A 72,089-nucleotide genomic window follows, 5' to 3' on the forward strand; every position below is an offset into this window, starting at 1 on the left:
CTTACATTGCTTGCATTGCTGCTCAATTTATTTCACAGTTAAAGTGTAATTCTTCAGGTCACATTTTCATATACCCATCTTTTTTTCTATTTTCTCTCTATTTCACTGAACCCTAATCTCAAGATAATTAAAACAAATGTACATCCTTCTTATTTGTTCTGATGAAGTACAGAAAGCCGTGAAATTCTTCTGAAAAGAAAGACCTGCTACAGTAACTTTATGAAACAAATTATTAAAAAAATTCCCACTTCTATGGAGAAATATATTTCCTCCTTTACTGGTTCATTCAGAGTATCTCAAATACATTTCAAAACTCTATCAAAGAACCAAACCAGATCAAAGCAAATGAAAATGTCCCAAGAGTTCAGGTATTTTGCCTTCTATTAGGAATTAGTCCTTTGCAAATGGAGAAATGCTCATACGTTTTTATCTCAGAATGTGTTATCTCACTTATCTCACAGGACTGTTGCTTTTTTAAAATCCAACTATATTTTCTATAAAACTGCTGGTCCTCAATGGGTAAACCAAAGAGTTGATGCTCTGAACCCACCTTCGTTCTACCACAAAAAAATTTTCCTTTTCTTTTATTAGAGGAGCTGTAACCAGTTCTCCTGAAGAGACATAAATTTAGCATAGCAGTAACTTAAAGATCACAAAGAAAACTCCATTTTCTTTGACCTTTTCCTTAAATGCCATCACATAGCTCTTTTTACAGCTATACTTCAAAAGACAACATAATGATTAGGAAGATTTCTCACAATACTTTGGGAAAAGAACTTCCTTATGTAGCTATTTATGATAGAATTCTATAATTATAGTTATTTTTATAATTATTATAGTTATAATTGTGTGTATTGTTATTTTACTACTATAGTTAATATTAGACAGTACTATTATAGAATTTTGTCATAGGAATGTAATATTATGTCACCAAACATGATCTAGTACTTGCAATGAGCAGTTAGATCAGTATGTGGAAAATCTGGCCATCCTTTAGTACCTTTTCCCTTCCCGGGGCTGAATGGGAACCCTCTGATCCCAAAACTGGAAGAAAGCAGAATAGAGAATTTTTGTCTAGATAGATGTACATTTTTTTTCCTCTTTACACAATTTTTTCTCTCCTCTTCTCTTTGAATTATATGAAGATACTTTTCAAAAAGGAAAGGGAAGATAAATATTAGGAAATCATCCTGAGACAGTCTGGAACTCAGAGGCTGAAGACAAACAGTACCAATGAAAGACACAAGATGCTGTACTTTTTTTTTTTTTCTTCTCATTATTAATTGGAACATTTTAGGGAGTGTTCTGGAATATGTAAAATATAAGCACTTAGTTAAAAGGAAAGTAAAAGAGAATAAATTATTTTGATTTCTTACTTCTTATTCTTTCTCTTTTGTATTAAGAATTTCTGTAAAATAAGACACACAATGCTCAGATCTGTGTGGAATGTCAGGTGTGGAATTCTCTCAGCACTCATGCTGGATAATGTGTTGATTACCTTTAGGGGTTGACATGGGTTGTATGGGGGCACCCTTGGAGATGTGTTTGTCAAACACCTATGAAGAGATGTAATAAAAGTATGCAACTTTACTTGAAAGAACAAGTTTTCCTGACTACTGCAGCTCTTAAACTTATGGCTAACATTATTGCCACAAAGGATTATATTTAGAAAAGAGAGTAAAACCAATACAAGCTTGATTGCAGAGCCTGTGTTGATTGCCTAAAGGTTTGCATTAAAAAAGAAGCAGTAAGAAAAAAAGGTCAGATATTTCATGCTATCTTTAACTGTTCTATTTGTCAGAAGGAAGTATAAACTTTTGTTTTGCACAAAAATCGGAAGCAATAGAAAATGTCTGATTCATGTGGAAAATGTTGTGTTGCTGAAAATACCCAATGCTCTCAGCTTGTTTTTTGAGTATTATTTGATGCTTTTGGTAGATGTAAACCAGAGGAATTTTTCTTAGTACTGAATCAGTTTACAGCAGATGTGATTTTTTATCCTTCTCTTTAATTCCATCAAAGACACATTCACACACCCTGTCCTTGTGCATGTTATGAAGAACTTCATTTTTCCTATGCCTTATCTGCACTTCAGTTGTTCAATGTGTGTTTTAGACAAAATATTACAAGGAGGCATCGATGTACAGAATGGGTAGAAAGTATTTGATGTTAGTTCATTTTTTCTTTAGAATAGACCTAATTATTTACTTCAGAGTACTCTGTACATGTCAGTAAATTATAGTAACACTCAAAGTACTTTCATATGCTTCTACTTTACACACAGTTAAGCTTATTTAGACAAAAGGTTATGCAACTACCTTTTGTTATGAAGCAAGTCACCTGCCAAAACTGCAAGTGGAATGCAATCCTTCTTCTGGCTCACAAGTGCTTGCTGCTGTCTTTCATTACAGTTTGTTTTTTGTTTTTTTTTAATTTTCTTCCTTCTGTTAATTGCTTTACTTCAGCATGTCTTTTTCTTCCCTTTCTTCTCTAAATCCCAGTAGCTCAGAGAGGTGAGTAGATAAGTCAGAGGAATAGCAGAAAACAGGGGGGAAAATCCAAAAGGACTTATAAGGATGACAATCCTGTATGCTCAGATATAAAGGCAGTATTTGTAATGTTGACAGATTAATTTTTTTATATATTAAAAAGGGCAATTTTTTTTAAATGAAAGAGGAGTTAGTTTGATTTTCTAAAAATTATTTCTGATTTTTTAGTTATGTTTTTGTTTCTTTAACTGATTTAAGAACTAAATTTCTTATTTAAACTTTCCCTTTAGTTTATACACACCAACTGTTTTTGGCACAAGAGTAAATGAAAGAATTTTAAATGCATCTTAATTAAATAACTCTGTAGCTGATCCCTAGATATAAACATGTTGCTGTAGTAATGATAAAGGTGAAATCCCATTAGAAAAGACAATAAGTCAAGTAAACATTTTTGAAGAAAAGAAAGTTTGTTTCATAAAACATGATCTACATTGATAAATGATTTGAATATACTAGACAGAAGAGTTTTTCAGGATTAAGAAAACTAGTTCTAGGTCTTCTGTCTAGAACAAAATAACTAAAGTTTAATTTTTAGTTCTGTTGAAACATCTTGGCTTATGGCATAACAAATTGTGCAAAGGGGAATAGACTCTCCAACAAGCCTGTAACACTGATTGCGCATACTACATGTTTTCCTTCTGATGTTTTGCGGTTGTGTTAACTCTGATAGAATTTTAAAACTGAAGAGCTGAAATAAAGATTCAGGGGAAGTTACAAAATAGACGTGTTATAGAAAGAAGTGTTCTGGGTAGAATTACACACATCCTGAGCTTCATTCATGAAGGATAAAAAAGATTTCATCTTGGCCTGGGACTGGGATTTTAAATCCTTGATTGAATCCAGTTGTCAAATGCCACTCTTCACTTTACAGACCTGCACCTCCTGGACCCTGTTCTGAATAAATTAAAACGAAAATACAAGTTTGAACTCTACCATTAGCTCAGCAAAATAAAAGGCTATGTTAAAATCAGGGAATAGATGAAGAACAGCCTCCAGTGTGAGATACTGCTGGTATTCTCTGTTGTAATTTGGCTTTGAATATGTACATAGGCTTGATCTGGTCTATCCAAACATCATGAAGAAAAGATAATTCCAGAATGAATTTAGAGACCATGCATGTGTACTTTACAATATATGGCATGAACTAAATTCAGGGAAAGTAGGAAATCCAGCAATTATTTTCTTCTGATGATAGGACCCCCCTTCCTACCTGCCGAAATACATGTGTGTGTGTGTGTGTGTGTGTGTCTATGTGAAAGAGATAAACTAGGAGTGGACATTATATTTCCAGCAAGGAAAGACAGCAAGGGCTGTTGCATGGCATATATATTTTCCCAATATATTTCCCATAACAGCAGTCTGCCTTCAGTTATTCTCGACCTACATTTTGTCTGACAGTTTCTCTTCAGAAATGTAGGCCTGGAAAAGCAAAAGAATGTATTTCTAGTAGGTGTGAAGAGTTCCTCTTGGCCAGAGTAACCAGTGGATGTCAGAACAGGAGCTTTCCCCTTCATTCAGAAGTGACCATGATAAAGGATGCTTACAAGACCATCTAGGAAAACAAGCTTTGTTCTTAGGTGGAGAGCATATTCTCCAGTGAAATCCTTACTGCAATAAGGCAATTACATATTTCTCATGGAACAAAGATACTTTAAATCCCTTCAACCTAGTAAGTTAGTTCATCTCAGTTTGGGGAAAGTCTCAAACAAAAGACAATGCAGAAAGACAAGGAGTAATTTTTTAGTCTCTGTCTTCTCAAACATAGTATAACTTACTGGGGAATTATATAGCCAGGAGAAGTAAAAGTTGTAACACGTCAGAAACAGATAGGCACTGAATGAATAATGGGGATGCTAGTAGGTTTTTATGGCTCCTCATAGTCTATTTAATGTGAAAATGTTTAAAGGAGGTGAATTCCAGCTATATCTTCTGACAACCGGATGAAATACAGGTTCAAAATATTTTATTTTCTTTAGGCCAAGCAGTCACCTGACTTTGTATCCAGTGTAAAGGCTCTCAGAAAATGACAAAGAATATCACTTATCAGTAATTCACTATTCTCATCTGTTTACATATATATAGAAGTGTAGCTCCTTCTCAGAATGGGCGTACCCCCCCTTATCAGACACATGCAGCAGAAAAGCCTACAAACCTTTCAAAAAGCTTGCAACTGCAGAGGAATCCTTATTGGCATTTTCTGCATGGAGTCCTGACATGATTTTTAGTGTAATTTTAGACTAACAGTTTTGCAGAGACATCAGAAGCTGGAGCAATCTCTTCAGGCTGGTTTATAGCACTGACAATTTTCCTGCATCTGTGACAATTCACTACACATTGACTCAGATGCTTTGTCCACCACCCCACTGCTGGGATAAATCACCCTCTAGGCTAGGATGTAAGAAGGAAGCAGACTATTTCCAGAACAGACTTAAGGTAGTTTCAGCTACATTAATTTAACACAACCACTCCCACAATGTCCCCTTCAGCTTCCTTCTTGTTTACAAATATTTGAGTTCAGTTCTCATTTATTTTGTTTTGAAACAAGCATTCTATCTGCAGGGATAGTTATTTCTCTGTGCTGTCAGCTGGTGGTCAGACACATTGAGAGTCTTTCTAAAACTCTAAATCTACCTGTCCTGCCTGTGATGTAAAGCCAGAAACATCACTGACATAAGCAGCAGGGAGATGTGCCAATACATCATAAATAAATACTGTGAAAGCTCTGCTGCTGTCAGACTGGGTATCGTGCATGCTCTCAGCACTCTGATATACTTCAACTGAAAAAAAAAAACAACACTTTCTTCTCAGGCAAACTATAAGGTTTTTAAAAAAAAAATAAAAGTGCCTGAAAATTTTGATAGGAATTCCCCTTTTGGTGAGTCTTTCAAGTGGAGACACGTTGTCTCTCATGTAGTTCTCAGTCAGGAACCTCATTACTTTCAGCAGTCTGTTAAATGTTGTATTAACATTTTCTGATATGCTGAAGTCCTGGGTTTTGGGTTTGTACTGAACACAGGGTTGATATTACAGACATGTCTTAGTCATTGCTGAGCAGGGATTACACAGAGCCAAATCCTTTTCTGCTTTTCATATTGCCAAGCTAGAGATGAAGGTTGAGTGCATGGGAAGCTGGGATGAGACACAACTACGACAGATGACCCCAACTGACTTAAGAGATATTCCAGAATGTATGATATTGACTAGGGGCAAAGAGAGAAGAAGAACTGGGGAATGTTTGGAGTTATGGAGGTTGCCATTACAAGTAAATATTACGCATAATGGAACACATTCCTTGAGACGACTGAACACTTACCAGTCTATGGCAAGTGGTGAATGAATGTATTATTTCACTCTGCTTGTGTGTGCAGCGTTTGCTGTCCCTAATAAACTGTCTCAGGCTCAAGTTGCAAATTTTCTCACTTTACTCTTCTGATTCTCCCTCAGGCTCAAGTTGCAAATTTTCTCACTTTACTCTTCTGATTCTCCCTCTGGTCTTGCTGGTGTGGGAGTGAGGCAGTATATGTGTGGGGTTTGGTTGCTGGATGAGGCGAAACCATGACACCTTCCCTTTCCCATGACAGCCCCACGGAGACTTCTGACTACCTGACAAGTGGAAGGATACACATGCCTTGCAGAGAAGGCTTTGGCATTCGTGGTTGGTTCAGGGAGTACCAGAGGCTGCACTGTCACATGGAAGACTCCAGTGCTGGCATCATGAGTCCTGCAGCTCCATCTTCACTCATAGCTTCTTTCATATTCATCCTAACTATGGTGGCATAGAATTTTATCCAAGAAATAAGAGTTTTTGCAAGAAAGAAACCTGAGGGTGTCCTGAACTTGCTGTCAGAACAAGGAATTTGTGGAAAATTGATTTGCAGAAGGACAGTATTCCTGGTTTTGTTGTACATCCTATCTCTATCCCTTTGTCTGGGAAAATCCCAAATCTGCCCAGGACAGTAACCAATTTTTCAGTGAGGAAAGGTGAAAATCCTGGGTGTATTTGCTGAAGACCAGTCCAACTGTTTTTAATGCAGCATTTCTTGGGAATGAGGTAGATGATCTGCAACATTAAGGCATAGTTAAAAATTAAGAATTTTAGGGGACTTGGTTCATGTATTTGTGATGTGTCAAGTTTACTGAGAGTTTATATAGTAGAAACTGTATGGGCAATTGGTATGAAAGTCAGTGTAAGAGAAAATGGGAAATCCTCAGCTCATGTTTATCCCCTAATTTCACTGATTTATTAATAATAATCTCCAGCATTTTTGTCACAACCTTCAAACACAGAATTCAAAATTGAGCTGCAAACACTAATTGAGTTTCAGGGTACCCATAAAACATAAAGTGATCAAACTTCAAATTCTGTACTTTTATGAACATTGTATATGAACTGACAGGAGAAGGAAAAAGCTTGTGTTGCTTTCCTGTTTCCTCTTTTGTGACAAAAAGTTGAAATTTAGCCATGACAAGGCCTTTTATATTTTATTATTAGAAAAAAAATATGAAACAGGTGAATAATAGTTGTGCTAATATTGTCTCTAATTGCAGTGTTACTATGATAGTTTAGATTCCAAGACTACAGCTCTTTCGCTGTTATTCATGAACTGAAAGCCAGAGTTCTTTTTAAATAATCTTGTGATAATCTGTCAAACATCTTCTCATAGGGTGACTTTACCTTTAAGGTGGTTTTGGGAGCTAAGGAAGTTGAATCTGCTGGTGACTGATGGGAATCTTTCCTCCTGACCAATTATTGGTCATTTCTAAGAATTGACAGCAGTTTTAACCATTGAAAAGTGAGATCAACTTGTGAACACCCCTTTAAACTGTAAAGCCAGAGTTCTCTTGTTCTCTTTGTTTCCTGGCTGTGAAAGGTAACAGAGCTCTGGCCTCCCGTTCCCTGCCCAGGCCATGCGGCCCGGGCTGGGCTGGGCTGGGCCCAGCGGCTCCTGGCCGGGAGATGGAGCCTGCGGGGCTTGCCCCGGGCTCTGGCCGGGCCAGGCCGGTCCCTGGCTCGGCTGCAGTTTTTGCTGGGACTGAATTCACCACAGACTGCCCAGGAAAGAAAGAAAAAGCTCTTGAGCTGCGGCAGGCTGAGACACTGACCACACTCTCCAGAGCAGCCATGAAGAATCTTCCATCGCAGACAGCTCCAGCTGCTGCTCCAGCAGAGATCACAGAACCATCTACAAAAGCCTGGGCAAGATTTTAACCCTTTCATTACCCAGATGAGACTTGCAGATTAATCATTTTATCCAGACAGAGAAAAAGAGAGTAATCAACATGTAAAGAGACTTTATAAACTATCAGTGACAGTAAAGAAAAGAATTAGGCTTCAGAAAAGGTAGAGAATAAGGAGATGCTTTAAAAGCTGAAATACCTTTCTGTTGAGGCTATGGAAATGGGCAATAAAGTCTTGAAAAAACTCCTTTAATTCATGACAGAGTATCTAGGGAGGAATAGAGTGTTCAAAGTGTAAATTTTGAGTAAAAAGTAGAGTAATTGTGATGCAGTGAGGTGCTGGAACACGGTGAAGTGAAAATCTGAGGCCTTGGGAGGCAATGAGAAAACTGTTTTCTAGTGAAGTTCACAGAGACAGATGAAGAAGACTTTTGCCTTTGAATAACTCATCCTTAAAATGACATCCCTAGACTCATGGCCCATACACACCTCAGAGTGATGTGAAATGGGAGGAGTGAGCTCTGATGACAGCATTTCTGGGCAGATGGCATCAGGACAATAGAAAACTATAACAGAAATAGTTTTCTTGTGAGAAACTCCATAAATTAACAGAAAGAGACTTCTGCTTCTCTACAAAGACTGATGAAAAGACTCTAGCAGGAATTGGGACTGTTTTAAACACCGAAGTTCCAAAGTTTTTGTCTCTATGTTGTCAAGTGAACAAAAGAATGGTGGGTAGTAGGGGATAAAAAGGGTTTTCTGGAAGTTTATTCTGGTGTTCTTATTCTTGTAGTTTGTTAATAAACTTTCTTTATTCCTTTTAAGTTTTAAGCCTGTTTTGCTCTTGTTCTAATCCATATCTCACAGCAAAAAACATAAGTAATTTTTTATTAGTTACTGGTTTAAAACCGCGACACATCTGTTTGTAGATACCTTATATTATCTCTGCAAGTGCAGCTTCTCACTCAAAAGAGAGCAGCTGTCAATAGGAAACTTAAGAGTGTGAAGCATGGAGGACATGAAAAGCAATCCCTAGAATGAAAGAGGTGCAAAAAGCCCAGGAGAGAGCCCTTCAGGCAAAGAGCAACTTATTGACATAATAGGAAAGTTACAGAGGGGGAAGTTTTGATAGCAAAAGGTAATGACAGAGGAGGCTAGGAGAAGAAGAGAGGTTACAAAATGAATGTTTGAGATTTTTTTTCTGTAAGTATTCAGGATATGGTTTCTGCTCAAAAGTTTAAATTTTACTGTGAAACAACTTGAGGAAAGAAAATTCAGTATTGACTCTCCATTGCTAGAATATGAGCTTCTTTACATATGTGATACATGTATCTTATTTCCTTCATTTTTCTTATTAGACACCATTATTTTCAATAAAAGTTTCCTGTGTACCAGTGTCCCGTCTGTAGTAACAATGCTATTTAATATTTCAATTTACGTATCAATGACGTATCAAGTACATTTAGATCTACTTATCTTTAAATTCTTCCAAGTTTTTTTTTTATCTTTTCTTTCCTTTCCTTTTTTGATTTTTTCAGGAAACATCTCTAAGAAATTTCATGTAAGCTTTTGGCCAGGGATTGACTTTCTTTGATCTAATCTTGAGGCACCAAGAGAACAAGTTACAATGATACGAGGTGCTCTCATGGGTATGGATACTTGAACCCATCGTTTCAATTATTTTAAGTGCATCCACTCTTTTATAATTTCCTTTCTTTTTCAACTAATGTCTTGTCAACTGCCATCTCAAATTAATCCCTTTTTGACTAACAGATGAAATAAGTGCCTCTTCTGTGACTACTTTTCAAATATCGTAATAATAAAATTTGATATGTTTTTCTTTCTTTTAAAAATATGAATTCCAAATGTTTTCTTTCCAAGAGGTGTTAGACATACTTTGATGAAACAAATTCTATTACAGTAACCCTTTGAAAGGCAAAAATAGAATGAAAACACAAGATACTACTCTGAGCATGAAATCTGGAGCCATTAAGTACATAAAACTAAGAAGAACTTGTGTTAACCATAGTTGACACTAATTTTATAACATACAAACAGGATCATGTTATTCTAATAGTTTGTGATAGTCACAAAGCATAGAGTTTTAAGAGTATGATTTCTGTGTGTTGGTGGTAGATTTAAGCACCACTTTTAAAGCAACTTAACTAATAGTTCATGCATCTGTTTGAAATATAGTCCTCTTAATGAAGTATCATGTAGCCACCGATGAGGCTGTAGTTGAGAAGCAGATTGCTTTTTGCTACCTCTTCAGAATCACCCCTGTAGGGAGAGCAACCGTGAATCAAGTAGTCTAAATGTTTTACCTCATTTGCTGAGAGCACTAAATGCCATTGTTTAAAACAATGAGGAGAGAAGATAAAAGCCAGATGTGGTCTTTGTACCACATCTTTAAGCAATGCTCATTCATGTTGTATATATTACTTTATATACAATTTATTATGTATACAGACAATATTCACACCCAAGTCCACAGCAGTAGAAGACAGAAGAAGGAATAAACCCAATACATATGTGTCCTATGGAGAAGCTCAGATCATCAGCACGTTTTGACTTCTTCAATAAAAAGCTGAGCAAATCAGTCTTGATTTGGAAAAGAAGTATTTTACCAGTCTACATGTTTGAATGTGAAGGTTTTGAAATAACTTATGTATTAGTGTAAATGTGCAGACAACTAACACAATTTTTCTGGTTCTCATAAACACACCTGGCGTGCAAGGAACCAGTAATAGGAAGTCTTTTCTATATAGATACAAGGAAATGTGAATAGGAGAGGGAATATGTAAGAGGACAAGCTGTTCTGAATGTTGGCATGCTCTTTATAGCATTTTTTATAGCCAGATGAAAATGAATCTGGCATGGTTTAATACAAAACAGTGATGGAACTGCATTTGAGTGAGCAGGAAAGCCTTTCACTTGCTGGTATGCTGTTACAGCTGAGTTTTATTAGAAAAATGAGTGTAAAATGGAAGTTAAAGTCACCTTTCCCAAAACTGTTAGTATAAAGAAGTGTAAGTTATCTATTCTGCAATGATGAAAAAGAAGGATTTATTAATGACATACTTTCTTGCATCTTACTCCTCAAGTAAATGATATTGCAATGGGAATAGTATATTTCCAAGGTATTTTTACCAACACAGAACTGCAGACTCAGAAAAATTTGCACCTAACTTGGTGTAAAATGTGCAAGTTTTTCCAGTCTTACGTCCATAAAAAAATATCTTGTGTGTGCAAGCGCTTTTAAAATTTATTTTAGAATTATATAAATTATACCATTAATAATTTTAATTAATAATTAATAAATTAGCTAATATTTTATTAATTAGTATAAACAATAGACAGTAATAACTATTAATATATAATTACTAATATATTATTACTATAGTTAATATAATCAATATTTTTAATATTTTTAAACACTAGGAGTTCTGGCTTTCGTAGTAACACTGTAATCAAATAGGTCTTGTTCTGCATGACTAGACCATTATGAGTTTGTTTTCGGAATATTTTAGGATACACAAACTGTATCCCATGCATTCTGTAACCCCCTAGTGTAATGTCACTGTGGATTTTGGTGTTTGTGTACTAAATACATAAGCTGAAAGTTCAGCTTCATTGCAGAGCAAAGGGTGCATGGAACAGATGCAGGAAAAGTATTACAACATACTGTCAAAAGACACTGTACACAAAGCAATAGATGTGGTCAGAGGGTTGAGACATATCTGTAGGCTTTGATTGTGTTTGTCACTAAGTATTGGCTTTGCAGATCAGAGGTCTTGGTTACTTCTGATTTACACTTTGTATGAAAATAATCAGCTACAAAAAATCCCTCTAAATGCCATAGTGATTTCCTGTATGCAAACAAATAAGGAACAATAATAACAACAAAAAGACAAAAAAGAAATTAGTTTCTCTGTGTGACAGCCCTGAAATTGTAGAGAAAATTAAAGCAATAAATTGAAGCCCTAATAAAATTTCACATTTTATTAATTTTTCAAATGTTGACTAGATCCTTAAGGACAGAAGCAATGAAAAAAAGTCTAGCTCTGGATAAAGAGTGATAGATTTTATATACAGACTTTATGTATATGAGCTAAACCATGAATTACCTCAAGTACTATGATTGGGAACCTTTGGTTTTTCAACTGGTAAAGAAGTGCCCAAGGAAAGAAGTTTCTTTCAAAATCACAGTATTCTAGTGTTTTGGTTTACCTTTTCATTACAAACTCTAATTTTCATATGAGTTCAAATAGATTTTTACAGTTGAAACTCATCAATGTTTCCCACAGTGTGGAAACCTTACTGAGATGTGTTTACTCTTGGCTGCTTTCCTGCCTCTTTGTCATAATTCACCTCAGTATTCTGATACATCTGAGGTACCAAGCTGTGCTCTTTTAGGTACATGGAATTGTCAGCTTCAGGTGTAAATCTTCCTGGCAATAGAACTAGTACTGTGGAGCTTGTGTGCTGAAGTACCTTACAGTTTTCAAAGTAAGGCATTAAAAGGAAGGCTCCACTTAAGTTTTTCTCCCCATGGCAAATGGCAAGAAAATAGTAGAGAAGGAAGAGCTGAAGCACGAAAGAGTCATATAAATGTAACTGTTGGTCTGTAGGTCAGCTTTGATTAATAGGATCCTCCATACTAAAATTCATTAATCTCTTTGCTCTGTGTTAAAGAGTTAAAGAAAACTAGACAGTTGTATTGTACCTCTTTGCTGAAGAATATTAAACCCCATAATGTGTTGACTTCTTTATGCTCTGTATTGGGCTCTTGGGCATAATGGTGGAGAAAGACTGATCATAAGAAATGAAAAAAATTGGTAGTCAAGGGTAATTTTCAGCTGGCTCTGATTGTATTAGCACTCACACATCCATAAGTGTCCAGAATAATTGAGAGTTTATCTTTCAACTGAAAAAAGGGAAGGCAGTGAAAAATATGTTTCTAGATATCAGTCAATGCACCAAACTCTCTACCCCAGCACATATAATTTTGTCAAGAAAATATATTCAGAAGACACTTTGGTTTTTTTGAAAGAAATGTTCTCATAGAAGTTTACTCAAGTGCATCTTTAATTAGCTATATTGTTCCTGTGGTTCCTGATGTATTTTACATTATAAATAAAAAGATTTTCTTATGAAAATCACTAGTCCTGGAATTAAATAAATTAACACATAGCTTCATGCTGTGTTCTGACCCCAAGCCATAAAATAAAGAGAATAGGAGTCTTTACTATATAGCACAAAATGAAAGACAAGTTTTTTTCTCTAGTAGTCTTGGAATTTGTCTCACTGCATCAGAGTGTGCACTGTATAACTTTTATATGGTTATTTTATAAGTGTTTAATTTTTAGACGCATAGGTGTGAAACTATCATGAAAAGATACTTTGATTTACACTGGGGAAAATATTTTTTAACCTCCTTTTACTTCTTTCTTTAGCTGTTACAGTAGACACATCTTTATGTGAATATTCATGGCTGAGGTCCAGTTTCCCTACCTCTAAGCAGCCTACAAAAGGAGTACAAGGGATTTGAAGATTCTACACAGGATAAGAGTGAACAACTATCAAGGACATTCTCACACATGTTCAAACTTAACTGTGCTCTGTCACCCAATACACATGAAGAAATGCAGGGATTATTACGGAAGACCTTTTAATTTGTATCTCCTTTTTACTATATTAGTAAATTGAAGATATTTCAGAGAAAATCTTCTCTGATGAGAAGATACAAATTTATTTGCTCACTGGGGAAGATAATGCTATGTCCCTTTCATGAATTAGAAGTTAAATTTGGAAAAATAAAATAAATTAAGATATCAAATGCTTTTTGTTTTTTGTTTTAAATTTGAAAATCTGGCTGAAAATTCAGATTTCGTATTTTTAAAAATCTCAGCAGTTTTTGATTGTTTACAGTATAAATACTTCCATATCTTAGACTGACAATCTTGCTGGCAAAAAGTCAACAAAAAGACAAAAATTAGTTTGAAGGGAGCTCAGGCAACTTGGATGTGGGTACAAAGTGTTTCAAGAACTTATCCACGGAAAATCTGTTATAAGATTTTTCATATCTTTCTAATCAACAAGAATAGTCTTGGATGGACTGTGAAGCAGCTTCAGTTATGTTGTACATTTGAAATCTGTCAAAATCTCTTGTCTAGCTTAATAAAAACGAATTATGTTCTAGTACCACTAGAAGCAGGGGTATTTTCTACTAAAAATGTTAAATAATTGTTATCGGTTGTTTCACCAGAACTGAGGTATTGGCAGAAAATACAATCAGCTCTGTAGGAGAAGATTCATAAAAGACTGCCATAGGGTCACACACATGAATAGAAATTTGCCATCAGAAAGCTGTAGGCTTAATTTCAAAACTGACAGCTTGTGTTGAACTGATTTTATCATATTAAGTATCAGATAAACACTGTGAAAAAGACCTATGTGAGAGCTGCTAATTTTTCTTCAAGCTTCTATAAACTTCTATCCAGCAATCTTCATAGAGCTAGGTGTTTTACAAACACTTTAATGTGAGCTTTTCTCCTTAATCATAGAGTTTTCACCGTGACTGAAGAGTGGCTCTTCTGTATCATTTTGGCGTTGCACTTTGCCTGACTTGCCACACTCACTCTATATGCACTTGTGAGGGTGATGAAAGACTGTTGGGTCTTTGTGTTTGTGTCTGGTGGCTCCCCCCACTCCTGCAGTCTCTGATGGGCAATGTGGTTTGTGCTAGGATAGGAGCACCAGGCTGGTACTTCAGGAGGAACTATCCAGATGCTAACACTGCATTCCAGAGACAGAGAAGCTGAGGAAGTTTTTAGTTGACTTTGGTGCACATAAACCTGTGAAGGGGTATAAAATACTGGTGGAGACTGAGTCAACTGTGAAAAGTCATCTCTCAGAGGATGCAGATAGTTTCTGAGTGAATCTCCACCCTGATGAGGACACCTGCAGTGTGCATGCAGTCCAAATACAGAACTTTGGTCACTTTTTCATGGGCTAGTAAAAAGTGTTAGGATTTGACTGGTCAAATACGGAGATAAAATGCTAAAGTAGCTCCATGGGTGCTTCCCCCCATCCCCCTCTTTTTGATGATGAAGTCTGCAGAGCCCAATAATGTAAACTTGTATACTTCCAGATGAACCTGCTTATATTATAATGCTTTAGATACAGACTGTTGATGAAATCTAAGGCTAAGTGAACCCAGGCACAGCTAGACTTAGAAGTTGAGAGAACAAGGGGGTATCACTGAAGTTTGTGACTCAGCAGGAGAGACCGTGACCTGATGGTACTACAACACATTGAAACAATAGATATAATAGTTAGATACTGAACTGACAATATTTAAATACTCTACTAACAATAAATCTAATTATTACCATCCATATAGTCACTGTGTCCTACTTTCTGCACCTGAGAACCATACCTGCAGGTAAGATTCAGCATGACGGAACCATATACTTCCATATTTAGTGAGGCCAACAAATACTTAAAGAGCTAGAAAACTATAAAAACTTCTCTCCAAATTATTCAAAAGCTTTCTAAAGTATTTAGGCTAGGAAGAGAGGAATGACAGAATAATTTCCAAGAACAAAAAGGAGAATTAGCCAAATTATTTCATTTTGGCTAAAAAAGTAAAATTACTTATTTTGTAGCTACTTTCCTTTCCAGGTTAAACAACTGCACAAAATGAACCAATACTGAAAGCTTCATTCTTGTCTTTTTAGCAGGAAAAAAGTCAGTGAGTTTTCAAGGTTTTCTAAATGAGTTTAGGCATGTTATTCATGGGTATCTGAATTGCCTTCCAACTCAATTCAAATACTATCTCTGTTTCCAGAATTCTCTCACCTGATGAGTGAGAAATCATAATCCTATATTAGTTCAAATGAAGTGGAGTAATATGGATGTATGAAAAAGAAATAGTGTTATTTTTTAGAAAAATACCTTGTAAGAAGAAAATATGTAGGCAATATTTCCTGTCAAAAGTCTCAGGTATGTTCACGTGCAGATTTATATTAGTACTGGAAGGCATCTGCTCATGGGCTTCCCTCTTGCAAAAAGTGGAGGCAGAGGAACACTTCAGTGTCAGCTTCTCTAGTTTTTAATTTTTCACATTTAAAAATTAGCCTTACTACTCATGTCCTCCAAATTAAAGATAGGGTTTACAGTCTAAGAGAAAGAGAAGAGGAAAAAAGTGAAATAATAGATGCTCTAAGTCTAAATGACCTCATAAACCTTTAGATAAAAATGTGTGTATGGATAGTTGGCTCATGATAGTTAACATGCCTTTGTCTTATATAGCTGACATTATACCTATTAATCTCAGGTGGAGGTTCTCTCCATAAATTAAATTCAGAACACTACATTTCTCTGACTACTAAGAGAAGAAGCTTTTACCTGTTTATTTAAAAGATATATTTGGAACAGGCTACACATGCAAGCATAGCTATTTTATTAGATCACATCAAAAGCAAACTAAATTAGGAATCTGTGGGTACAAAACAGCATTTATTTCTGCACATATCTTTGCTGAAGAGAACATACCTGTGGTGGCTTGACCTTGACTGGATGCCAGGTGCCCACTAAAACCACTCTATCATCTTTCCTCCTGTGGGGCCCAAACAGCTCGTTCAACAAGTCTTTTAAGAGGGATTATGGTTGTTCATGTAAAGTCTGAGCTAAATACACAGGGGAAATATCAATAAGATATTCTAAAGAAGTCAAAATGACAAAAAGAACTTTACTGGCAGCTTTAGAAAATCAGAGAATTCTGGAAAAAATTTAGTGCCACATTCAATCAAAGAAAAACTCATCTCAGGGCACTCACTTGCCCCATTTAATTTAGCAAACTATAAAGCCACTGAAATTTAAGTTAAAAATTCCAAGAGGTAATTAGAAGAACAAGAAAGAGAAAGAAAGACAGAAAACATATGGAAAAGCAGACACAGAGCTACCAGGTCCTGGAATCCTGCAGGGTTCAGATAGAAATGCTAAGCGGAGACAGGTTGAAGACATCTAATTGCCTAGTGTTTGGCCTTAAATAACCCTTGGCTTTCCTGGGCCCTTCCTTCAGGTAGGACTTCTGGTTATTTGACCACTCAGGATCTGGACTGGGGTTCCAGGGGTGGGTTGTGGAGAATTGCCTCTGGTGTGCCAGAATTTGGCAGCTGCTGTGGGGCTACTGGTTCTAGGGATGGAGGATGCACCAGAGCATGCCCCTTTCCCAAAGGGGGAACGTGCATCCCAAAATATCTTGAAACATTTTTGCAGTCTCTCACAGCTCCTCAGCTGGACAGGGGAGGGAAGAGATAATCAAAGATGGGTTAAGATAAGAACTGAGAAAGATCACTCACAAATTACTGCCATGGGCAAAAAGACTCAACTCAGGAGGAATTAGTTTTTTATCACTCAAATCAGAACAAGATAAAGAGAAAACCCAAATCTTAAAAGTCCATTCTCCCCATACCTCCATTCTTCCCAGACTCAATTGCACAATTTTCTCTTCCTTCTTCCCTTCAGTAGTGCAAGGAGATGAGAAATGGGGGCTGCATCAATCCATCTCTCATTGTGTCTACCACTCCTTCCTCCACCAGACTGCAAAGACTCCTCACACACTTCCCTTCCAGCATGGGGTCCTTCCCACAGGATGCAAATCGTTATGAGCTTCTTCATCATGGGTGCTCCATGGGCTCACAACTCCTGCCAGCAAACCTGCTCCACCACAAACTCCTCTCTCCAAAGTGCCACCGGTCGTCCCAGCAATCTCCTCCAGCATATAACTCCCACATAGTCACAATCTCCTGTCAGGTGCATCCACCTGCTGCACCATGGGGACATCTATAGGCTGCAAGTTGGTCTCTACTCCACCACAGACCCCCTTGGGCTGCAGACCACAACCTATCTCACCATGATCTGTGCCACAGGCTGCAGGGAAATCTCTGTTTCAGTGCCTGAAACAGCCTCTGCCTCCTCTTTCTCTGCTGGTCTTTGTGTCTGCAGGAATGTGGCTCTCACATTTCCTGGTTAAAATAGGCAATAGGTCTAATTTGACAGTAATTTTTCCCTTTAAACTTGTCCCAGAGCTGCTACCACCACATCTGACATACTCAGCCTTGGCTAAGTCTGGCTTGGAGCCATGTGGCATTGGCTCTTTTGGACATGGGGGAAGCTTCTAGCAACTTCTCACAAAAGGCACCCCTATAGTCTACCCATTGCCAAGATCTTGCAAGGCAAATTCAGTATATAATTTCCAAAGTACTATAATTTCTCCACCAGTAAAGTATTCTGATTCAGGCTACAACAACGAAAGCTTTCTTTTGCTGGAAACCAGCTTTTCCCATCATATTTGCCTAAAGTTGTCTCTAGTTCTATGAATGAGGCTTTTGCATGATTAGTGGAAAAAGTTGATGCAGCTTCTTTCAAGTGAGCCTTTAAGGCAAAAGAGAATGGTAGAGATCAAACCAAACCACAGACTTATGGCAGCTAGATGTTTGCTTATTGACATACCTATAACTTCTTAAGCAAAGCAGGTTGACCCTCCATTTTTGTATTATATGACTGAAAATAAGCTGAATATTGAGCTGAATAATGTAACCCAGCTCCAGGAATACTTCATGTTACCTCCTGAGGCACATTCTCCATGCGAAGACTGTGCAATGCTGAAGAAGAAATTAAATTAACAAATGCAGTTAGTATCTCTTGCTCAGAAGATGTCCCTAAGGCAAATGCTGGTCCTTTTATACTGACAGGGATTATGCTATTGACTTCAGTGAGTCCCCGTTTACATGTAATTTAACCAGCTTTATTATATATATTCCCCTGAAGGCACCATTGACATTTTTTAAAGTTCTGTGCATTAATTTAATTTATGTACCTATAGCAATTGTTTACAGAAAAAAAAAAAAAAAGCCAAAAACCAGCCTGCAAAACTAGTTTACTTTGTTCTTTTAAATGCAGTCTTCTGCTACACTAAAATTTTGGTTAAATTGCTAGTACAGTGTACTGCATTTGACATTAGTGGGACTTTTCATGCTCTCAAAACAGTAAATGTTTAAACACTGAATTTATGTACTTAAAAGGAAACTTGATGGGTAGGTGTTAATTTGTTTCCCATAAAATTACTTAGGTGAAGTAAAATAAACAGTTGTGAACTGTCAATGAGATATTTGGTTCTGACCTTCTTGAACTTCCCTAGGTTTTCAAAATTCCCTTCTTTTCTTTTGACTGACACCTCATTCACTACAACTTTCTTGCATGGAGTTGTAGAGACATGAGGTCTCCCTGAAACTCCTTTTACTCCAGGCTAAACAACTCCGGTTCCCTCAGCCAGTCCTCATAAGTCTTAGTCTCCAGACCCTTCACCTGCCTTGTTGCTCTTCTCTGGACAACATTCTTTGACACCTTGTGTTTCTTGTAGTAAGTGACACAAAACTCAACATTGAATAAGGTTCTGCCTCACCAGTGCCAAGAACAGAGGGACAATCACTCCCTGGTCCTACTGGTCACACTATTTCTGATACAGGCCAGGTTGCCCTGGGCCTTCTTGTCCACCTGGGCACCGTGCCCACTCGTGTTCAGCCACCGTCAACCAGCACTCCCAATTCATCTCCCAAGGGACAGCTTTCCAGTCCCTCTTCCCCCAGCCTGCAGTACTGTAGGGGGCTGTTGTGACCTAGCTGCAAGAAGCTCACTTCATCTTGCTGAACCTCATGGAAGTAGCCTCTATCCATCAATGCAGCCTGTCTAGGTCCCTCTAGAAAAACCTTCCTAACCCCCAGTGGATCAGCATTCCCACCCAAATTGGTGTCATCTGCAAACTGACCAATCCCCTTGTCCAGGTCACTGATAAAGACATTAAACAGGACTGGGAAATATTACCTGTGACCAGCCACCAGTGGGGCCTGGCCATCCAGCCAGTCTTGTACCCAATTGAGAGAACAGAGAGAACACCCTTCCAAGCTGTGAGAAATCAGTTTTTCCAGCAGAATGCTGTGGGAAATGGTATTTCTAAAGGCTTTACTAAAGACAACATGCACAGCCTTTCCCATATCCATTAACTGGGTCATAAAAAGAGATCAGGTTGGACAGGCAGGACCTGCCTTTTCTAAACCTGTGCTGGCTGGGCCCAAACCCCTGGTTGTCCAGGATGTGCTGTGTGATCACACTCAAGATGATACCCTTTACCATAACCTTTTCCATAACCTTTACCAGCACTGAGGTTAGGCTGACAGGCCTGTAGTTCCCTGGATACTCCCAACACTTTTTGTGGATGGGAGTCACATTGGACAACCTACAGTTATCTGGGCCCTTCCCAAGCAATCCAGGACAGCTGATAAATGCTGGTGAGCTCTTCTGACAGGTCCCTCAGTACCCTTGGGTGAATCCCACACAGCCCTATAGACTGGGGGCCTGTCTAAGAGGTCATTAAATAATCTCCTTGTGTTTTTGACAACAGGACATGAGCTGACAGCCTCAGCAACACTTCCAAGCTAGATGAACCATCACCTTCATCATTTTCCAGCTACAAATGCAAATTATCATAGCATTTATGCAAAGGCCCCTAGGAGGGAAGAATAGTCACAGAGGAGATGCCCCTGCTCCTACCGATGGGAACTTTTTACCATTGACTTCTATCTCTTAAGTCAGTCCCTGTACCAGGGAAGCAAGGGTGCAATTCCAATAGCCTCTTTACTGAATCCCCATCATTTGCATGTTGATTTCATAATCATACAATATCCTTGTGGATGTTGGAAAGTACCCATGAAGATTATTTAATTGAATCTCTGACTCCATGCAGGGCAATCTAAAAGTTAAATCATGTCTAAAAGCATTACTTATTTGAATCTTGAATACCCAGAGAATTGGGGCAACAATAATTTCTTTGGAAGAGCTTGTACTGCTGCTGGATCATCCTCTTAGGGAAGAACTTAGTCATTGATTTAAGTCATTACTTCATGTCCTATCACTGACCCCAGAGATAAATGATCAGCACACTCTTATTAAATTGTAAATGATTAACAGTAAAGTTAGTTTATATTTTTCATTAAATTATTGAAAATGCACAGTCAACAGAAAGTTCCTTAGTCATCCATGAACCAGTTTTAAATCCAGAAAAAAAACCCTAGCAAACAAATAAGGAGAGGTGCTTCTGAAAATTCACACCGCTGTAGCTAAATGTGGAAAAAGTAGAGATGGGGACTTAAAACTGAAGGGAAGAAGATGTATCATCATTTATGTCGAGAAGACAATCAGCAGTGAATCAGCAATAACCTTCTGCCTCTGGAGACCTGGTTTGAAAATGCATAATAAGCAAGAACTTGTGTTCTATGGCTTCCCCATTTAGTTAGCATTTGAACTGTTAAATGCAAAACAAATAAAAAAAATACCCAAACAACCCCCAAACAATAAAAAAAATAAAAAAAAAATAAAAAAAAATAAAAAAAGACATAAATACTTAACATGTAATTAGTGCTATTCTCATTTTTAGGAGTCAGACATCCAGTACACAATCATGAACCACAAAGCCTGTAAAGCTGTTGCACAGGAATAGGAGAGGGCCTGTGGTGGCTTCTGCTGAGAATGGCTTGTGGCCAGCAGGGACAGTGGGCAGGGATCTGGCTGCTTGCCTGTGAAACAAAAGCTGCTGTGCTGGGTTACTGGCTGTTCACTATAGGTGAGATTGCTGTGGCACCACCTTGAAGTTAGAAAGACAGGGACCTTCTGATGATGGCTCCTGGGTGTCTTTTCCTGACCCCTACAATCTTAGCCAATACATGGCAGTACCAATTCCCAGTGCTCTGCAAAGAGAATAGGTTAAAATTCTTTTGTATTAGGTTCTTCAGACCACAAATTATGGTAAAAATTATTATAACTATTTTTAAAGATACTATAGCAATCTGTCTCATAATAAAACTTCACTACAGAAACTCCATACTGGACAGCATTTTGCTATTTACATTTCAGCATTAGAGATGACACTGAAAATGAAGGAAAGCTTTTGTTATGTGTTCACTATATGACCATTGTCATTTGGTCCAAAGGAGTGCTAGCATCTGCTTAAATTTTCTTTCCTTCAAGCAAAAGGTTGGAGTGTGGATGCATCTATTGTTATGGCAAACTGCAGGTCAGGGGAAAGTGCTTGAGTAGTAATTAACATCGGAGAGTTGAAAAGGACTTGCTAAACACCTACTTGTTTGTTAGAAGACAGTATCCATAATGATTCAGGGTCTGAGGGGGTCAGCTGATAAAGAACAGGTTTTAGTGTACTATAATTAGGGAAATAGACTGAAATACATTTACAGAATGATTTTTTTATTTTTTTTAAAATAAAAAAATAGAAGTGCGCATAATCATAAAAAAATTTCTAAACATATATTAACATAAGGGTCAAGCTGAGAAACAAGGAGATGTGCACTATAATCTGAAAACTGGTAGAGTGAGACATCTTCAAAGTGACATGTGAAGAACTTCTCTGGCTTGGAGCTTTGTAACAATAACTGGTTCAAGAAAATACTCATCCTGCAGGGTAGCTAGAAATTATAATTGGAATAAGGTAAATTGTTTCTGATGGATGCACTGAATGTACAAAGTAGGCAAACTCGGCTGACCTGAAGACTGGAATCAATTCAGTTGCCCTACAGATGTCCAGTATGTCACATAACCAATGAGTGGCACAGTTTTTTGTTTATTTGTTGGGGGGATTGAGATATTTTTGTTGTTGTTGTTGTTGTTGTTTTCACTGTTTTACTTCTTTTTATGAACAGGTGATTGGGTCATACTGGAAAGTTAAGGTTTCAATAACCAAATTATATTTTCATTTCTACAGAATATGTCTCTTCAAATGGTTTGATACTCTCCTCAAGGCTCTGCATCTGGATCCACTAGGAATTCCACAAATACGCGGTTTTTTGACACAACGCTTCTTCTTCTTCCCAGCTGACTTCCACTTCTGGAGCCACTAGAAATTCCACACTGGGTGTTTCTCCTCTGACACAATCTCCTTCTCTCTCAGCTGTCTCATTCATTTTAATCTTCTTGCCATAAGATCTGAGTTGGAAAAAAAAACATGGGTAGAAAAATCAGACAATAAAGGCTTCTGAATTTGCTCACTTTAGAAACGCATAAAGAAATAATTTCCAGCTAACATTAGTCATATAATGTAGTCACAGTCAATAACTATAATTTTCAATATATTTCCCAGGTACAGTGACCACAGAAAATTTCTTCAACAGGCACTCACAGGCAATTAACTATACAGGAAATACTAAAAATATACTGCTGCAGCAATCATGCTAACTCAATTAAATCAAAAGACAAAACTGGAATAATTCTAAAGCTTATACTAAAATAAAAAGCTAGTCATTAAACCAAGAGTGAAACCTGTGTAAGACAAGAGGCACATTTGAGATAGCTTTTATTTTTCAAGGTTTGATACAGCTATGATGAAGGCATGATGACATAGATTTAGTAGTTATTTACAGCATATATTTTTTGTCAGATTTGTGTTATCACATTGCCATAAGATAGTACCCTATTCCATGTTTTTTGTGGGGAAATGAGTCATGTTGTCAGTGGTGTACACATGCTATGAACCATTTTCTAAGCAAAATCATGGTTTTTGAGACTCCTCACTTTTCCCTCAAAACACTTCTAATTTTTGCAATTAACAGTTTGCATTTCAGAATGAATAGTTCAACATTAGCATAAGTTGGAATCCTATGTTCTAGCTCTCACAAGAGTATTTTCTACTTTAATGGAGTATTTCCTTGCCTAGTCTGTCAGACAGTGCTTTCTCGTTAAGGAAACTATTTGCAGTGTGCAGGTGGTGCTCTGCACAAGGAAGGATTGACCTACCTCAGAAAATCTAGTAAAATAATTTATGGATCTCATGATTTATTTTTGTCATTATAAGAAACACAAATATAACAGGGTGAACTAAACAACTCCTTCCTTAAATAACCACTTTAATGATAAATATGTAAAATTAAATAATAAAATTAATTCTATATCTAGCATTAGTTTAATTATTCCTCTATTAATAGTAGATAATAATCTTCTCTGCAAAGGTATTTAAAACGAGATAAATCTTTCTTTTAAGATAAACCAAGTGTAAAGATTCTATTTAAGACTTACACCATAAAAGACTTACGAGATCAGAAAAGCTTTGCAAATGCTACAAGAAAAAAAAAAAGAAAAAAAAGATACATTTGAGATTTCAAATCCTAGTAAATGTATTGTGGAATATCTTGTCACAATGTCAAATGTGGAAAACCTTCAAGTTGTGGAAAAATAATTATATGGAAGCATAGCACCCTTTCTTAAGCTAAAACAAGCCAAGCAATCTCATGAAAGTGATGAGAAAATGAAAGGATGACAGTCATGGATACTTTAAATTGGGCAAGCCATGGCAAAAGTGTGTTTTCCTCTTTCCAAAAGAAAAGAAAATAAAATGTTCAGCAGTGAAGAAATGGCAGCATGTTTTGATCCCATCATTCAACCTACAGTACAGCTCTTTTCTCTTCATCTCTGCCAGCAAGCCACTAACAACAGCAATCAGACTGAACAAACAGAAGCTGAGAGGAACATCAAAAAAAAGCAGCCTTCCACTTCAGTGACACAGAGATGAATTTTACAATATTGGTGATAACAAATGAGATTAATGTTTTCATTATCATCACTTTTATTTGATACTGAATTGTTTATAATTTACTGATGGCTTATCCCGTTAGTAAACTGTCTTTGATTTACTTTTGTGAACAGGGAGGCTTATGCTAAACTTGGCAAACAGAAAAATTACAAGATTCATTTCAATTCAATATCCTTGATGTTTATTTCTCTCTCTCAAGGTTTGCCCTTTAAATACTCCTTCTGAGAAAGTAGGATAGATCATGTCCATCAGCCTTAAAGACTTAAAAATTATGCTGCTGCTGCTGCTGCTAATAATAATAATAATAATAATAATAATAGTAACAATAATAATAATTCTAAGCCTCTATTAATTTTAGGAATAAGGTTCTTGATTTTTTTCCAAAAGCCAGTGCATTAAAACAATGTAGGTTCTATTAAAGGCTTCCATGAAGGAAAACATTAGAAATATTATAACTAAATTATTCTGTGCCCAGGATCATATTTTTATTTTTATTTTCTTCTTTAATAAGCATAAAATCATTATTAAGATTAAGGACCACTTTTGTTCTTTCTTTTTCTGTTTTTTTTTTTTCTTTTAATCACATTGTCTGTGTGATAGAAGTCTTGTTGCACAAGTCACTCCCTAAGTCATTAAAATGCAGCTTATAATGTTTTTGTTCCTTTACATTATTAATTATGTTTGCCTTTTTAAGATAAAAACACTTGCTTGTCAGAAACTGCCACATTGCATAGATCATGCTGATGTTACATTTACTTTGTTTTAGTAATAGAATGAACTGATGTAAGTCAATGAAAATAACATAATCAGCTGTCTTGCATCTACAACAGTACTCTTAGCACAATAAAAATAAAAACCAACAACCTTTAGTTAAAATTTGGTAGTACTAGGTACTGCATCTGACCTGTGATCTTTTGCAGGTTACCAATAAAAAGCAATGCTTTTGCATTTCCTGCTTTAGGCTGGATTCTTCAGATGATTACCCCTGAGTACGAATAACACATTGATAAATTAGCAGGCTCAAGACTAGCATAGCTGAATGCAAGAAGATGAAAGTAACACAGGTGACTTCATGTTCTTTGGCAGGCACAGTGTCTTCCAATACCAATTGCATGCATTTGAGCTACTATCTAGTATTGACCTAAAAAGATGGTTGTGAATTGCTCCCTTCTTTAAGCTTTTTTTTTTTTTAGGCATCCATGTAAAATTTAAAATTCATGCCACTCATTTTCTCTGTGTTTTTATAGGCTATGCACAGTTTACTGAATCCTTAAATGTCTTAAAGTAAAAAAAGCACTTCATTATTTGCTCTACTGTTAAAACTGACTGAGCAGTAAGGTTTGTGCATGTTACTGCAGTCACATCAAAGGAAGAAACTCTCACCATTTTATAAAGGACACAAAGATAAAGGAAAACTAGAATGCAACTAATTAAACATATCTGATAATAATAAATTTGCTTTTGAATATCTATAAATAGCTTTGGTTTCTCTGCACTCAATAGTTTATTTTATGGTCAGGTACACTATTGATTGTTCTGCACTGAACCCATTTTTTCCTCATTAGCTTTCCAAACTTTTTTGCCTCAATTTTCGTCAGATACAAAAGCTGAGCGAGATTATGTGAGACTTGTTGCTTAGCAACAGTCCTATTCCTAAAACGATAGCGGCTGAGCACTCCATGTCATCTTCTCATGAAAGAAATCAGATATTTGTCCATTTGCTCCACAGTGTTTCAAAACTTCTCTCTCTCCTTCCCCCTCCTCTTAAATTAAAAAAGAAAATCTAATTGTTGATGAACTCACAGTTTATAAAATGCACGTGCAATTTACATAATCTTGATTTTTGATGCATCTCTATTTATCCATAGGAAAACAATTGCTTATTTTTCATCTCCCTCCAGTTCAGGAAAAAGAACATAAAAGTGCTGTCAGGCAGCAAAATTAATGGAAGGATGGGAGAGGGGAAAAGAGAAAAGAAGAGGAAGGTTTTGGAGGATAGCAAACCCCATCCTTTATTACACTCAGAAATAATTTTACCCATCAAAGATGTTTGGCCCTTTGAGGATGCCTGGCCCCTTAAGTCCTACAGAATTAAAGAGTGTGGAGGCCTGCAGAAAAAGAAATGCACTCTCTATCGGAGAAAAGCTAACATTTTGTTGTTTGTTGGTTTGTTGGTTTGTTTTTTTTTTTAGGAGCCAGTGATTCACTCTCAGTGAGTCTTCATCTCTTTATGAAACAAGTCCATTTACATTCCTGCTATAATTGCATACAAATAAAAATCCTTCTAATTTAATAAAATTAACATGCCACTTAGGAGATGAATGCAAAGACTGTACAGAACAGATGATAGGTCCTGCATGAGAACCATTTGAACAAACACTGAGAGAATATAAGCAACCAAAAAACTAAATAGAAACAGAAGAGTGATGTGGTGTTTCAGCCACACAGCCTGTTGCTCACTCCAGTGGCATCAGGGAGAAGAAAACTTATGGGCTGAAATAAAGACAGTTTAATTGGGGGAAAATAATAAAAACTTCATGCACAAGGAAAACAAAACAAGAATTCAGCCACTACTTCCCACAGGCAGTCAGGTGTTCAGCCATATCAAGGAAATCCAGGATCCATTGCATTTAATGTTTATTTAGGAAGACAAGCACCATCCCTCTTTTTTCTGTCTTCCCCAGCTTTATATGCTGAGCATGACGATATGGTGCCATCATATCTTGTGGGATATTTGCCTCAGCTGGGGTCACCCTGGCTCTAGACCCAGCTCTGCCTCTCAACAACATAAACTGGGGAAAGAAGAAGGAAGGGATGGTTGCACAGAGTGATGGTGCTTTTCTGCCCAACTTAACACCAGGTATAATGGAATATTGCTTTCCTAAGGATGCCCACAGGAAGCATTGGAATTAAATCCTTGTTTTTCTTTGCTAGAATGCAAAAATTTAACTTTTTGTATTAAACTGCCTATATCTCTACCCATGGTATTTGTTACTTTCACCCTTAGGATTGTCTCACACATTCTGGAGGGCAGAGTGAGAAAGTGACTTTATGGGGCTTTTTTGCCAGCTGGGGTTAAACCATGATAGAACTGCAGAGCTAGGGACATCTCTGAAAAACAGATCAGCTTTTCTGCAGATGAACCTCCACCAGAAATCTCATGGTTTAAAGAAAGGAAATATTGTCTCCAATATATCCAGTAGAATCCAAGGTTTGTAAAATCCCTTTTGACTAACAAACTACTTCTCTTTGTACTAATAAACTACTACTAAACTAATCTACTACTGTAAACTACTATTACAAGTTTTTCTAGTGGATTGATGAGAAGCTCTTTTTATGGAGGGTTTGGTTTGCTGAATCAAGGAGGATGGAGTTACCAGTGTGACTCAGATGTTGCACTTGTGATCAAGCTGGGGGTTTGTATTTTAGCTCAGAAGGCACAGGTGATATTCCTGACAGTTAATTCCACCTCAGATCCTTGCTGTCTGCTACTCACTGATATGCCAGATGAGAGATGGCTGGAGGCGAGATCTGCTCATCAGCCTCAGTGTTTCTGTAGAAGGTTTAAGGTCACAGTAATCTGTCTTTCTTGCTGGCTTTGCATCCATATGCCTGAATGCACTCCGTTCTTGCAATCACATTATGCACAGCTGACACAGTCAAGTTATATATGAAGTGGAAAGGGTTCAATGTTCACTTGAACTCTTCACTCTTCAAAAAACTTACCTGTGATTTTTTAAGCAGGGCATTTGACCCAAGAGACCAGAGAATATACAAATTCACTATAACATCAGACAGGTATCTTCAAGCCAGGTAAGGTGGCAGCAATGCAAGTACTAAATACCAAAGACAGAGACTTGAGTGCTTACTAGATATCCTGAGGCCTTCATAGTCTTCTTGCTTACAAGCAGAGGTATCATGGTGACATAAGAACAATTTGCTATCATGGTAGTATTTTGCTGGGTGATCTACCCTTTTCTACCTGATATAAATATTTATTAATCACCTCTATTTTTCTGGAGGTGCTATTTTTTTCTTCTTTTCTCTGTGGGTATAGGAACATGAGGTCCTGACTGACCAACGTGACCTTCTTTTATGACCAAATGATTTGCTAGGTGGATGAGAGGATGGCTGTGGATGTTGTCTACCTGGACTCCAGTAAAGCCTTTGACACTGTCTTCCAGGGAAAAGCTATCAGCCCATGGCTTGGATAGGTGCACTCTTTGCACACTCGTCTGTATGTCTGAGGCTGGAGATTGGAGGTGAATGGTGCTGCACTCAGCTGGTGGATGGCAACTAGTGCTGTAACCTAGGGATCAGTGTTGGGTCCTATCTTGTTTAATATCTTTTTTTAATAGTCTGGATGAGGGGATTGAGTCTACCATTAACAAATTAATGGGTGACACCAAGCTGGGTGGCGTGTTGATCAAGCTGGGTGGAGGGCAGTGTTGGGCTCTGCAGAGGGACATGGATAGGCAAGACAGATGTGCTGAAGCAGACCATCAGCAAGATGTTCAACTAGGCCAAGTACCAGGTTCCACTCCTGGGTCACACCAAGCCCATACAGTAATTCAGGCTGAGGGCAGAGTGGCTGGAAAGCTGCCAGTGGAAAAGGACCCGAGGGTGCTGGTTGACATCTGGATTAACATGAGCTGGGAATGTGCCTGGGTGGCCAAGAAGGCAACAAAGGCAACTTTCCCTTTGCAAATCCTCTAGCTAATCGGTCTAGGGAAATGAACATCAGCCTGTAGTCACAACTGGTGAGACCACACCTGAGTTCAGTTCTGGGCCCCCAGTTTGGAAAAGGACATGGAGGTACTGGAGTATATCTAGTGAAGGGCATCAAGTGAAAGATCCAGAAAACATGCCTTACAAGAGAGCTGTGGTTGTTTAGTCTCAAGAAAAGGAGGCTCAAAGGGGAGCCTCATCTCTCTCTACAGTTGTGACTCTGAGCATGGTGCTCTAAGTTTAACACCGAGGTTGTGGGTTCAATCCTCACGTGGACCGTTCACTTGAAATTTGGACCTGCCCAGTTGGGCCAGTTGATCTGGACCCTTTCCAACTAAGAATATTATGTGATTTACCTGAAAGGAGGTTGTAGTGAGGTGGGGACTGGTCATTCACTGTGCTTGCAGTAAGAGGACAAGAGGAAATGGCCTTAAGCTAAGACAGGGGAGATCCACATTAGATATTAGAAAAAGTCAAGGTAGTCAGGCATTGGAGAAGGTTGCCCAGGGAGGTGGTGGAGTCTCCATCCCTGGAGGTGTTTAAGAGGTGTCTGGATCTGGCACTAAGTGATGTGGTTGAGTGATTTAGAGGTTACAGTGGCAGTGCTGCGTGGAAAGTTGGATTGGATGATCTCAAAGGTCTCTACCAATCTTGCTGGTTCTGTGATTTTATGATTGTTACAGAAAAACTGTTCTCTGTTCTACATGTGTGCCTTCATACAGAATCTAGTTTCTATTCCTCAGTATTAAAATAATGAATATAACTGTGCAATGCACAGTTATAACTGTGATAATTGTGTAAATACAGATGTGTGATACATCTCTTAGAGTCTGATGTTGCCCCAAAATTATCTATTCAGAAAAGCTAGTAGGAAAAAAAGCCTTTAAAAATGCTTTCCACTTCCTTTTTGAAAGACAGAAACATGTACATTTCATGGTTAGGTCTCCCAATTTATTACAGTCAGTCCAAGTTGAATGCTCTTTTCCAGAATATATTAGCTGCTGTAACACTCACCAGGAAAGAGGACTTAATAAGAGTGATGTGATGATGCCTGTATGCTGTGTTAAACAAAGGATGTCACTCTAATGTTAAAGTGTCCGCTTGTATCAGAATCTTTGTATTCTGACAGAATTTATAATGTACAAAGTAAAACAAAAATGCATAATTTTACAAATGCTTTATAGCTGCTCAAATGAGCAGCTGAAAAATACAAAGCAATTTGTAATTCAAAAGCAGTAGGAGAAAAGCCTTTCCCTTTATTTGTCCATCTCTTCCTCTTGTTTTACTCTGTATTTCTTTTTCTTGTTATTGTTACCATGGCCTTTCCTGCAGAGCTTTCATAGGAATTGATTTCATTCTGGCTATCTACACTCACAACCTGCCATTACCTGTATTTACTCAGTCTCCTGCTCCTCAAATTAACATCATCTGCTATATTTCAAATGAGATTGTAGATTTACAATGTGACTGACAGCATCATTTGAGGTTAGGATCACACCATCTCCCTTCTGCCACTGACCTCATCCTTACTTCTTTTAACATTATAACCACATTATTCAGTTCAGGCAGCTAGTCATTCAGCTGTACTGATAAATTGCATATTATCTTGTACAAAAACAAAAAAACCAAACCAAAAAAAAACCCCAAAAGCCCAAGAAAACACAAACAAACAAAAAAGAGGTGGTTGCTCCAGTGGGTAAAGAATTGGAAGGAAACAGAGAAATCAGTGTTTCTGCTGTCTCTTGTTGCTCCCTGAGTCAGCAGTAGGTGTATGATTTAAATAGAAGTCACAGATCATCCTTCCCTGTTACTTCCCCAGAGTCAGTACACATTGAATTGAGTATTGAATAAACTTATCATGCCACTGCTGAAATTCTTGTGTGAGCACAGAACATGAATTAGTGCAGTGGTCAAATAAGTCAGCAGGGAGGAGCAAGGACAGACCATACTTGCTATCGAAAGGTCATTTGTAAAACAGCACTTTTAAGAACTAATCTTTCTAATTTTGAAGTCAATATAAGTCTGGCAAAAATGGTAAGGTATTCAGTCCATGGGGTAGAAATGTTCCTGTACTTGAAATAACTGCAAATTAAGAAAATACTTGGGCTTCACCTGAACTTGCACCAGTTTTTGAACCAAAGTCCATCTATACTAAAATCATAAATTTTTTTCTGTGAAACTTTTGCTATTACTCTGTAACAGTAATATTTTTGTCTTCTGGACAGCAAAAGGATTTTGAGAGGAAAAGTGACTCCACAGTATGGGTACGCAGGTTTTACTCCACCTTCCCAACGCTTACTGCCTGATCACAAGAGCAAGACTTGACTATTACAGCAAATCAGGCACCCACTCTGACTTTAGACACATATAAAACCAACAAGGACACTACTTTTTCCAAAAGCTACCAAAACTATCTGGCTGATCTGGCTCTGCATATGAAATCATGGAAAACTATGGTGTTGGTTTTGAAATGCTGCTTTCTTTCTCCCTGTTCCTCCCCTTTATCCATTTATACCAGTGAAAATGAAGATGAACAAGAAGTTCTTGCTGTGAAAAGAGGAGGTAACCATGTTGATAATATATTTAAAAATTTCTTTTAAGCCTTAATAATTTAATTTCTTTTAATTTAATTTAAATAAATTATTTTGTTCTTGGTAGTATCATGTTAATACATACAATCATTATTTATTAGCACATTTTATATAGCTTCCAGTAGATTTCAGGAAACACCTCATAAATTTTCCCTTGTTTTGTCAAAATTTTATTTAGTTATTGAAAGTTAAACCTCTTTTTTTAAAATTATTTTTTCTTCCTTCAGATTTGTTTTGCTAGAAGTTTTCTTTATCTTTTCCTTTATAATATTTTTTTCTTCATCTTTTATAATGATAATTTTAGCTTTATGCTTTCAAGGTTATTTGATTCATTGTTTTCCTGAGAGTATTTCTTGTGTGGTTCATTCATTAGGATATCTTCCTTATACATTCTTTTCTTTTAATATTCCCTATGAGTTCTTGTTCTGTTAATATTTCTCTCTTATCAGTCAAAATGCTAATACTTTCCCCATTGTGATGGTCCTGCTGGTATCTCATTAAACCATGGATTACACTTATTGCAGAAATACAAATAGTTGCCCCTTAACTCTTCTATTAGGAAACACATCTCTTCCACTTACCCTTCTCCTTCCCTCTGCTTTCCTTCATTCACACCCCTCTTCCTAGCACAGCTCTCCGTGAGAAAAAATTTTCATGTGTTGAAAGGTGCAATCCATCTCTTTCTTCCAGGTTAGCTACTGAACCAGTTTTGGGTTTTCTGGAGAAAAGGAGACTCTACCTTGAATTCTGGCTCAGAGCTCTGTTTTCTGGAAGTACTACAAAAGTACTGCATATATTGGAATGATGCACCAAGAAATGTTGTGCACTAGACCAAGACAGACAGAAAAACACAATTCTAAACTTCTGCCATTGTGTCTCCTGCACCTGAACATCACAATAGTCCCACCTGCAGTTTTCACAATGTTCTTTGTCTTTCTCTAATCTCTGGACCAGAAATTAACTCAGCGAATTGCCAAGGGCTTATGAGATTGGACTCTTGTTGGCAATAGCCTTTAGCAGACTCTTGCTGGCTGTCAATTTGTTGATCATGTTGAATGATCAACACTACCATGTAGCTGAGAAAGATAGACACTCCAAGAAACAATGAGTCTGTGAACGAAGTCTGACTTCTGTGGTGAGCTTTGGAAAACACGCTGCTAATTGCCATGGTTGTGGGTCTTGGTTTGACTGATAGCTCTAGGAGCCAAAGCACCATCTCTGAAGTTTACCATGATTTACAAGTAAGCCCTATGGCTTTCTTGCTGAGGTGCCATGCCAACCATAAGTAACATTTCTCACTAAATGGGCAATATGTTCTATTGGCTTTTCATCCTTCAGCGCATGTGGCTGTAAATGGTTTACAATGCATTAATTTTAGTTTGCCATAGAATACAATTCTCCTCCTACCATTGCTCAGACTAGGCACATATATATGAATTAGATGTGTACATAGCAATCATACTGTAGAACAATGTCACATGTGCTCAGTAACTCTGCATGTGATTTTCTATGTTGTTTCTATTTCTCTGTTGTTTTACCAATACATAGCCATTTAGTTAAATGATGTATTTTAACTGTATAAATTTTACTTAAATACTGGTCATGTTTTGTTTTCAGAATGTACACCATATGGTACTCAGGTGTATTTTTTAAAAGCTCTCAAGATTGGAACTGTTTCTATAACACAAATTACCAAGAGAGTGTCAAATAATAAGAAAGGGAAGTTTTAGTGTGGAAAAGATGAGTGTTCATAATGATGGTAACATTTAATGATAAGTAACTGTTTACAGTTTTGAAAAGTTTATGGGATTCTTCTATTAATATTTTTGTCAGAAAATTAGTATGTCTCTAATTGTGAAGTTCTAGCACTCGTGCAAATGCATACATACTGTGTCAGTGTGCTGCATCTTTACATATGACACAGACTTATAACACAGACATTACTGAACACAAAGTTTTATCTCTGAAAAGCCTCGTGCTAATTGTCTTCTTGCAAATAGGCAACTAGTAAAAAACAAAAAAATATAATCCAGTTTTCATGAACATCTCCAAGGTCTCTGTACATAATAAAAAAGAGTTTAAGGAAAAGAAGGACCAGCAGTAGTTGTGGGTGGGTTGGAAGATTGTTTACACAAACTCAATCCAAACAATTCTATGGGACCTTGGCAGGGAACTTGAGCCATCTGGGTAGTATTCTTGCAGGACACTGTCAAAAATCTTAGAATGTCTGTGGAGATTAGGGTAGATTATTACCAATTTGAGAAAGGCAAACTTCAGAAACTTCATGCCCAGTTTCAAAAAGGACAAAGAATGTGGCACAAGAAATGGCCAACTAGTCAGTTTGATCCCTGAAAGAGTAGTGAAGTGGATCCCCTTGGACAATATTTCTAGGCATTTAAGGGAGAAGAAAAGGAACAGTGACTGTGGCTTGAACAGAAGCTGATGCCCAACCTTGTTGCTTTCAGTAATAAAATGGCTGGATCTGTGGATAAGGAGGGAACAGGAGAAGTTAGAAGAGCTTTCTACAATTGCCTGAAATGTCCTTGAAGCCAAGCTGGAAAATACATTTCCTAGATGGCTTTCCTATGAGGTGGTTGGGCATTTAGGCTCAAAGATGATGGGAACCATGCTGTGTCTGCTGGGAGGCTGGTATCTCATAGGACATCTCCTGTCCTTCTTATGATCTCTGCCTCCTTCCTGTGGAGTTCACAAACTGCACTCTGTCAAGATGCCAAGGGCAAAGACCAGTTGATGAACACACATTTTCATATCCCTCCCTGACCAAGAATTGGAGAACATAAGTTTTTTAGTCATTTTTACAAAATATATTTTAACTGCTACAAGCAACCTTTTCCTGTTGGCTTTGCTCCAGATACTATCTAAGAAAATCAGCATCATGAGCTTTAAAAAAAAATTAGAAAAACCCTTGAGGTGATGAAGAGTTCTTGTCCTACCTCCTTATTAGTTCAAGGTTCCTTTCTTGATGGAGTCTGGTCTATTTTACTTTTTTGTTTCCTTTAGATGCAATATTCTATACTTTAGAATGACACGTCAAGTGCAGTGATGTTTACATTACCTAAAGAGTTTTTAAAGCTAGTTTGATAATTTTTTATGGATACTGTTTTCAAAATTTTTACCTAGATAATTTTTTTCTTTTTATTTTTATTAACATGTTAATTCATTTTAATTTTAGTAACAAAGAAAGATGTCTCATCTACTACAAAGATGTATTTATCCACATGCATATTCAAGAGTAATATTAAGGGAAAATTTAAGCAGTCAACAATTTTTTCTCTTGGAGAAAAATCATAGTTCGCCATAAACTACCAGGGTTTTGAACAGTGTTATTTTAAAAATTATGAGTTTAATAGTGTTCAAATTAAGCAGATATGAAATCAAAGCTGAAAGTTACTCTTTATGTGTAGAAAAGGACGTGGTTTATGCATGAATCCAGTTAAAATGCATGAGTGTTATACGCTCAGAGTAATAGAACAATCTTAGCTAATAAATTTTGCTGACTCTCACTCATATTCATTTTGAATGCATCCTGGCACTTTGTACATGCACCTGGCACCTCTTCCATGCTACTTGGCATTATCTTAATTCTACAAGTGGAGATAACTAATTAGCTCATTGTTGGATTTACCCTCTTGCTGTCTGTGGCCATAAGGTAGTTATCCAAATAATTAGATTCTTTGACCTCTTAAATTATATTTGGCAGCATTTATCCACCTTTATTGACCCTCCTCTTCACCTTAGCCTAAAATAAAACTAGAGACAGAAAATTTAAATGAACATAATATTTATTTGAAAAGTACCAGGTCTAATGCAGATCTGTCTAATGCAGATACTGTACTGCCTAACCCTTGCCTTACAGAGATCCCAAGTGTACTTTACACCCATGCTCTAAATAATTTATTCTCAGCCCATATTTCACAAATGCCTAAAGTACAGCACTTTTCACTTTTATTTTGAATTAACAACACTCAGATATGAATAACATCTTTTAGACAGAGCCTTGTGTTATCTGATTACTGAGGCACGTGTCTGCATGAATTAAGATGAGAAATATATATGAAACTGTATGCTGAAGTCAATAATACAGATTTTATTCAACAGTAAATGTGAGGTAGAGAGATAGAAGGAAGTAGAAAAGAGGAGGTGGGGTAGGGAATAAAGTCAGCACCTGTGGATCCAGTGACTTCTCATTGATCCTTCTGCACCCTGGGCATCTCAGTGCTGGGAGGAGTCATACTTCTGAGAGCACCACCTTCATACTGGTCAAGTCACAGGTATCCATAGGGTGGATGCTCCCATGCGGCAGATGTTTCCACAACTTGGAAAGTTACAGAACTGCAAGTGTCTGAGCAGTTGTTTCCTTTCGCACAGTTTGCCATGTGGGAATTTTTTGTCCAGATGTATTGACTAGGATGTGCTAGCCACATCTCACCTTTGTCAGCTTGTTCATTGTAACATTTCATTTGAAAAGGATCTTAAACTGTTCATGACCTCAGATCTTCAAAATGAATTGATCAATCTTGCTGAAATAGGACCATCTATTGGCATGATCAATAGACCTTGTCTCAAAAGATCTCATTTATGAGGAAGAGAAGAAAAGGATTTATTAGAAACAAACCTCTTGGGATCATAATGTATCCATAGCTTTCTATATATGTGGCACTCAAATGTCCAATAACTGACATTTATTTCTTAATTAAAAGAAAAAAGACAAATGGACACTTTGATACTGGTTATTAATAACTTAGCACAAAAACCCAGGGGAGGAAGATTTTGAAAGGTGAGTTAGGACCAACATTAAAAGCCTTGTATTCTTTTGCCCAAAGAATGATACAATCAATTGATCTGCTACGCTGCAGGCACACAGCCACCTGACAAGGGAAGGGATGTTCAAAACCAAAGGTGTTATAGCTACAGCAGCAATCCTTCCCATAAAATATAGAGCTCCAGATAATTTGTACTTAGTTATAAGATTTTCATGAAGGAGATTTATAGGCAAAATAATTTTAAACAAAGCAACAAAATAGTTGAAGCTGAACCTTCAGAACTGATCTGATGTGCCTGTAAGCAAGGAAGTTTTGCTTAGATTTAAGGCCAAAAGAAAACAATGTTATTTAAATCAAGAGCTGACTAGAAAGTGCTGTGGCTCTTATTCCATTAAAAATATGGCTATAAGTCAAGTCTCCCTGGTAAGACAATAACCTTTTTTACTGGGAAGTTTTGATTGATAAATTGTTCTTTTCCTTTAATCTAATTAAGTAGAGGAGAAAGCAATCCACTTTCTTCTAAGAAAAAGGATTACTACACTATGTCTTTTGTGAGATACGACAGAATAGCGATGAACTGTTTCATAAAATCATAAAATTTATAACTCCTAATTATTAGTGAATTCAAAAGAAACTTCACTATTTATTCACTGTTTCACCAACTCTTTTTCTGAGATCTTTGTTCACTCAATCCTACCCCAACTCAATCTCTCTCAGTAGTGGATGGACACTAAATTCCCCTGTTGTGTCAATCAATTGCGGTTCGACTGTGGTGGAGAGAACCTGTAAACTAAAAATAAGAAAACCCTTAGGTTTAGATAAAGACAGTCTGATAATAAAAATACACTACCACACAACAACAAAAACAAAAACCCCAAACCAGAATATTCAACAAAAAAACCAAAACCAATCCAAATCCAAAATAACTCCACATTAAAGTACAAAACAAAGCGGGGGGAAAAAGTGAGATAAAAAGCCCTTTAATTTCTCACTGCCAGCTATCTGGTCCCTAGCAGTAACAGTCCTGACAAACTCTCTCTTCCCCAGGTTTTTATGACTGAGTATGATGCACTAATGTACAGGGTACCCCTTTAGACTGTTGGAGTCAGCTGCCCTAGCCCAATTTGTGCCACCAGTGAGCACTGGTGGGATGGAGTGAGGAGCAGAAAAGGCCTTAGCCAGGATAACGCAATAGTCAGCACAACATTTAAAATAAATCCCATCTGAACAGACAGAGATGTAATTTTCTATAAAAAACACCAAAAACAAAAATAAAAACAAATAAACAAAAAAATACAAAATAACACTATCAACCAACCAACCAACCAACCAACCAAAAAAGCTAAAGCAACAATAAAATGGACTAATACAAAACTCAACCCCACCAAGCCTTTGGAGATACAGAGAGTGTAACATCACTGTTTCATTAGTGAGACCAACTCTCTAATTGTGAACCTGACCATGTAATATCTGTTGTTCTGATGTCTCTGTCTCAAAACCGAACTTCATTCATCTGTTGATACAATAATGGAGAATAAACACATGGTCTTTTATTTCCAATTTAGTAGTACTTACACAACAAATTATGTTTATCTTTCAAGGAAGCATCTTCAAAATTTTCATAATTCCTCTCTTATTAAAACAGTATTTGGTGTGTCTAAAGGAAATAAAATCTTTACAAAATATGTGGCATCTACCTTCCTTTTTTAAGGAAAATAAACTGAATTTTACAGAAGAATAAGAAAATTAGTTATCTTGCCACACAAAAATTCCACTTAGAACTTATTTATCCTCTGTTTTCAAACTGTTACTTGTAACCTGTACTAATGAAACTCGTTCTTTCTCTTTGGGAACATAATTGCCTTCTTTTTATTTGATCTGTTATTTACTAGAGAATCTTTGTGCAATTTCTCCTACTCCTTCTATCATTGTACTGCAAAGAAGGCAGCTTCCGATTTCCCTGGTTAATGAGGTTCATCCTCTGGGAGTGTTCTATAACCCAACTATTTCACACAATTCCAAGTGAAATGAAACTTCCCCTAAAAGGAAGAGAAGCAGAAGACCTACTAGTAGAGTGTTGGAAACACTAGAGTAAAGCCTCTTAGGTTTCCTTTTACATGGAAATCACTGGGCATGAAATGCAACCACATTTAGCACAGATAAAACTGAAGCAAATCTGTTTGCTTGATATGAAATTATATAAGCATATTTCCAACCCTGAAATCATCTGCAAATGTGGGGAAGGACAATGGGCTGATCTGTTGTAATGGGTGTTATGACTAATCTTCACTATTTTTCTTTTTTTTTTTTTTTTTTTTAATATCTTTTTTGTTGCTGTTGCTGAATGAACTGGGGTTTTGGTTTCTGGTTTTGTTGTTTGTTTTTGGTTTGTTTGTTTGTTTTAATTTTACCACAGGAGTAAATGTAGAAGCACTACAGCACATCAAATAACAACTCCCTCTGAGACAGAAAGTTAACAGGCAGTACTTGAGTTTCCCAGAATCAGAATTTGTCAGAGAAAGGTTTTCATTGTAAATTGCAAAAATACCCATAAAATCAAAGGTTTTTAGCTGTATGCACATAGGCAGCAGTAAGCAAAAACATGTTAGTGATTTGTAATTAAAATCCATAGATTGTTATGTTTCTAGTTCACACAGGTAATGAAATTAAACAGAAAACTTTGCTATGTATTTTTTATGTATTTTTTTATATCTTTCCAGGATCTACACATATACATATATATATACACATATATACATATATATATATATGCACACATATATACATCTATATATACACACATATACACATATACATATATGTACATATATATACATATACATATTTATGAAAATATGTATCCATATTTTTTTGCCATTATCCATAGCACTGATATTCATAAGTGCTTTGTGTCCAAGGAGTAGAATCTATTCAGATGTGAGTTAAACAATTAAAACCTTCTAAACAAGAGAAGCTGTGATAAATGTCTTCTACAGCAAATCACTCCATAATGCTTGAGGTCTAAGATATGCCTAACATATATCAAGCTGATTTGATAGCTGTCAGTAGTTTCCCACTTCCAGTAACCCTACGTCCAAATATCGCTGCCCAGGGTATTTGCTTTGACATTACATCAGATTTAATGGATGCCTCTCAGTATTTCTATTTATTTTTCTATGTACTGACGTTGCTGAAATTACATGATATAAAACTATTTTGCACTGAGTTTCATGTATACTTAAAACTTCTGTGGCTATCTACTAGGTCACAAGAAAGCCCCCAAAAAAACCCAAACCCAAATGTTTATAGTTTGTAGTCAACTTTTGTTAAGTTTAGGTAAAATCCTTCCAATCAGACAAGGAAGTCTGAGGTTCCTTCACATTACATTGGGGAAGTCCTATCAGACAACCGATAGAAATTAAGACAAGACTGCGCTCACCCTCACACTGCACAGTCCAGCTGTTGGCTGACCCTGACAGACTGCCCACCAACGCCACTTTATCAGTCTCTTTCAGCAACAGGACAGGATCAGAGATAGAAAGTGGGAAAAAAAGGATTATTAGTTGAGATAAGGATAGATCTCTCACTAATTACCATCATGGGCAAAACAGACTCAACCTGGGAAATTAATTTAATTTGGTCACAGAATTCGCAGAATTCACAGAATGACTAGGTTGGAAGAGACCTTCAAGATCATCGAGTCGAACCCATGCCCTAACATCTCAACTAGATCATGGCACCGAGTGCCATATCCAGTGTTTTTTTAAACACATCCATTTATTGTCAATCAAATAATACTAGTAATTAGGGTAATGACAAATAAGAGATTAGAAATAAGAAGAACTAATAAGAAATAAAAAATAAGAAATATGAAATAAACCCAAATCTTAAAACCCCTTTCTCTAACCTTCCTGGGTACAACTTCACTAGTGATCTCTCTACCTTCTCCCTACCAGTGTTACAGAGGGACAGGGACCAGGAGTTGCTGTCAGTTCATTCCATATTGAATCTGTTTTTTTCTTGCTTCTCATGCTATCTCCCTGCTCTAATGTGGATTTCCACCAACAGGAGACAGTAATTTATGAAATTCTCCTACACAGGTACTTCCATAGGCTGAAGTTCTTTACAAATTGCTTAATTGTGGGTCCTCTACCAGGCCACAGGTCCTGAGAGAAAACCTTCTGCATAGTTTTGCTTACATAGGGTTGTGATTTCCATCAGAAAACTGCTCCAGTGTGTACTCTCCAGGGACTGCAGCTTCTTTCATTGAACATTCTTTGATGCAGGGTCCTCCATAGGCTCCAGGATGGATGCATGCTTCATCGTGGACCTCCATAGGCTGTGGACGAATCTCTGCTTTGGCGCCTGAAATAATACCTCCTCCCCTTTCTTCTTCCATGACCTTGGTGTCTGCAGACACTGGTTTTATGACATTCTTTCCCACCTCTCCCCATCTGCTGCTGCACAGAAGTTATTTATCCTTTCTTTAATATGTTATCCCAAGGGTGCTACCACTGTCGCTGATGGGGTAAGGATTTGGCAAGCCGTGACTCTATCTTGGAGACTCCCTGGCTCCATCCAACATGTGGAGGCAGCTTCTGGTGTTTTCCAACAGAAATCACCATGGCAGCCAGTGCCCCAACTCCTTCTCACTGTCCCAGCCCCACTTACATGACCAAAATACTGCCATTGTAACTCAATACAACAACATGATAGGACCCGGGAGTTAATTTACACTCAGAAGGAGCCCTGGTGGTACAATGTGATGTTTCTTAGCAGATCACCTTGCTGGGAAGCCTGATGTAGAAGAAAAGAATCAGATTCTGAAGATAGTCTGTGAAATATTTCTGAAAGAGTCTTGACACAGTACCTCTACAGAGTAGAGGAGTTGTTTTGAAGTTAAATATTGGTAAGAAATATTTTGCATTCTCTTTTTTCCTTTTCTTTTTTTTCTTTTTTTTTTTTTTTGCCAAGTTTGTATGATATTAATGAATTTAGTTGTTTTTCCCCTGGATGAAAATGTTGCAGATGTAAGAAAATGTAAGAAAAATCCTGTATCTTAACAGAAGTTTTCTATGTTGATCATAGAAAACAGGTTGAGAAGCAGATGATAGGCAATGAATAGGCTGGTGAACATATCCATTTTTTAAAGTCCTTTAACTGAAAACACAGTCCAAGTGCCAAAAAAGAGTTTATTGGAAAATTATGTGTGCTATTTGTGTAAAGTATTTTAATCCAGGACAGGCAATCATGATATTAAATTGTTACTCAGTCAAAATTATCTAGTTTACCCTCTTTTTCCTTTTTCTCTCTTTCTCTCTCCTTTTTATTTTTTTTTTTTTTTAATAACCCTGCTGATCAAACTGAAAAGTACAGAAGCACAGCATTATGTGACACCTATGAAACATGAATGGAATAGAGACTAGTTAAATGAGAGCCTTGTTTGAATTAAAATCTAAGTATTATACATAACTAAAGTAATGCTGGCAGGTGGTTGTGTAGTGGACTCAGTACGTCTGACATGACTGCACAGAAATATCCTTTCAGTAACATGAAAATTAATAGACTGAAAGTATATTTCCCATTATAATGTACTCAGTGACCTCTGTTGTTTCAAGATATATGGTGCTTGAGTAGTTGCAAAATCACCAATAGTGATAGCTAAATTTAACAAGCAGAAATCTTCTCATTAAACTACTGAGAAAAGTTCTATAGCTGTAACAGAGAAGCTTATATAATACCAAGACAGGCTGGTGTTCACAGGCCCTTGTAGCCTGTGGATATGCCTCTACTTTTCCCCTGCTCTTTTTCCACAGAATCACACTTCTGCATCTTTCTGGCTGGCAGGGAATTGGCTAGCTGGAAAGTTCTCACTAATACCAGTAATGATAACCATTGAATTACAGAACGACAAACATCTTCCCCTAGGAGCTGAACCCTTGATCTAAATCTGCCCAGGGTAATTGCCACCTGGGAAAGCTTAGTGCCTAGCAGGGCTAAATGGGGATTTTAGATAGGCTGAGGTGAGACAGTTTGACTAGAGACAGATGGCAATTTGGTGGTAGTGCCAGGGCAAAGAATCAGTCAGAGTGCTGCTCAGCAGGCACTTGGCTCACCCTTTGCAAAATTTAGAACTTTCATACTGACAAAAAGACCAAGAATTCACTCCTTTTATTTTTCTATATATAAAAATATTAATATTTAATTATTCATAAATATGTATTTATATGTATGCACATACAATTATTTTAAGAAAACAAGAGTTCATAAAGCAATTCTGTTTCTATAATTTTTGATGAAATAAACCTATTTCTAGATTCCTTGGAGGATACTGTAAGTGCTATTTCTTCCCAGGTCCATTGCAGGGTAAACTGCAAAAGCAGCATTTCAATTTGGCTCAGCTTTCTAATCTCACCTGCAGATGAATTCTCTCCTAAACAAAAGTCCCTATGCTTAGAGACTTCTTTCACCATGGACAAACTGCAGCACCTAGCACTTCTTTCTTACTTGTAAGTTTATACCTGAAACCCTAATATCTCTACCAGTACAAAATTCTGCATATGGCTATTGGTTTTCTTTATTTACTATTTGTATATTGTATGTGTATATTTGCATGTGTGTGTGACACACACTGGGTTTAAAAACATTTAAATTCTCTTGCCTATAGCAATATATTTTTTCTCCCTAAAGAAATTAATTTGCAAAATAGTGCTATAAAATTATAAATTGCTAAACATTTGACAGGACAGTCAATTCATACTGAGTTCTTTTTCAAGGCTGGAATTTTGTGCATTGTTCCTATAGAATCAATCTTCCTTTGAAATTTATTAAAATAGGAAAAGCAGTAGAAATATCAACATAGCACATAGCATAAAGGCTATATAGTCTCTATATGTATTCTAGAATGCTTCATTGCATACCAAAGGAAAGGAAAATAGTCTTCTGCTGGGAGAGAAACACAGGGGTTTATTACCATGACTTTTTAAAAATTTTATTCATAAGATATTAGAAAATATTTAGCCTCGTGCAGACCACTAATTTTATTGCTTCATGGGTATCTTAAGCTCAGGGGGTCTTACTTCAAAATTATGATTTATGTTGTCGTTCAGGATTTAGTTGTGGTTGTTTTTGTAATGTAAATTGAGTAAGTTTGCTGCCTTTTGTTTCCTGTATAAACATCTAAGGCTGTGTTAAAGCTTTTATAAAAACATGAAATCAAATTATGACAAAGGATATATTTTATTAATTTATTTTTGCTATTGTATGCATTCTAAATGAAGTCAGACATGGCTTTGTAGTATAAATAATCTGGGTACAAATCTGGGAATAAAATTTAAACTGCTACTCTGAGTTTCTTAGAAAATTCTGATGACAGTTTTATTGCAAGCAAAATTCCATGGGGAAAATAACCTATCATCATCCTGCCATATTTCTCACTGACAAAAATCAATCAAATAAACCATGTTATCTCCCTGAAGATGACACCATAGTAGCTCTGCAGTTCTCAATGGATAAAGAGAGCTAGCCCACATCCTCCCAGTTCCTACTCTGTCCTTTCCCACCTTAATGGATTTCTAGATTCCAGGGTATGCTTGTGTATTACTGTATATACAATATTTATAATATGATAATATATGATTTCTATTATTTGTATGTTTACTAGAATTTATGTAATCAATCTAAATATAATTTAGATTATACAGGAGTCTTCCTGTTCTTTTATTTGGAGTAACCTGCCTGAAGAAGTATCTGTCATTATGACTGGGTCTGCCCTGGCAGAATACATGTTCTGCAGTGGTAGTGTCATGGGAACAGAGGAGATATTTTTGATGATGTTTATCTTGTTTTCTTTCAGTGCAGTACTTGGCTGCGAGGTGAGTCCTGCCTACATGCTGGTGTTTTCTGTGGACCGGAAATTCAGAATATTTACTCAAATACATGAACATATACCTCGTAATATCCCAAAAATACATGGCTGTACTGAAGTTCAACCTGGATTATTCAAGGTTCAAAATTTAGTTTTATATCCTTGTTTCTTCTTGTGGATTCCAGAATTCCCAGGGGAATTTCCTTGGTACTTCCCAAGGTTTCTGGAGGAAAATGATTGCATCAGTTATAAAAAATGTTGATGAACTTTAAATAAAAAACGTCCAAAATAAAACCAATGTAACTTTCTGCTGAAACTCTTTTTTCCTTAAGAGAAAACATCACCGAAGATATGACTGATTGGAGATTGTATGCATAATAGAAATGCATAATGCCACTTTATTCTCTTTCAGATTCCTGCATGTTTGTATGTTTTGATTAGGTTCAATAGTTGACGTATAGTGCTGAGTTTTAAATGTCTTGTGTTTAAGTATTTTTTGCAAAAAACAATTTGCCTTCATATATTCCATCTCTGTTTCTTTACCCCACTCTAAATTAAAATTTGGTTATTTTACTTATTATTTTTCTGCAATGGTGGTTTTAAGATTACATCTTCCCCATTTGGTTTTCCTGATTCCACGTTTGAAACTTGCTATTATGTCTGGTATTGGAGCAGGTTGCATAACAGAATCAAAAATCAAACCCTTTGTGCTGGAATGGATCTTTAAGGATCATTTAGTTCCAATTGTACAATGAGCAGGAACATCAGTCAGATCAAGTTCTGCCCAATCTGGTCTGGGATGTTCTCTTATCCACCACATCTCTGGACAAGGTTTCACCACAATGACCTTCATTGTAAGAGAAGTCTACCTTATATCTAGTCTGAATAACTAATTTTAGGATTCAGGATAGGATAATCCTTATCCTATCACAATAGGCCCTGATTAAAAAAATCTGTCCCCATCTTTATTTTAAGCCCCTTTTAGCACTGGAAGACTGCCATAAGGTATCCCCAGAGCCTGACCTACTCCACACTGAACAATCTCAATTCTTTCAGCCCATATTATAGAAGAGGTGCTCCAGACTTCCAGTTAATTTTGTGGCCCTCCTTTGGACCTGAACCAACAGGTCCACATGTCCCTTGTACTGAGGGCTCCAGAACTGGACACATTATTCCAGGTAGACATACATGATCACTGCATCCCAAGTTGCCTGCAATCCTGATGTGACTGCTGGGTAACTTGTGTTGGAAACCAACATCCCCTTTGACAGGGCTGTCTATTACCTGGCTTAAGTTACCCTCACTGCAGTCCAAGAGTCTCCTGGATTGTCTGCTGTGGTACTCTGAGTGAATGTATCTTGCTGATGAATTACATGCCCTACAGGTTTGTTTGAGGCAGTATATATTTAGTACAGTTCATGTTTGAAGACTGTGGTTAGGGCAGAGAGAGCAGAGCAAGAAAGGATCAGAAGTAAATGCAGCGATATTTTAGTGTGGTCAAGTCTAAATAAGGTAACATCCAATTCTGCTAGTTTTAAAAATTACTTGATTTTAAACCAGCTACCGTGGGTGATTTTGATCATGATACCTTAAACTAAATCATTATAGCTTAAACTGATCCAGCATGCTTTTGTGTAATTTAGGCTGAATTACCTACTGCTTATTTTCTGATAATTAAGACATGTCAAACTTAGAGAGTCAGATTCTGTAACTTAGCCATTTTCAATAAAAAGCATTAAGATTGTCATAAAAACTCTTTTTGCTTAGAAACAGACTTTCCCTCATTTGTCCCTTCGGCATGAGGGACTAGTTGTTTTCTAAAATATTTTCTCTGTAAAAATGTTTTGTAATGCCGAAGAATTGTTTGCATTGTTTCATATAAACCTTTCATATATTTCAGCTTACTAAAATATACATATATTCAACAGCTTAGGGATGTTCTGATGCTGATACATCTCTGCTTTCTCTTCATTTGATGAGGAAGAAACTGGCTTGTACATTTTTTAAAGATTAAAAAAATGCTTGGTCCTCCAGTCACCGTCTCAGAAATAAAAGCCTATTATCCCCTAGCTGAAAATGCACAAAAACCCTCAAGCGTTAAAGAGAAGGTGCCTGTCCTTCCAAAAGACACAATGTTCTTTGAGAAGAGTGCTCACCAGTTAAAAATTTCAAAGAGAATCTTTACCCATAACATACAAAACTGGTGGTCTTCTTTTCCTTTTTAACTCCTCTGAATTTGATCTGAATTGGATCCCAAGTAATTTGAAGTTATCAGATAACTGCAATGAGGACAGACTGAAGGGTTAGGGAAATATTTTGAGGACAAAAGAAAGATCAGAAGCATGTCCTTCAGAAATAAGCCTTGAGAATAATAGTAAATTCTTCCACATATCTGACTTAGGGGATAAACGTAGTATTTCTAGATCAGAGCAACAAAACAGATGAACAAAGTGCAAGGACTGCTAACAAGCAAAATATTGACACTATGATATGGGACCAAAACAGTACTTTCTTCTTTATAATAATTGTATCCCCTCTGTTCTATTTATGACCAGCAATATGATGAGTAATAAGAGAGACTATACCCAGTGAAGCAATTAGGTAATCCTTCATTTTCTACCAATGTTGTGAGTAGAGACTGTCAAGACCCCACATTATGTCAACAAGTAATTTTCTCATCTGGAAAACCAGCAGACTTTCCTAGGGTCAGTCAAGTGGAAAGGCATCTGTAGCTAAATAATATTAATGACCCAAGCACAAACTTAATAATTGCATTACTGGCTCTCTCTGGAATTTTTTGGGTAACAAGTTTCTTAAAACCTAAACCTTGAAGTTCACTTGATTTACATCATGATCAATAGTTAGATGTGACATCACTGTTACTGTTACACAGTGATCAAGGCTTGAAGGTGATGGTTACTCTATGCAGAGAATGATTAGTGCGCAAAAATCCAAAATGTCTTATCTATACCATGTAAAAGTGGTCCATAAACAAAGAAGGATTCATGAAATAAGGGATGGCTAAGGTTAGAGAAATTACTTGTCAGTTCTGGGCTCTGAATACAAATTAGCCTCTGGCCATGAGAGCTGAGAACTAGATGGAGGAGAGCAGAATTTCTGTTGCAGTCCTCCCCATTGTGCTCTGTATAAGTCTGGCATTCTGTCAGGAACAACTAAGAAAAGAAATGAACCATCTGCTGATAAACCTTGTAGCTGTGCTCATCTGATGTGTATTTGTGCAAGGGTTTGAAAGAAACCAGACGATGCCTTAGTGAGAAAATGGAGCAATATGGCAATGAAGGCTATGGCTGTCATTCTGAACCACAGTGCTAATAATCCAGAAAACCTGGACAAAGGTGGAAAATTCATGGCCAAATAATGGAGCTTGTGAATAAATCCATGGTTATTGTTTTTGTTTATCTGTGCCAAAGTTCAACAGTGTTATCCATTCAAAAACTGCATAACAATGTAGATTGCTAAAAATCTTAAATATCTGGCTCTTCCCTTATAGAAGCATAAAAGGATATGAGTATATATGGAAGAATGAATTTGGAGGAAATAATGACACACAGTAAAGTATGGTACAGATTAAGAATATTTCTATTGATTGTGGTGAAATATATGAATTTACAGCAGGATAGCGAAGGACATTCTCAAAGGAATGTCTTTGATAGACATCATCACAGAAAAGGCAGATATCCGGCTTTTGTTTATTTATATTTATATAAATTATCTAGATATTATTATTAATCTCCCCAGCTTCTATAAGCTACTAAGCAATTTAATATTCTTCTGAACATAAAGCAGAGGTTTGCAATCTTATCTTCCCAACACTGGCCCCTATCCTATTTTAGAAACTCTAAAGGATGATACCTGTTTTATTAATTGCATAGCCCTTCAAGTATGTATTTAAATTTTCAAGTGACTTTTCTCAGGCTCCCCATGGCAGTCCATGACTGTTAGAAATTAGTAATAATCTGACTTTAAATGTTTTCCATGGATATACAGCAAGTTTGAGAAGTGCACTGCTCAGGCCAGCTCTATTCCTGTATCTGACCTAAAAGTGCCTCTTGGAGGGATTATGAGAGTATTGAATACTCTATCAGGGGACTATAATAGGAAAATCAACAGCTGCAGTAACACATATATCCAAATAAGTCCTTTTGTCACAGAAGCCTATCAACTACATGACCTTTAGGACAGTGTAGCTGTGAAAGTTACAGGTTTTTTTAGCAAACAAATAAACAATCCCATAGAAAGCCATACAATGAAGGAAATCTGTTGGGTTAAACAACATATGAGTCTTCTGATGGATGGATATAGAACAGGCAGACTGATGTCTCTGACTGTTGTTATTGACCCATGTTACTTTCCCATAGGAAGAATGACTCCTGCTACTATTTGTTTCCCAGAAATTTTTCTTTATCTTGCAGCTGAAGTTAGGAGAAATCAGTTTCATAGTACTTCAAAGCCTGCTAGTGAAAAAAGCATTCTGGAAATTTGACCATATCTTAGAAGCAGTCTGCAGTTCCAAGGTTTGCTGTATTCTGAGGTGCCTGTTCCTATCTACATTATTCAGCAATCAAATCATTAAATATTATATTACAATAAACAAGCTGCAAAGTAATGACACAGTAGAGTAATTAATAATGCAGCAGTAGTTGTGTCTTCTAGTCTTCAGCAACTGTTTTATCCTGGTGTAACTCCCAAGAAAGACTGCATGTGAAAAAACTGTACATATATATTTAACCATGTTGAAAGAATTAATTGTACCAGGTTTCAAAAGGACAGTGTAGATTCCTTTCATATTCATTCCATATTCTGTAGTTGCTCTGCCTTGTCATAAATTCAAAAAAGCAGAGAATGAAAAATGAGAAATTGACTTCTGAACTTCTTTTTGTAGTGAAAAAAACCTTGTTCCTGTGACAAAGGTGCTGCTATTGTACCATGGTAATGAGTGTGAATCTATCAAGTTTATAACCTTTAGAGAGATATAAAAATGTATAAATAATAAAAAATTATTAAAGGTTAGAGCCTCTAAATACTTAAAAGCCTATAATGTAATTTTTTTTTTCTTTTCCTATATGATCCCAGTCTTTAGATTAGATAAAGCATGTTTAAGGCAAAAAAAAATTGTGACCAGATATAATGACTGTCTTTTAAATAGGAGTTCATGGCTGTGGGAAGTTAAATGGATCCCCTGTTTCTAATAATTTTATATAATAGTATACAGACCCTTCCTTTCCTTCTCAAACCTATAGTACTGGGTCTCCTATGAAAACCTATGATGAGCAGAAAATTTCAATGTTGGAAAAATAATTTTAAACGGTGAAAAATAGTCAGCTGCATGTCACAAAAGAAACATACTCCTTGAAAAGTGACTCAAATTAGTAAAAATCTGTAATTTTTACAATCCGATTACAAATCAAAATACATAATTTCCACCCTCCAAGAAGATTTTTGACTCTTTTCATCTCAGACTAAACAGAGAAAAAAAGTTGTAAATATCACAAATGTAATTTCCTGTTCAAAGAAAACATTAAGGGAAGAAACTAAATCATATTAAGCACAGCATTTGAAGTGAGGTTTGAATTCAGAGAAGTTATTGCTCTGTTTCTGTTAATGAAGTCGGTATGCACAGTAGAAAAAATTACAATATATAATCAAAACAGAAAATATTGATTTTTCATTAGCTGTAAACAAACATTCTTTAGCTCTGATAACAGAGGTTGAGACATTATTCAATTAACCTATCAGTAGAGACTGAGGAATTTCACATGCAGCTGTTGAGAATGACCATTCCATTTTTCTGCCAAGAACTTTTTGATCTCTTGTGGGAACAAAGGCTATTTTTTAAGTCATTCCTGTGCTGCCAGACAGCACATGAATAACCTCATCTTCACATTTCTTTTCATTTTGTATAAAAATGATATTTCATCAAAAATACTGCCAAAGCAGACAAAAGACAAGTCCTGGCTTTGCCTCATTTCCAGACAGGTCTTTGATAAATATTTCAGGTTTGTGAGCACGGTATCTTGCTGAAAAACTGCCTTTTTGCCATGTACCTTTAGCATTTCATGAACTTCAAATAACTTTTTTAATTATGCATGTCTTCAAGTACATGTATGTATTTGTGTACCTAGGTATTTGGGTAGATTAAAGGTCACTGGGAATCCAGTTTTTCTGACAGAAACAGATCTTTCAAAATGTTGGATGATTAATAAATTTCTTTATGGCTCAAAACTATGTTGATTTTCTTAACAGAATATCAAATACACTAAATAAGATTACACAGTGGTGCCTCACAACAGGTGAGAGTACTTTTGTGTAATTTCAAGAGTCAAAACAGAATCTCAGATACAAAATGGACAATGTTGCTGTTTTCAACAACTTTCTTTGTCTTGTCTAAAATATCCCAAGGACTCTTTTATTTGAATATTCGTAGAGGTTTTTATCTGAACTTTAATTTTTTTTTTCCAAGTTCAACAATTTAGGCTTGTGTTGGTTGTACAAACATAAATAGAAAATACTGGACATGCAGTATTTTGCAGGTGTTTTCATGTATTTTCCCTGTAGGTTTAATTTTTACCTCCCTCTCTAAATGTGCATAGTTACTTAAACCATCTGAGCATTTCAATACATTGTCCTTGTGCTTCAGTGGGCTTGCTCTATGTAAGAAAGGCCTTGCTTGGGCATGAGAATATTTTTCTCTGCTTCAGCACCCTGGGATATTCCGAATTTAAACTTAATAAAGTTGAAAAGTGTTCTCTTAGTATCCTGTGGCACAGGTTATGAGGTAAATATATCATCAGGTAAATAATCTCTGCTGTAAATAAGAAATCAGTGAAAAGAAGCACGTTTCCTCAAATTCTGATTGTTTTGTTTAGAAACATTGAAAAATTCATCTTCCTTGATGGTGAGTCCATGTGAGTTTAGGCAGGTGGCTTCTTGGCTCAGCACAACATCTTTAATATTCTTTAATATGTAGTGAGGGTGGATACATGCAGACTCCATGTCATGTTGAAAAGCAGCAATAAACTACCTCACATATTTTTAGTCCAGGGAAACTAAATCAGAGTATCCCAGAATCACAGAATCTTCTGAATAGGAAGGGGCCCTCAAAGATCATTGAGTCCAACTCCTGGCCCCACACAGGTCATACCCAAGAATCACACCATGTGCCTGAGAGCATTGTCCAAGCAATTCTTGAACTCTGTCAGGCTTGGTGTTGTGACCGCTTCTCCGGGGAGCCTGTTCTCTATCCCCCTCTGAGTGAGGAACCTTTCTCTAATGAACTCAAAAGTGTTTCACAGTTTGCCATGTCAGATATTTCTCATTGTAGAATAGAATGCACTTTGAACCCATAATTTTATTACAATATCTGCAACAATTATCTGTTTACAAACATCCATCCATATTTGTCTTGATGGTATATTTTGTAGGAGAGTATATTGTATTTTCAAAGTTGTTTCTAATGCCCTGCTCCACCAAGCTGCACTATTGTGTTTAAACGTAAGTCTAAATATTTCTGTTATTTCTTACATTTTGAACACAAATTGATGAAGTATTTTGCTTAGCTTGGATAGAAGATAATTAATTATTAATCTGATCACCACACTGACCAGTTAACAATGGACTTAATTTCTGTAGCTATGTCTTTCATAGCTTTTCCAAATATTTCTGGGTTTTTTCGCCAGCCTAATGACTACAATAAAATGTGGACTCTGTTGTCTATTGTTACCTGAAGTACTTTTTCTGCACTGGAAATGTTTGAATGATGTATAATTTAGCAGTGTGTGAATGTGTGAATTTGCCAGTGCAAAAAATCCTACATTTCTTTTTTTCTTTACTAAAATTTCTCCCTAACCTTCTATATCAAAATCTTCCAGTACCTTTATTTCAAATATCCTTGCCAACACTTTAATAAGTTTTGGACGTGTTTTTTGTTTGTTTGTTTGTTTGGGTGGGTTTTTTTGGGTTCTTCATTCTGAAAATATGTATAGAAAAAAGAATAAATTATTTTGGATTTTGGTTGTTAAACATTGTGTGAGCTAACCCTGGCTCAAAATAGAAGCACACATTAAATATGGAGATAGAACAAAGGTTTAAACTGAAAGTAAATTGAGTTCAGTAGCAGATTGGTCTGTTCAAGAAAGAAAAACAAAACAAAACAGAACAATAAGCCAAAATTTACAGATATTAATCACTCCTAAATCCAATGTAAGGCAGCAAAAGAGCTATGGGACTCCCTTAATTAGGAAAACTTGTCTCTGTTTAAAATGGATATTCTAAAAGTTATTTTTAAGCTGTGTGCCATGGAGTGTTTTCTCAAGGATAGAAAGAGATAACCACTCAGTTATAGCCTGATTGGATGTAGAAAAGGTGCTATAATGAAATGTATAAACAAGTTATTTGCACAGACTGGGCAGGCAAGGGGGTTGAAAGCAAGTAAATGGAGGTAATGGTTGCTTTTCAGAGAAGGCTTTTCCTATAAATGAATGATGAAAAGAAAAGATTCTGAATACTGGGCATGCACTCAGACCAGTACACTCATATTTTTCCATATCAGAAATACTAAAATTATGCTAAAATTTGTACATTCATGTCTTCCAGCTAAATACTTTACAGAACAAGACAAATATTGAAATCACATATTCCACAGAGTACCTTCTTAGTGCAGCAATCATATTTTAAAAAATAATGCTGTTTCAAAAGTATGGTATAAGGGAGACCTGTCACATTACAAATTTAATTCAGAATCAGTTTTCCTATGGCAATGTAAATTTGTCATAAACTACAGATCAGACCTGAAACAAAAAAGAAATACTGAGGAACAAAATTTCATAGAGCATGTCTACAGGCTGCTGCAATCATAAAAGTAATTGCATACCTTCAATAATGTAGACAGGACATGAAGCATTCTTGTTGTTAGGAAAGATTCTGGAGGACCGTCCTGTAAGAAACAATCATCTGCACATAAGTTTGTGTCTGTGTAACTACTTTCTTCAAATTCTTCCTGCCTGGATAACTATTTCTTTTGGCTTATGTGTCAATCAAAATGCATGAGTGGGTCAGAAATCTAAAATTGTGTTGTGGGCTTGACATAATAGCAGACTGCACTGAGACTGCTTGCCTCTGGTGAGAGAACAAATTGCTGCAAAACTGCCCTGTATTCCTAAGTGTGTCAAGTCCACACAGTCAATGAGCACAGCACTCCCTCTCCTGCTCTTCTGTCAAACAGGCAGATAGTGTGGGCTGAGTGGTTGTCCTGAATGTCATTACACCTCCCACAGAGCCTCACAATGCCTGGATTTATTCTTTCCTTTGTTCTGTACAAATCCAATAAATTATAAATGATGTGGCAGTAAACGGACTGCATGAGTTCTTTCAATTATTTTGATTCAGTTAGTTTCTTTCCATGTCAGGCTCATCTGTGTGCTAGCATAGTAATATTGATGTGCTAGTAACAGTAAAACTAAGTAGGAGTTTGAAATAATATTTTTATAACTTTATGGATTTTTAAGCCCTATCCACAAAGTACCATATTTTTTTTCACCTTGTTAAGTAAAAGAGTAATTAAAGGATTTTCAGTAGCTGTTCACTGGTAGTTGGCTTTTTAAAGGAAGATGAATTAGATACCAAAAATATCCAAAATCTTTATCTTCTTTGGAGATGGAGAACTATGCAAAGGGAAAATCTCTATTATGAGGCATGTACAAACAATTTTTTTTTTCTGAGCAATTTCATCTATGAAATGGTACCTTAGATTATACAGCAAATCTCAATAGCACTTTTATTAATATTACTATAAACCTCATTTTCTAAATACAGTTATTTGAAATCAGTGTACAATATGTCAAATTTCTTCTTTAAAGATTTCTAGGTACATGAAGTACCAGTAAGCCTCTTGTGTTTGCCATATTTCCCATTGCGTATTCAGGACTTTAAAAATCTCATTGATTTATGTGCAGTAAGAATCATTATAAATGCTGCTGCATTTATCAGAAAGTGCATTAACAGAAACAGTTTCTAATTCATGAATAAAAGATCTTGGATTTATTTTCTTTTCATATGGGAGGAGAAGAGGGAGAAGGAAATATTACTTTTCATGCATTTCAAGAAAGCAGTAAAACACTTTTAGAAAGAAAATTTGTTGCTCAAACCTTTCAGTGAAAAAATAAGTGGATTATTATTATAATAAGAAGAAAAAGAGGGAAGGCAGACGAGATTTTATGGGTGGTGAGAAGTGTATTTCAGCTATGAAATGTTGTGTGTTACAAGCACAGGGTGCACAAGCCTTGGAGGAACTTGTTACACTTTTTGCACCATATATCATATCAGAAACCACTGGCTCACGGGCCATGCACCTGAAGTCACAGCAATCATTGCTCTGCTTTATGCTGCTACCACAGCCAGTTCTAGGTATGACAGCTTTTTACCTTCATGAACAATCTGTCACTTCAGTGAAAGAAATCAAATTTGTGAAGAAAATGTTTGGATTATTTTTTTTTGTTTTTTTTTTTTTTTTCTCCTTATGTCCGTAAGGAATCTGCTGTCAGTGCAATTTCACCAGTACTATCCTTGTCACTCTGGGGGAAAGAGCTGTTGACTCTAAGAAAATCCTGTGCATCCTTAAATTTAAACTCAGCATCTATATCATCTTTGTGAGAGGCTTTCTTGACTATCCAGAAAAGCATGTTTTCTTGAACTGAGGTTAAAAGTAACAAACCTGCAGTTTTGTGAGAATAATGTACTTTGAACACAATTAATTTTTTAAATGGTTAAAAAGACACAGGTTCTAGAGGGTAGGTACACACTAAGTAAATTACAGCTTAAAAAAAAAAAGAGAGAAAAGGAGGGGACAAATTTTTTACCATTACAATAACAGAACCTATTCCCATAAAAGATGCTGAAGTACCTGAATTTGAATTATAAGCCTAAATGAAATTATGTGCAAAAGAATCATCAAGGTATCTTCTTTTTCTTCTTTTGATCAAAAAATCTACAAAAGGTTGGCAATTTTGAGCTTCCAATCCCTAACTGATTGTGGTTTTGCATAAGCTGATTGGAATCTTGGAAGTTATATCATTCATATATACAGTGAATGGACAAAATTTGTGGAAATAAGTCAGAATGTTTTCATTGCACCTCTCCATTTTGTGTCCAAATAAACAGAGAACAGTAAATTATAAAAATTTTTTCTGACTTCGATTGGTGCCAGTTATCATAGGTTCACAAAATGTCATCAGGTTAAAATATGCTAATTAATTTAAAGTCACATTTAAGAAGGCAAATTGGTACACACTAACATGGTTCTTTCTCAGGATGGACAAACACATCTGAAAATTGGATCAACATAGAAATTGTCATATGCTATGTCTTTCTTCAGGATAGCTGAACATTTTTTTTCCTTCCTTATTCTCCAGATGACCAATTTTGACTTTGTCTTCTTTACATCATTGTAGGACTGTTCCACTTGCCAACAAAAGCAGTAGTTATAGATAGTTTGTTGACCTTTGGGGAAATGCTTACACCCTCATCTCATGAGGTTTCCCTTTGCATGTCTGAGTGATTGTGCCTGTCACACCTCTGGTCTCTGTGGTCATACTCAGGTACCTGCCCATCTGCTGCTCCCTGTGCTGGTTTGGGTTTATTCTCCTGTGAACATATTTGGACAATTTGAGGAAACTTGAATGTCTGATAGGGGTGAGGAAGGTCCATTTACCTTGCTGGTGTTGTGTTCAGAGCGGTAGTAAGTAGCTACCAGGGGAATGCTGTTAGTGTATAAGTGAGAAGTATTTCTCCTTCCTACATGAAACCCTGTGTCAATGGAAGTCTTGACTGATACCCTTAAGGAACAGAAGAAAAAAAATTGGGAGGAGGATAAAAGAGCTGAAGACGCAGCTAGAGACATAAGTGGTGACAGCCTTTCCTAGTACTTTGGAAATACAGCAAGAAGAGTTATTCTGGCAGTGGTTAAGGAATGTTTCAGGTTTCCCTATGATGAGGATAGGGATTTGCCTCCAGGCTAGACTGTCACATTTTTCGAGGTGTTTACTACATGCAAATGAACTCTTGGGATGAAGTAGGCAACTAGAGCTCTACAGCTGATTTGGTAGCACATGATTGTTACCGCTGAAGATGAATAGACCACGTGGACACAGCTTGAGGTGTGGTAAAGGAAAGAGCAGAGTTTATTTTTTCCCCCCAGGATTTATAGGTTTCTGACCACGGCCAGGGATTGGGTGGTCAGGATAACACTTTCTCACTGCACTGGCCATGAGAGATGTCCATCACAAGACGTGTAACAGAAAGAATGTACACATATCTATGTTTACAGTTACTCTCCTGGGAAAGTCTTAGAAAACCATTTCAGCAAGCTCAGAAGCTGAGTTTTCAGGGCGACACATGATCATTGTACTCATGGTTTAGGAGAAGCCCAAATTGTCTGAAAGAGAGCTAAATCCAAGTTAAAAAGGAAAAAAGCAGACTGTTTCTTCTATTAATTGTACAATATTTTGGACTTAAAAATTTTAATTTTGGGGGGGTTTTGTTTCTTTGTTTATTTTGTTTTGCTGTTTTCCTTTGAATAAGAGATTTTTTTGGGGTTCATCATATAATTAACTTACATTCTGAAATACTTCTAAAAAACAAGATAAGAAAACTTTATCAGAAGATATTTTTTCAGTTTTGTAATTAAATTTTAAATAAAATCCTTATTATTTTGTTAACTATTCTGTTTTTCAGACAAGTATATAGACTTAAAATGGCATAATAATATGATAATAATGACAGTTCGTAAATCCATTCAATGTTTTTTTTTTTCCTTGAGTAGATAACTGATCAGCAAGGTAGTGTGTCAGTGCACAAAGACTGTGTATGAGCTGGAAATCCATAGGCAAGAAATGCTGCATTTGAATATGAGATCTCTGGATTAGTTCTGAAAATCTTCCATAAGAACCTGTGTTGCCCCCACTAACCACAGACTCTTGGAATTATCCTGGGAATTCACATCACTCAGGTATGTGCAGCGATTCCATTAATATGAACCTTAAAAGGCTTTCTACAACCTGTCTCTTCATATATTAATGAATGCCCCCATTATGTAGTTGTAGTGTACATGTAGCTGGTTTTAATCCTTTCCAAAAATGAAATTGCAGAAATTTTGTGAGCACTTGCATTATTCTTTTACTGAAACATAACTGATGCAAGAAGCAGATGTTAGCAGCAATGGCAGCAGCAGCAGATGCTGTGTGCTGAGAGGCGTATGAGGTCCACAGGGAGTATCTGAGGGGATTTCTGACTTCCTACCTCCCTTAATTTGTGTGTGTGCAGGGACAAATTGGCAGCTGAAAAGTCTCACAAGAGAGGCAGCTGACAGATGGGCAGTGTCCCAGTTACCAGTTTAAATGGTGGGAAGCTGCATATAACCTGCCCAGATGGATCACCAGCAAACGAGGCAGGCACAGAAAAAGGAAGTGGCATGGCAGCGCTCATGGCAGCTCTCGTGGAAAGGTGAGCAGAAGGGGCTGTGTGCTCTGACACTTACTGGGTTGTCATGTGCTCTGTTCACCCACTGTTCTAAGATGAAAACCTAACAGTCGACTCAGCAAACTTGACTGTGCAAGTCTGTCCAGCAGCCTGAGGTCTTCAGAGAATAAAGGGCTTCTTAATCTGTGGGGATTTTTTTGTTAAAAGCATGGTGGTAGAGACAACATATAGGTATCTGCAGCTGTCAGGAACCAGCTACCTAGTCAGGTTAGCCTGCAATGGGGGGAGGTGTCACCTGGATAGACTCACTAGGAAAGCTGCTGTTTAGGTGCAGGGCCATAAAAAATGCATTGTTGCCCACTGGGTAGAAGAAGGTGGGAGTTCCACCTGCATGAAGAGTGGTATGGTGAAGTCACTCAAGCAGTGGGGGGAAGAGCTGCAGAAGGAAGTAATCAGGTTACACTGTAAGGAGAGATGACCAGAAATAGATAATTATCCAAAACAGGAAGAAATAGTAATGACCCATGGCACTGACTCCCAAGGAGTAACAAATGAGGTCTAGAGTGAACAAACACCTTAGAGGAGAAGGGTCTATGATCTTTGGTGATTCATGTGAATAGGATATCACTTCACTCTCTCCTAATATGCATGCACTAGAAAAATGTATGAAACCTTGATAGTTGCCAAGATTAATGGGCAAGATTCACAAGCAGAAACTGTACCTTCATCTCATAATTAAAACTGCAAAAGAAAATGGTGAGTGTGGGTGGTGGGTGACTTTTGACAGGCAAGGAGACACGCATCTTCAGACCTGATATATATTTAATAGAAAGCTTCAACTTGCCAGGAGACAGGATCCAATTTACTGTACAGAGACTGCTACAGCTGGTTAAAAGTACAGACTATTATCCTCTATATCTTTTCCATGTGGACACAAATGCAAGCAAAACTTTTGACAAACCAGGACTTCAGAGCCCTCAAGGTCCAAGTGAAGGGACAGATGTTCAAGTGATTCTGTGCCTTACCTTGCAAGTCAAGAACCAGGGTGCAGTTGATGTATTATGCAGATCAAGACCTAACTTTCTGGTTGATGTTGTCAGGTCTTTGGTTCTTTGAAGAATAGTCTATTGGATGGAGATGGGATCATCTTATTTAGAAGAGGCATGAAAACCTTCATTAGCAGATTGGCTGAGTGAATTGTGTTTTAAACTAAGATGCAATGTGACGGTCATGGGTGGGGATATGAAATTCCACAACTTGTGCTCCAAGTGCTCATGAGACAAACAGCCTCATTTGTTATTCGGAGCTCACTTAAATACCCAGTTCAAATCTCCCAGGTGAGACAGCCATTGACTGAGATCTCTCTCCCTGCCCAGCGTCCTGGCCTGTCTTGTGCTTACTTCTCAGCTTGGATTGCCCTTATCTGAGGACATGTTCAGCATGAACTAGGCTAGCTGAATTGGATGTGTGTTATGGTCAAATTCACTTTGTCCAATCCAGGCCAGCTGTTCTGTGACAATATTGTGACACTAAGAAACTTAAGGTTATGGTTCAGAGCTGTGACACCTGTATATCCACAAACCACGAGGCCATGCTATCTATCAGAGTATTGAAGAATATTGCCAGCTCTTTCCAAAGGCAAGAGCTTTGGTGCAGCCACCCTAAATGCAGGTAAACCAACACATATAGTCTGGGAAACAGCAGGAATTGGAGCCCTGTGCCCAGTCAGAGATTTCAGACATCATATGAATCACAGAAACATGATCAGAAAAGGCACATGATAAGATGTTTAAGATGGATGACTATGAAATCTTTTGGAAAGATGATAAGTTGTGGCTATGCTTTATATAAAAGAGATAGTGTAGAGGTGTGGAGGTAGAGAGTTCATGAAGATTCTTGGTATCAAAACTAAAATTATTATCACCTGGGGCAAACTTTTGTTTGGTTTCTGTTACTGACCTCCCAGTCTGCGTGACAAGGCTAACAAAATCTTCCTTCAACTGCTCAAAAAAATCTTGGGTCAACAGAACCTTGTCCTCATGACTGATCTCAGTTACCTTGACATTGTTTGGTAAAAGCACATAGCTCTTCCAATCACAAGATGTTCACCAGATTAATGGAATTAATTGAACTGCTTTCTGGTATAGACACTGGAAATGCAGATTAGGGACAAGGTCACAAACTGAGCAAATTTAATTTGACAACATAACATCAAGCCGTAGCCCTGGATACAGCAACCACAACATTGTGGATTTCAAAATCCTACTGAGCACGCTGAAAATCAGCAGTAGAGCAAACAGCCTGGGTTTTAGAAGAGAGAACTTCAGTATGCTAAGGTACCAGCTGTGAAGGAATCCATGGGAAGCAACCATGGAGGGCAAAGGAGCTTGTGTGTGCTGAGAGTTATTCAAGAGCAGCCTCCCAAAAGCACAAAGGGAAGCTGCAAGGTTGAGAGAGATGGTTCTCCCTTCACAAGGAACCAGATGGAGAAGACATGGGGAATTTGGTATAAGTTGCACTGAAAGAGGTATCATCTCAACGTAAGAAAGAAATTTGTTTACAACAAGATCAATCATTCAGTGGATCATCCTCCCCAAGGGACACAATAAAATCTCCATTGATGGATGCTTTCAAGATGTGATGGGGCATAGATAGATGAGATAGATAGATAGATAGATAGATAGATAGATAGATAGATAGATAGATAGATAGATAGATAGATAATGCGATTCAAGCTCAATTTCCCATGAAAAATTGTACTAGATGATTATTTGAGGTCACTTCTAACCAGGTCTGGAATATATTTCTATCTACTTACATCTCATTCCTCTGATTTCAGGGCAGTGAAATGTGTTATGGAACATCTCCTGTTCTACAGGGTATGTTAAAAAATGTTTAAAGCGTACTATTCCAACATATGGATCTCCATTTTTTATATATTCAAATAACATATCAATTTGCTAGACTAGATCTACTTTTGTATTATATTTCAGTCTAATTAGTATACTTCCAATCTGAGCTTGTGAGAAAGTGAAAGCAACCACTGTAAAAAATATTATTTGTTTATTTAGTCCTCTAATAGGGTTTCCTATGTTTCAAAGTCATTTAAATAGATGTTTAATAGAACGAATATGGAGGAACCAATACAAGAATCCATATTAATGGAGCTCCTCCTCATTGGTGTGGTGAGATTTTTAGGAGGTAGGAACATCTGTGTTTGTCTCTGAGATTGAACTTCTGAAGATTTTGATAAAACATAATTTAACACTTATTTTTAAATGTGTTCTTTCATCAGCTGAAATAACATGCATGAACAGAAATAACCAGACATCCCAGCATATCCAGTAATTCTTCCCTCATCTTAAAGAGAAAAATTCTTCCTCATTGGGAAATGGAGTAAACTATACTTATGTTTTTCATCTACAGCTCATCACTTATTTAATCTAAATACAACTATTCATGTCTAGGAAGCAGTTCAAATGTCTTTTACATTCCTCACTAATAATTCTAATATTTTTTCCTGCTATTCAAGATATTCTTGCTCAGTATGCACTATACATTTCTGAATATATATGAACATAATTCCTCATACACTGGAACATTTACAACATCATTTGGTAAAAATATATATATGCAACAAATACACAGTACTGAAAAATTTCACTTGGAAAATGAAATGTTATATGCATATGAATCTGCTGTGGATATTGCTGCAATTAGCATTTTCCTGTAAAAGTTGTAACCCAGGGAAGTTAATTGGAAATTATGCATATTCACCCTTATAAATATTTAAACTAAGAAAGATTATGGAATGGTTTCATTACTTTTGGAAAAATTAATTTTTATATCTATAAACAACAAATGCATATAGCAGCATTTTTAATGCCAGCAAAACTCTTATACTTAGTACTTTCCCAGTGGTTTGCTGGATTTTTGATGACAAGACATGAGAAATTTTAGATTTCAGGCACATCTTTATCAAAACAGCAACATAAGGTATTCCTGGTTCACTTCTTCATAAGATCAATTATTATTTTTTATGTTCAGACTTAATAATTAAGGTTACAAATCAAAGCACTCAGATTCTGAAAATTAAGGATTTGGAAGCTGAAAAGCAGAACCGTATATCTTGACGGTACAGATTATGCAGCCTTTAAACACACAGTCCAGCAATGAATGGGGCCCTTTAGTGTATCCAGGCTGACCTGACTTAAAAATATATCAGAATTGCTGAATCCAGGAGGATATTGCCTATATGCTTCAGGTCAACTTGTTGAATTACCCAGAGTTTATGAATGAATGTGCCAAATGCTGCTTCAGTCTGGTGGGAGAAACAAGAAGTAAAAAACGACATTTCAACTGATGCAGCTGAGCAATTATTGGTGGCAGTTCTGCTACAGGGCTTCCATGGGCTCCTTGACAAATGATTAAAACTGGGCTTTGCAGCATACATCACATGTAGTTTGTTCTGCTCCAGGAGATGATTTGTAGAAGTGTTTACTAAGGAAAACCACAAAGTGGCTAAAAATATAAGTAACCTGAAAAATCAAAGCACATATCTTCAAAAGATGAAAGGTACATTAAACCATACTGAGCTTTACACAGTTAAGAGACCACTACCAACATTCTGACATGCACACACCTGCAATTTGGTTATGCACCTATCTAATGTCAGCTAATGTCAGCATTGTGTGCATTTTTATTTTGGAAATCAAATGAATATTTTTCACCTTGAGAACAAAAATTAAATGGAGGTGCCCAGCAGTTATCAGGAGACTTTAATTGTTTAGAGAAACAGGCAAATCAAAGTAGAATAATTTTTGAAGCCTTAGTTCATAAAGTTGTGGAAGCTGAAAATACCCACCAAATTCTTACTGGTAACAATCTCTGTGTATAGAGTCCCATACTTTTATCTTCATTCCCTCAAAGTTCAAGTGAGTCCAAATAATGACTAACATCATCAGGATTAAATATGGATTTCCCCTCATCAGATTTACAAATGGAAGTATTGCAAAATTTCATGCCTGGGCACTCTTAAACAGCAGCTTTGTATGATCTAAAATCCATTCATAGATTTTTGTCAAATTGAATAGAATGTCCTATTCTGTTGTATTCTGTATTCTGAAAGCAGTATGCATCTTTAACATCTCAGAACAGCCCATTTGCTACATCTGAGTAGTAATTAGTGTACTTATTTAAAAAAACAGAAAGCCAGAAAATACTGGTGCCATGAGGACACCTTAGTGTAGTTTAAACAGAGGTAAAATGAGTGTGCCCTCTTGAAAACAGTCACTGTAAAACCTCACAATATCTCTACATTCAATCACCTCCCCATCCCAACCCTATCTCTTCACAGAGCTCAATTTCTCATTGCTCTGTGTGCAAGAAACATTGATCTCACATTTCTGTTAGACCCATCTAATTCTGACCACTCCAATTTTAACTTCTCTTTGCATTCAGCTTCAGTTGAAACCAAGATGTTTCACTGTGCCATAGCTCACGCATGACAAACCCTCATCTAACTGCATTAGTTCCAGTCATTTGTGATTTGGACATCATTCTTGATCTGTTCTGACATTTCATGCACAGCAGCCAGCAGGGAAATGAGAAGGCCATTTCTGTGTTATTGCTCAGATTCTAGATAGCAGAGTTGATATTCAGTGTTACTTCAACACCAAGGAGTTCATTCCACAGCAATGCAACATGCTAGTTCTGAATTCACCAAAGCTGTACCACAGAGTCACTAGGTTGAGAGAGACCTTCAAGATCATCGAGTCCAACCCATGCCCTAACACCTCAACTAAACCATGGCACTGAGTGCCACAGCCAGTCTTTTTCTAAACACATACAGAGATGGTGACTCCACCACCTCACCAGGCAGACCATTCCAATACTTTATCACCTTTCCTGTAAAAAGGTTTTTCCTAATATCCCACCCTGGCACAGCTTGAGACTGTGTCCCCTCATTCTGTCAGTTGTTGCCTGTATATTGCAGTAAATAATAATATTCCCTTAAGGAAAAAACAAAATAGTTAAACTCTCAGGTGGGTGGGTCTATTCACTTAATAAATGGCATCACTAGCTTTGCAAATGTAATAATGAAATCAACGCTTAATATGGACAATCATATCTCAAATAATATAAAAATGAAGGGGTATTAAAGAAATATCACTATGATACTATCTCATACTAGTTCAAGTCTTAAAAAGAATGTGAAAAAAATGTGTTCTGATCATGCACTACACCTTAAAAGTAGTTAGGTATCCCCTAAATGCTTTATTTTGTTTATTCTCTGAAAACCTGTGATATGCCCTCATCTGTCAATGTCTCACCACAAAGCAATCATGGAAGTTTATCTAATGAATGATAATGACTTTCTTATTAAAAAAAACACAGTAAATCTCTATGTCATCAATTGAGCTAAGGTAACTTAATCCACAATTAATTTAATTAACTTTATCAGTTAAGACAGAGGTGGAAATTACATAAATTGAAAATCTCATGTTGTAAATATACGGTGCAATCATGATGAACAATTAGTGTATGATAGAGTTTGATTAGAGTGATTAAAATCAATCTATAGTCACAGCACAAAAGTTTAATTGTTGATGAAGGTAGTTGAAGTATAATCAACACACAGCTAGAAAGGTTTGCCAGGTATCTTCAATCTATCTGTACCAGAAAATATGTAATCATCAGTAAATGTGTGGCAGACCTCATCTGTGAATTTCTTCATCCTAGGAGAATAGGGCATATCGAAAACATTGAATTGAAATCCTAAAAGCAAAGCTTGTTTGTTCAGCTTACACAAAATTAAAGTGTGAATGGTCACAAATTTTTCTGCATGTGCTTATGCATTTGGCTTATACAGATGCATGCTAGAGAAACTGAAAATTAACCTTTTCAAGCAGACCAGGTAATTGACTCAGAACCTAAAATGAAAGATATTTTGTATCTTATGTTGTATCTCAATGATTCAATATTTCTGTTATTTCTTAAGGAGGAAAACACAACTCATACATCATTTTTTCCCCATTGAAACATATCTTCCTTATTGCTAGATACACTTAGAATGGAAAATCAATAATCACTAAATCTGTTATTTAGTGCCATTCAAAACAGTGTATTTGATGGGTTGTGAAGGATAAAGGAACAAAACAAACTTACTGTGATGTTAACAAAAATGTAAACATGAAAGCAACAGAATATAAACATTGTAATCTCTAACAAATATGCTCACTCATTGTCAATGAAATCTATTTTGATGCCTTGAAACTTGGCCATGAAAATAACAATTGTGCAACCATCTTTGACCTTGGGGTATGCAGGTGTCTAACTTTCCACCTTTTCCAGGATGGGAAGAATCACACCATTTTGACCCCTGCTCAGCCATGTATGCCAGCCTGTGCTTCTCCTCCAAGAAGATAAAACTGGAAGAGTAAGAGTTAGAGAATTCTGCTTAAAGTCCTTTTCCCCCTAGAACAGGTAAAGATCCAAATTCAAAGTCCATTGATACTTAAAAGGCTTCCTTCAGTCTCATGGTTCATTGCTTTTTTACTGCTCTCTACTACTGTTTTGGCTTTCTACTTGAGCTTAGCTGGTTTCCAACAATATAGTTTACCATCTTCTTTCATCCACTCTTTTCATTTCTTATTTTCTTATTTTCATCATAGCACCCTGACATTTATTCTTGGAATTTATGATAGTGAAGGCAGGACTCAGGTTCACAGTTAAAGTATTTTCATTGAAACCAAAAAGCTGCAGCTTCCAGCTCCATGTTTGAGTAATTTGCTCTCCAGATTTTCCCAAAGTCATGTAGGAGACAAGGTAGAAGTGAAGTTATCCCAGTGACAGTAACATTCAAGTAATGTCCTTACCATGACTAGCCCTTCAGTATTACATAGTTATACTATGCTTTCCAGGAAGCAAAAGAGTTGGGAAAATGGGAATTAATTCAGTCCTTTTTCCTGTTTCATTTGAGTAATTTCTTACCTTTCCTGTTTATCCACCCTTTCCTGCCCCACAGGCCACCTGTGCACTGCTTTTTCTGCTGTGTCAAGAAGGAACAACTCCGCTGTGGAAAGGCACAGTTTCAGGAAAAATTTGGACTGAGTCTAATAAACACTCATGGATATAAAAAAACCAGAAAATAAAATCTTTACAAACACATCATATGCATTGTCTACAATAGCAATAACAACAGTAGAAGTAGTAGCAATAATAGCAGCAGCAGTAGTAGTATTAGAAGTAGTACTATTAGTAGTACTAGTAGTAGTAGTAATAACCATTGCCACTCCCTGAAAGAAAATGTTATTTAGTTATTTTTGCTTCTTTGTTGTTTCACAGCTGATATTCTGCAAGGTTTTTAATCCTCCTAAGTGGCCCTGGTGATAGCAGAGGAACTCCCTTCTTGTGCTCTGCAACAGCTTTGTGTTCACAAAACCTAAAACACATCAGTCTATGAAATTAGTATGCTGCCTTGTTTTCAAAATAACTACATGTACACATGCTTTGTTGTCTTGACCTTGACATGCTGCTATATTAGTATAATATCAGCATTTGAAACACAAGAATATCTACTGAGACACAGCCATACAAACTGAATTGTCACTTACAATCCAGATTTGCAGATCTGCCTAACCATGAAAAGCATTGTAGGAGATCATTACATTTCAATCCGATATACAGTCATCCTGACATAATAATGTGTCATAAAATTTCTTTTAAGAACTGACAATGTGACAGCAGAAATGTTTGTAAACCAGGTTTTAAAGCTTTTCCTAGGATTATATCTGTCACAAGACATTAGGAAACTATTTAGTGGTATTTTCATTTTAAATGACATATGCTAATGATACGGTATTTGTGTATGCCATAGTATTTTGATAGATAAAAGAACCTTGAGATTTCATCTCTTGAAAGTTTAGGCAAAGAGCAGCCATTAATTTTCGTTTATTTTTCAAAGGTAGAAGTGATCAAACCATATGGTAAACACTCTTGCTTACACATTATACATAAATACATAAGTAAGAAAGAAGAAAGCAGCTCTGAAATGCTGCTGTGATATGTTTTTTTTTCAATTATCCCGCAAAAATATCTGAAAATATCCAAAGTTCAGGGTTCTTTCAGATACCAAAAATGATTAAAATATGATTGTAAATTCTCAGATTTTTTGCTTTACTACCTACATTTTGAAAATAAAATCTTTCACTTGGTAATCCACCATCAAAGAGGGCACCAGAGTTATGAGAATATTTGAGCCCTCTAACTTGCAGCAATAATTTCTATATTTTCATTCCAGAAAACACAGTAAATTTCAGAAATCAAGGTGACATTTAGAAAAGATTAGAAATTTCTGAAACTTGGATGTCATGTTAGCTGCTGTTAAAGATTAGTTATTTGATATTTAGAGATTTAATGATAGAAAGAAGATACTCTCCCTGTACTAGATCTAAGCACACAGGCTTTCTCCTATTTTATGCTAAATTTTTCTCCCATATCAAGCTTTCTAAAACATCCCTATCAACATATACTGATTTACTAGAATCTGCATGTTCAAAAAGATAAAGTATTATTTGTAGTGTAACCCTTGATTTGATGGCTAAATAAAACCTACACCAATGTTTATATGTATTTTGGTGACAGCAAGCAATTCCTCAATGACTAAATACTTTTAATACACTTTCTAATAGCTGGCTTTCAAAATGTTTTTTAATTGATTCAATTCTCATGCTTCACTTTTTAAAAAATATTAATTTAATATTATTATTTGAGTTCTGATATTTCTTTAAAAGGTACCATAACAAAAATCTTAAATAAAAAGAAATAAAAGGCAATGCATTTATTGACAGGAACAATTGTACTCCATGTACATAAGACATTTAATGTGGATTAATGTCGGGTTTAGTCTTTCAACAAAGGATGGTTGGAGTCCACAATATGCTGGCACATCACAGCATTCCAGTACTTAGAGGGGTGCTGCAAAGAGAATGAAGACTTTTTAGAAGGAGTCACATGAGGAAACAAGTTGCACTGGAAGAGGTTTTAGCTTAACATATGAAGAACTTTTTGCATTAAGAGCAGATATTCACTAGAATACTCTCCTCACAGGATGTGATAAAGTCCCTATTACTGAAGTTTCTCAAGATGGAACTTGCCAGAATGCTAGATACATTTCATCTAGGATCCTGTTCCCATGAAAGGCTGCACCAGATGATCTTTCATGCTCCCTTCTAACCTGAATCATTTTACTGTTCTATGATATGACTCTATAAATAATCCTTTAAATGAAGCAAGGTTTTTAAGTCTGGACCTCAAATATAGGTGACGATGCATGCAACCAGTATCATCTATTTAGCTGAATAACTGAATACTCAGTTTTCTGAATACACAATATATATATCATGCTCTACTGTTACTCTATGTTGGATCTTTCATTCTTTCCCCATCCATCCTCACACATGTACCTAATTCAGCATACTTAACCTGTAAGATGGTTTCATTTTTTTGGTTTTTTTTATTCTCTCAACACCCAGTGTAGTTTTATTTGTAAGAATATTCTTCAGGAATATGGTGTAATGCAAAATTATTATTATAATACTTCTTGAAAATTTTCTCTGTGACAATTTTCAGAGGAGAAAACAGCTGAGCACATTCTTCCTCTTAAAAGTATTTATTTCTACCAGCTTATTAACAAGAATAGCATTTTCTCATGATTTAAATTGGCCCTTTGTCAAGTTGTATTCACAGCCTTTCTATTAACCTTTGTGATTAGATGTTTATAGTCTGAATTAACCATCATTGTTATGGACATTCTGATGCTTGGGTGTATATGTGTTCATCCCCTTGCATCAGCAAACGTGTGATTATGCTGTCAGTTTAGCTACATTTTTGTGGTAGAATGTCACAGAAATTATCTATGTTTTTATGTGTTTTGAAGCAAATCATAATGAACTCTCAAGCCTAATAGGACTGTTTTTTTTTCCACCTTGACCCCTTCCCCCTGTTTTTGGGTAGGTTTTGTAACCAGGCACAACGTAGCATGTTATCACATCACAATACCACAGTCATGTCCAGCACAGAAACAAGTGGCAGGAGAAAGCAGTACAGAGGCTGCCATTTCAGGCTCTCAGGACTGGAGAGAATGAGAAAAGGTTTCTGTAGAAAGCTGCTTTGATCAGCTCTGGTAGTGGCAAGAGATGAAGGATGCTTGTGAAAGGTCATTTGTGCTCCTCAGTGCAATCTACCTCTATTTTCCAAGAGTAGAAAATATCAAATGAAATCTGTTTTTATTGATCATAGTTTCCAGTAAATAATAAATATTATGCCATTATCAGCCTAAAATTAAGGCTTTTTAGTTTTTAATTTAAATTCTTGCAAATTAAAACAGCAAAGTCTGAAAAAAATAATTTTCAAATATTTTGATTTTTTATTTAGGAAAAAAAAAATGAAACAACATTAAAACCAGAGTGTTTAAATAAATGTTGAAGAACGGAATTCAGTCTCTAGGGAAAACCCCAGCATTTCAGTGCAAGTATGGAAAATGTGTTCTAGAAAAAAGCAAAATGATTCCATTAGGCAGGAAAAAGGGACTGTGAAGGATTTTGTTTATGCAGTTACTGATCATAGATATCCAGAAATATGATCATTAAAAACTTATTTTTTAAGTTCTGCCCGTCTCACACCCCTTCTCCAAACTGAGTAATTCACAATAAAATAAGACTTTCAGAGGGTATCTGGTTTACATCTAGTTGGATTTATAGATTTGACAAAAGAAATATAAGTGAGGTAATACAAGGCAAAATATATGATTTTTCCCTTTTTGTTTGGTTCAAGTATTATGGGGAAACAGTGATTCCCTACTGCAGATTTTCATGCTGGGGAGCCTCACATGTGAACCCAATGTGCTGGATTCTTCTCTTCCAGTCGTATTCACACTATCCTTTCTGCAGACTCTAAATATTACTTATAAATTAGGAGTAACTCTGAGTGTGAGTATTCAGCATGCAAGCCACTTGCTCGCAGCTTTAGAACTAATTATAGTTGGTAATGATAAATCATTAAGGATGTTTACTTTAAGTTGCTTAAACAATTTTAAATGTTAGTGTAGACTCTTCTAAAACCTGCCTGGTTTACATCACAAAGAGTTTGGAGGAGAAAGGAGAGGGAAGAAAAGGGGGAGGGGTGCACTGTAATGGCAGCTACCATTCCCTAAGTGGGCCCAAGCTGTTGACAAATACAAACACTCTCATTCCCAATTCTGCCCCTACTCTCCTACATGATAGGAGAGACTCCTTTGGAAGGAGTCTGTACTACCAACACATTAAGAAACTTTACATTGTAGAATGAGTTATACTTCAAACAGGCATGTTACATTGCTCTTTCAGAGTACTGTTGAACCCTGCATACCTTAAAAAAAGCATGCTGTAATTGAGGCTGGAGGAAGAGCACATAAACAGAGGGAAAAAGAAAATTAAAAATTGGTATCAGGATCAGGAATTTATTTGTTAAACATGTCCCTTTAAAGATCCTTATGTGAGGAGGTTGAAATCTCACAAAAAGTGAGTGATTACTACCATGTCCAGGTCAATGTAAGGCTTTTACTTTTCTGCTTTATTTGCCATACTGGAACTGGCCTACAACTAGTTTGAAGGTATGTCCCAAAAATAGCAACCAAAATAAGGGTCATGATCAACTACAAATGGTTTGTTCTTGGGAGGCAATTTTTCTATAAGTGTCAACCTCAATGTCTTCCAGGGATTGTAACAGTTCTGACAGCTTAGTCTAAAAGGACAAGAGGCTCACTTTTTTACCCTCTTTTTTGTCCTCACTTCCTTCTTACAAGAAATTGAACATATGTCTAGCTAGAATCTCACTCAATTTAGATGGTAACCAACCTATTAGTAGCAGAGCCTCCATTTTAGTGTATGCACATTTTAATTTTCTGTTACACTTCTTGACCAACAGTTCATTCAGCTCCTAAGTTTTAGGAATGTGTTAATGAGTATCATAACAAACTAATGTGAACTGAAAGAGAAAGAGGAAACAACCAAGTCTTTGAAATGAAATAGAAATAAGCTATTTTCTCCTCAATAATATATTTGCACAATCTGCAGTCTGAATATATGTGTAAATGATTAAAATCTAATAAACAATCATAGGACACTTCGATTTTCAATATAAAACTTGACACTGAATAAAGGCTGAATTAAAGTTGAAGCATTAATTATTTTTTGTGAAATTATAACTGTGAAGTAAGCAGCACTACAAAAAACCCTCCTTTTGTCAAACTGTGCAAGATGGAAAGCATTTCTGCATGCAGCAATCAGGTGACATAAAGTGATACAATTTCTAGGATGACTGCAGACTTCTATAAATCTAGCCCTCCTTAGCCAGGGTCTGTGACTTCCTTTGTCCTGGATACAACTTACTATGCTCCTTGAACAGATCAACCCCTAGCTTTATAAGAAACTTGTTCATAACATTTATCTGCTAAAATGCTCCATTTACAGTTGTTTTGGAGCTACAGACCAATGGAACTATGTATTCACTTGGCAAAAGCACGAGTATGATTCTACCACTAATGACCTCTGAATTCCAGATGGTTCATTAAAAAAAATGTTGTCACATGTGTTTACTACAAAAATTTTAAAATGTTTGAATTTTTATTTTATTTTAATGACAAGTGTATCATTCTGATAGCAAGCCAGTGAATGAGATGATTTCCAGAGAATGAAAATGAATAAGATGAGGATTTCATGTGAGATAATTTGCAGACCACTAGACTGCCCATAAATTAATTTTGCTTTCATGTGTGCTGAGATTAAATTTAAAAATTTTAATTATTAAGCCTGTCCATATTAGTGAAGATGGTAGATAAGGAGTGCAGGTTCATGTCTTATTTGCAAGTCAGAAAACACGAGGTGACGAGTGTTTGACCTCATTATCATCTGGAAAGTCCATTTCTTTCCTTTCTAACAGCAGTAATGAAAAATAAAAAAAAAGAAAAGAAAAAAATAAGAGGCACATATTCATCTTCTGACAGGGAATCATCTGGTTTTACACTAAAATATGCCATGATTTAAAACCTAGTTTCTGCCCTTGCCAAAAACCTTCACACTGTCACAGAAATTAACATGAAAGCTACAGCTTTCACTGAGTCATCAAATCCTTTTCATTTGTTCTGTGGTCTCTAGAGCCTCTCTATCTCATTCTACAACCTTCTGCCAAGTGATTCTACAT

The sequence above is a fragment of the Parus major genome, chromosome Z (genome assembly GCF_001522545.3).
Source record: "Parus major isolate Abel chromosome Z, Parus_major1.1, whole genome shotgun sequence".
Taxonomy (NCBI): Eukaryota; Metazoa; Chordata; class Aves; order Passeriformes; family Paridae; genus Parus; species Parus major.